Source organism: Phaenicophaeus curvirostris, chromosome 12 (genome assembly GCF_032191515.1).
Source record: "Phaenicophaeus curvirostris isolate KB17595 chromosome 12, BPBGC_Pcur_1.0, whole genome shotgun sequence".
Taxonomy (NCBI): Eukaryota; Metazoa; Chordata; class Aves; order Cuculiformes; family Cuculidae; genus Phaenicophaeus; species Phaenicophaeus curvirostris.
In genome coordinates this window covers 21,039,299-21,092,997 of record NC_091403.1, presented here as the reverse complement: position 1 = coordinate 21,092,997, position 53,699 = coordinate 21,039,299, and the positions used below count along the sequence as shown (strand labels likewise).

General features: G+C 50.5%; 1 protein-coding gene across 2 annotated transcripts; it reads right to left on the bottom strand.

The window, feature by feature from the left end:
• Nucleotides 1–4,966: 4,966 nt before the first annotated feature.
• ITGA11 (integrin subunit alpha 11) lies at nucleotides 4,967–49,892 on the bottom strand. Of its 2 annotated transcripts, none has more exons than XM_069866589.1 (30): nucleotides 49,717–49,892; nucleotides 43,140–43,251; nucleotides 32,204–32,313; nucleotides 30,286–30,377; nucleotides 29,377–29,491; nucleotides 27,684–27,811; nucleotides 26,774–26,922; nucleotides 25,769–25,913; nucleotides 24,855–25,020; nucleotides 24,189–24,259; nucleotides 23,182–23,326; nucleotides 21,953–22,101; nucleotides 21,559–21,699; nucleotides 20,360–20,566; nucleotides 19,760–19,890; nucleotides 18,555–18,721; nucleotides 17,119–17,261; nucleotides 15,889–15,999; nucleotides 15,600–15,685; nucleotides 13,593–13,800; nucleotides 11,860–11,958; nucleotides 10,459–10,535; nucleotides 9,746–9,835; nucleotides 8,343–8,433; nucleotides 8,103–8,216; nucleotides 7,352–7,438; nucleotides 6,994–7,104; nucleotides 6,390–6,485; nucleotides 6,170–6,283; nucleotides 4,967–5,919 (listed from the first exon to the last, which is right to left on the bottom strand). In XM_069866589.1, the coding sequence occupies exons 1-30, from the start codon at nucleotides 49,766–49,768 to the stop codon at nucleotides 5,848–5,850; spliced, it is 3,579 nt and encodes a 1,192-aa protein (XP_069722690.1). In that variant the 5' UTR covers nucleotides 49,769–49,892; the 3' UTR covers nucleotides 4,967–5,847. The 2 variants fall into 2 exon arrangements, with proteins under 2 accessions (XP_069722690.1, XP_069722691.1); XM_069866590.1 differs by having other exon boundaries at nucleotides 20,360–20,563.
• Between the last annotated feature and the right edge of the window lie 3,807 nt (nucleotides 49,893–53,699).

Below are 53,699 nucleotides of genomic sequence, written 5' to 3'. Positions count from 1 at the left end.
TATATATACTAGTTTTAAACAAAGAATATATTCAACCATATCTGGAGACTCCTGTAAATCTCTTCAAGGTCGCTCATTATATTTTTGGCGTATTCACCCATGTCCGGAGACTCCCGTCAGGTTATTGCTGCCAACTGTATCTTGTTAGACAGCTAAGCATCAGGTCTGGATATCAGCTACGTATTATATCTTGATAAGGTAGCCAGCTTTCCTTTTTTTTTTTTTTTTGTGGGGGGACCATCTGTGTGCAGTGCTGAGATTGCTGCAGCAGCGACCTTTTCTCTCCGCTTTCTAACAAAGAGTTGCTAATTGCCCTCCATAAAGCTCCAAAAAGGCTGTCTTGCCTTTTCCCCCGTTAATTGCTGCCGCACAGAATTTGTCACCCGCAACACAAACGATGCTTGGAGTCGATTCCCAATTTAAGGGATTCCCAATTTAAGGGATTCCACATTTATGGGATTCCGCATTTAAATTATTCTGCATTTATGGGATTCCACATTTAAGGGATTCCTCATTTAAATGATTCCTCATTTAACCGACAAAAGAGGTCTCTTTTGGGGCTCCACTCATCCCAGGGTCCCTCATAACAAGCCGAATCGCGAATAACAACAGCGCAGAGAGGATGCTAAGTGCTTCTCAACTTTATTGCTGAAGTACCTGCTTATTTATACACCTTGAAGCTGTCCACGCGCCACAGGGCATCACATCATTGGTTGAAGCAAGCTGCCCACGCGCTCAGGGCTGCTTTTAATTGGTTATCCTGCGATGTGCTACGTTTAACAGTGTTTCAGTTTTGCGGCTTCACACCCAGCTCAGCTCCCTCCGTGCTGCTTGTTTTTTTCTCCCTGTACCCTCCGTGCAAGGTCGGTTCAAGGTTAGTTATTCTAAAGCTTCCATTTCATAGCCTGGAGTGTTCACAGCCAGCCAGTCACACCCTCCCTGGACCAAAAACTCCTCCACGCTGGCTGGTGTGTGTGTGTCTGTAGAAAGAAAAGTTTTGGAAGTACTTTTTATTTTGCTAGAAACTTGCAGAGTAAAAAACTAGAAAAGTTTTGGAAGTGCTTTTTACTTTACTCTGCTAGAAACTAGCAGAGTAAAAAACTAGAAAAGTTTTGGAAGTACTTTTTACTTTGCTAGAAACTAGCAGAGTAAAAAATTAAAGAAGTTTTGGAAGTGCTTTTTACTTTACCCAGCTAGAAACTAGCAGAGTGAAAAACTAGGAGAATTTTGGAAGTACTTTTTACTTTACTCTGCTAGAAACTAGCAGAGTAAAAAACTAGAAAAGTTTTAGAAGTACTTTTTACTCTGCTAGAAACTAGCTCCTAAAATGAGGAATGTGTGTGTTGCATCTCAGGTGTGGCAAAGCCAAATGGAACCTGACCCTTGATGCAACAAATGGCTGTTGGGAAGGTGATTATTATTGAGATAGTAAAGCTGCTGGTAGTTAACTCAGTTGAAGTTAACCAGAGTGTGACTCAGCGTGTACCTGTTACAGATTAACAGTTGTTGTCCTGTTCCACCCTCTGAGCCTCGCTGGCCCTTTCCACCCTTGCACATTTATTTGTGATGCGTGTGTTTACTAAGGAGTTGGTGGTCCTGGAGTCTGTCGAAGCATTCTGGATGGGGAGTCATTTTGAGTTACTGTATTGTTGATTTAAGATGGGATTTCCTTGCACCATTGTTTTTTTTTTTCCTCAGGAACTGTTTCTGACATGGAATAATCAAGGTGCTGTGAAATACCTGTGTAAAACTATTCTTGAAACAACCATGCATGCTTGGAATATCTGCTCCTTCCACAGTGCTGTTTTTTTTTAATAAGGAAACCATGCTAGACCAAAAGATCTAGTGGAAAGCTGCTTCTTCCTCCTTTCCTGCAGCTTTGCTCTCATCCTTCCCTGCTTTTGGCTCTGTTGCAGGGTATTTGCTGAGGTTCTGCTCTCTTCTTGCTGTTCCTGGGAAGCCTGCAGTATGATGTGAAGACCCGAAGAGAGAAGCAGCAATAAAACTGCATGTGTGTAAGTTGCAAAGAACTTTTATAAAGAGGGGTTGGTTTGTGCTGTCGAAGGAGCGGCTGATGCTAAAGCTGCTCCTGTCTCAGGTGTGGCCCCTGGTCTTTGTCCTGGCTCCCAGGGAAGATGGGTTCCTGCTTGGCTGCAGCCTGGGAAGGTGATGGTGGGAAGGTTGTGGTGAGCACATGCTGTTTCACTACCTCCACTGTGGCCGTAGAAGCTCTTGGCCAAAGGGCAGGACAAAACAGTTGTGCCTGTGGGTGCAGCAGCATCTGCTGTGACTCTTGGAGTCCCAGCACCGTCCCTCTCCTTAGAGTGGGAATATCAGACATTAAAAGCTGAAAGAATGTGCTTGTTCTCTGTGGGAGTTATTTTAAGCTCTTGAAGAAAAAAAAAATCTGTATAGAGGCAGGGGTGCTCCCTTTGCTGGGAACAAGGAGCTGGGTGCCGTTCCCCTCTGCAGGGACGAGGTGTGTGCGCGCCTGGGGGTGAGGGTCTGTTATTTATAGAGCTGGCTCAGAGCAGGGAGCTGCTGTTGGAGAGCAGCCTGGCTTTTAAAAATACACCTTGTTGAGGCCAGCCTGCGCTCGGTGGGGTGAAAACGCTTGACAAACCCAGAGTCTCAGTCTGTCGGGGTGTGCTCGGGCAGGTGAGCTGAGGCAGAAGGGCAGTGGGTGGAGGGAGCTGCAGCTGGCATTTCATACGCTCACCTGTGCTTCAGGTGTGCTTCAGCCACAGTCCTTGCATAGTGATGAGAGCCCTGGCTGACCCTCAGGTTGTGTCGTTGCATGGAAGGCTGAGTTTTTCACTTATTCCATAGCTCCGTTCTACCCCGAGCCTTCACATCAGCAAGCAGGCGAAGGCGCTCGGCTTAGTGAAGAAAACTGCTTTCTAACAACAAGTCACTCTTATTTTTTCAGCTGTCAGCACTCCAGTGATGTGTCAGGCAGGGCCTGTGCGCCAGCCCCTCTGCCGCACCGTGCCCTGTGCCAGTCCCGGGCTCCCCTGGCTCACGCCCTGTCTCCCTGGCTGGGGCTGTGCTGCCCTCTTCCACCCTACTTTGGGTGGAAGCGTGGATCTGCTGGAGGGTCGGGAGGCTCCAAAGGGATCTGAACAGGCTGGACCGCTGGGCAGAGTCCAATGGCAGGAGGTTTAACAAGGCCAAATGCCGGGTCCTGCACTTGGGGCACAACAACCCTGTGCAGCTACAGACTAGGAGAAGTCTGTCTAGAAAGCTGCCTGGAGGAGAGGGACCTGGGGGTGTTGGTTGACAGCGACTGAACATGAGCCAGCAGGGGCCCAGGTGGCCAAGAAGGCCAACGGCATCTTGGCTTGGATCAGAAACGGCGTGACCAGCAGGTCCAGGGAGGTTCTTCTCCCTCTGGACTCGGCACTGGTGAGACCGCTCCTCGAATCCTGTGTTCAGTTCTGGGCCCCTCCCCACAAGAAGGATGTTGAGGCTCTGGAGCGAGTCCAGAGAAGAGCAACAAAGCTGGTGAAGGGGCTGGAGAACAGGCCTTATGAGGAACGGCTGAGAGAGCTGGGGGTGTTTAGCCTGGAGAAGAGGAGGCTGAGGGGAGACCTCATTGCTCTCTCCAACTACCTGAAGGGAGGTTGTGGAGAGGAGGGAGCTGGGCTCTTCTCCCAAGTGACAGGGGACAGGACGAGAGGGAATGGCCTCAAGCTCCACCAGGGGAGGTTTAGTCTGGACATTAGGAAAAAGTTTTTCACAGAAAGGGTGATTGGTCCCTGGCAGAGGCTGCCCAGGGAGGGGGTTGAGTCCCCTTCCCTGGAGGGGTTTAAGGCACGGGTGGATGAGGCGCTGAGGGACATGGGTTAGTGATTGATGGGAATGGTTGGACTCGATGATCCGGTGGGTCTCTTCCAACCTGGTTATTCTATGATTCTATGATTCTATGTCGGGATGCAGAATGAAAGCTGAGTTTCTCTGAAGCCAGTGAGAGCTGGGGTGGCTTAGGAGAGCTTGTTCTACTGAGACTTCCCTGGGCATAACTGTGAGCTTGTGAACCAAAGCACCTGTGCGGAGCAGCTTGACTGCTGTGTCAGTGCTGTTATGAGTTAAATTGCTAGAAGCCACGGGTGTAAGTAGCTTTTAACCAAGTTCTCAAACTCTTAACGTTCTGACTTACAGACAGAGAAGTGCCGGTGCTTTGATGCCTGGTTTAGGTAAGGAGAAGCCTGCAGAGGGGAGGAGTGCCATGGTCACCCTGAGCCACCGTGGTGTCGCTGGGGAATGGGAATTATGCTTTTGGAGTGTTTTGCATGAATGGGAATGAGAGTGAAGCTTCCACTGCTGCAAGGGTACAGAGTGGCAGTTGCACAGCAGCCCTGTGTCTGCAGGGAGTTCTGGCCCCAAGCCTTGGCTGGCATCACCAGGCATCCCTCCTGCTGTGAGCTACAGCCCCACACCTTGACCAGAGTCGCCAGCTGTCCCTCTGTGGTGACCTCCAGTGACCTATTAGAGAATGGACTGCAAAGCCCATTCAGTTCCATTCCCCTGCCATGGGCAGGGACACCTCCCACTGGATCAGGGGCTCAAAGCTCCATCAACATGGCCTTGAACCCCTCCAGGGATGGGGCAGCCACCACTGCTCTGGGCAACCTTCAAAGGAAAACATTTCTTCCTAAGATCTCATCTCCATCTCCATCTCTTTCAGCTGAAAACCCTTCCCCCTCATCCCATCCCCACCCTCCATGATCAAGAGCCCCTTGCAGCTTTCCCAAACCCCCTTTCAGTACTGGAAGCTGCTCTAAGGTCTCCCTGCAACCTTCTCTGCTCCAGGCTGAACAAGCTCAACCCTCTCAGCCTGTCCTCATAGCAGAGGTGCTCCAGCACTCAGATCACCTTCGTGGCCTCCTCTGGACTCATACCCAGCTGAGCTGCTAGCACGGAACAGGAGAGGCTACTCATATTTACAATACTGTATTTTTAATCCTTAAAAAATACCAGGACAGTATTTTATGCATGTCATTGCGCATCCAACAGACGTAGCCTTTCTTTTCATCCATAAAATTAATATTAGCATAAATAATTCTATTATGCAAAAAGAATGATTTTTGTCAAACGGCGCCGATGGGCCGGTTTCGCGTGACACTGAGTCTGTACAGTTATAATACATGGGCGGACCCTTGCTGGACACAAGCTCTCCCAAACTGCTCAGTTTGTAGGAAAATGCCTCAAACTGGGGTTTGATTTTTTAAATTTAATTTCTTTTTTAATTTTCTTTTTTCTCCTTTGCTTAAACAGGGCAATATTTTTAAAACAACTATATACAGCTGGACACTGGAGATTGGCATTAAGGTGCTTTCATTTGTCGTCATTTGTAGTCAGTGCATTAAGAAGAAGGCAAATTAACATCTTCACCCAATTGCTCCGGTTACCGAAGGCAACAGTTGGAGAGCCACGGCCAGCAAAGCCCAGGCGTTTGCTCCAGCCCAGACACAGGAATGAGCAATCCTCACTTTTTTAAAGAATCTATGACTTTGTAAGGATTTTTGCAGCCCCACTGTTTGCCTCACGTTCTGGACGTGTTGCTTCGGCAGCCCCTCCATCCCCGTGCCACTGCTGCCTCCTTGCAAGCCCATTTTGCAGCTCCTTGTGCTGGGGCGCGGGGCCACGAGCGCAGGGAGGGGGTTGGTGGGGGTAGGGATATTCTTGTGGCTTTTGGACCTCTTTAGGTGATTTCACACAAAGGGGTGAACTCTCATCTCGATGCAAACCCAAGTTCAGCACCCGAGTCCCTCAGCGTGGAGGTGAACCTCTGTTCTGTGACCGGCGAGGGGGGCTGGGGGGGTTAAACCAGCAGCCCTGGCAGCATCACTCCAGCCTCTGGGTGTTCCGCTCCCGCTCTGCTGCTCGTCTGTGGCTCCCGCTTTTAAAAAATCCAAGCTGTACGGATGAAAGAAAACCAAAAGCAAACCCCATCATTACTTCAGCCGATTGCTGGAAAGTAATCTTTCTTTGATTGGGATAATGCTGGAAGGTTTAGACCCTGAACATCAATAAGATGGAAGTGCATAGAGGTTGGGGGATTTTTTGCTGAGGGGCTTGTGAGGCTGTGGCCACAAAGTTATAGGGTTCCTCTATGCATGGGGGTCTCCACTAAGACCCCTATGTGCATGGCTTAAGGGCTGCTCACCTTCCAGAGGGCAAGGACAAGCAGGGCCAGGAGCAGGAGACCTCCTAAGGTGCTCCCCAGGATGATCCAGATGGGGATCTGTGACTCCTCTGGCTTGGATATTTCAAATGTTATCTGTAAGGGAAGAACATAAAAATACGCTGGTGCTGCTGGGTGCAGGGTGTTCCAACATCCCCAAAGCGGCTGGGTCCATGTGTGACCATCCTGCCCAGGGGCTCACCTGGCGGCTGGGGTCCTCCTCGCGGAAGATGAAGGGGCTTCCAAAACGTCGCTGGAGAGCAGCGTTCATGATAATCTTCAGTGACTTGAACTTCAGCTGTGCAAAGAAGTGTTGGATGTGAGCATCATAGAATCATGGCATGGTTGGGGTTGGAAGCGACCTTAAAACCCATCCAGTTCCACCCCCCTGCCATGGGCAGGGACACCTCCCACTGGATCAGGGCGCTCAAAGCCTCATCCAACCTGGCCTCCTGGACTCAGTGCTCCTCCCTGGCTTTGCATCCCCACCAGGGATGCTCTGTGCTGCGAGCCTAGGGGAGGATGGTGCAGGTCAAGTAGTGAGTGTGGTTCAATTACAGCAAAAAGGATGGCTTGGGATTAAATTCCCAGTGCTACGTTAATGAGGCGCTTGCAGGATGTTGGCTGCTCACACTGATAGAATAAATGGGCTTTGAAAACAACACCCAACGCTTACCTGGGCTTCCTGGGAGGGAAGGCAATCACAGGAGAGGGAAGAAAAAAAACCCCCACCCATGATTTTGTGGTGTGAGGACTCCTTCGGGGAATTTCTCCTCAAAACGTGTGTCTGCTTGAGGAGAACTTACTGCTTTCAGAGACTTCATCCACAGATTGCCATGCAAGTGCAAGTTCATCTCCTCGTTGGAGGCTAATTTCACATTGCAGTCGATGGAAATGATGTCAGAGTTGCTGTGGTTCTGCAACGGGAGAAGCTTTGTGGTGTGGTAGCATTGCTGCTGAGAAGGGGATAAAACCCCTCTGGGCTTCTGCCCTGCCACACACCAAGGGGAGCAAGATCCTAGCCCTGGTGGAGGGGCCGCATACCCGTCCTCCCCCCATGGCGATGGAGAATCCCCATCCCAGGGGCTGCCTCTCTGGTTTGGTGGCTGCCGGGGGCAGCAGGGCTCAGCCTGGGGCCAGGATCAGACCTAGGAAGGTGCGTACCAGGTGAGGGGTGCGGGAGAGGTCCTCCTCTGCCGGCGTTCTCCGGTAGTCAGTGGTGTTTCCCCAGATGTTGCAGGTTGTGTTCTCCTGAAGGAGACACTGATGAGCTCTGAGCATGGGGGTGTTACCACGCTCAGCCCCCAGCCTGGTGGAAGTTATGGCCCCAAACCCAGCTCTCAACATAGAGTCATAAAATGGTTATGGTTGAACCTTTTAAGATCGTTGAGTCCAGCCATCGATCCAGCCCTGCTAAGTCTGCCACCAGAGCACATCCCAAAGTACATCTGCTCTCTTTTAAACGCTTCCAGGGATGGTGACTCAACCGCCTCCCTGGGCAACCTATTCCAACTCCCCTGCTGGGCTCTTTCCACCACGCATCCTGCAGGAGCAGTGGGAGGCTTGAGTTCTGCTCCCTGCCCTCTCACTGCTTTTACGGGCACTCAAGCCTGGAGCTGGCCCCAGACACAGTTAATGCCTTCAAGACCCTCAAAAGAATTCATTGCCTACTGGAGGGAGATCTAGCTCGGAAAAATATTTGGATTAAACCCTTTGGCTGCTACCATTTTCCATGTTTCCAGCCAAACAAATGCAAAAGGGAGAAGCCTGAGCGTGAGCCAAGACTGTCCGTGCAGGTGTGAGCATGAGGGAGTTTGCAAAAGGATGGGGTGACCCACTGCAGGGTGTCTCCATCCCCACCCCTGTTGCAGAAGGGACCTGCACATATTTAAAGGGGGTGAAACACCCATCCTACCTGGTCCACCATGAAGCTGTTGAGGAGCAGGAGCCGGTTGCCTGCCCGGGTGGCGACGGGGATGGTGAGCTTGATGGTCACCCCCTCCACTGGGAAGAAGCCAAGGTTCTGCAGCTGCGAGGACAAAGGACAGGGATGGGCTTGGGATGCCACTGTCCCACGGGACGGGGATGAGCAGGGTGGCCATAGCACATCCCACCTCTGAGGGGACCATCAGCTGGTTTGAAACACTCTCCTTACCTTGAAGATGCAATGAAAGGGGGGACCGATGCTGTTGTAGCTCTCCAGGGAGCTGTTTGACCTGATTTCGTAGTAGTCCAGGCTCGATGTCCTGTCGTGACAAAGGAGGACAAGGTGTGAAGTGGGCTCAAAGCAAACAGGGCACGAAGCAGCCCCCAGCACAAGGCTGGGCAGCCCCAGCCCTTCCACGGGCAGATTCCCCCAGGAGAGGACTTTTAGTCTGTTTTTCCCTATTTTTGGATGGAAACCATTGCTTGGCTCCACCACGTGCAAAAGAAGGTGGTGGATTTTCACGCTATTCTGCTTCTGCAGCATTTTCCCTTGCTTTGTAGAGTTTTTCTCACCTTTTTAATATGACAGAGCCATCCAGGGCCTCGGTCAGTGGTTTGAATGCCATGTGTGAATCAGAGGAGGGAAATCACACCTCTATTTTGCAGATGGAGAGGAGGGAAAGGAGGAGCCAGGGGGAAAGGAGCCACGATCATACAATGGGTGCCCTGGCCAGGATCACCTGCAGTGGGATGCAGGCTTGCTGGTGTCACAACACGATGTGCCTGGTCCAAACCCCCAAAAACTCTTTGAAATAATTTACTCCCCAGGGTACCCAGATGTGATTTTTTATTTTTTTATTTTTTTTGGGCTGTTACTTTTTCTCCAAGTTCTCCTTTCTCTTGTAGGGACAATTCTGATATTTGTAAAACTGAGAATCTCCCTACTTCCCATTAATTTTAAGTGCTAAAGTGGTTTTATTTTCAGTGCCCCATTGCTCCCAGTGTTAAAAAAAAGAAAAAGATGACTAAAGGTCTTAAAAATCTGCTAAGGATTACAGCAAGTGATGCCAGGGAATGTGCTTCTGGGGTGCATATTTTTTCTTATAATCAGGTTAATAAATTATCATCTCTGCCTTCGCTTCCAGCTCTCCTGGGACCGAGGATGCTGTCTGCTCCAGTTACTGTTTATGCCCAAAGCCTTCCACACACATCCCTCAGCTGAGCTTCTGGCGAGGAGATTTTCAGATGGCCACCAGCCCAGACACTGGCTACTAACACACGGTATGAACATTATTACCTACAATAAGTACTTTTTCCCCTTGAAAAAAAACCCCAACCTTCTCACTTCTTTAATAACACTTGCGCATTTAAACATTATTAAAGTGCAGCTCCTAGTTGCTTCTTGCAGTTGATATAAGGAGCCTCTGAGCGGGATGTGCAGCACTGAGGAATCACTGCAGAGCCCCTGATTTTATGGTTTCTTCAGCCCCTTTTCTAAACCACAAGAAAACTCCCCAAATTTAAGCGCTGTGCTCTGTTTGAACACAGCTCGCACAGGGGTAGCGCTGGTTTTCCCAAAGGACACCCTGCAAATTCCCTCCGTGAGCTGCCCCCCTTTCCAAAACCACACACCTGGTGAAGAGCAGGTCGGCCTCATACTTCAGGTGAAAATTCAGGTGGGCAAAGTTGTCCTCCTTGGTGCTCTCCTTCTCCTCGCTGTCGCTGAAATAGCAGCAGGGCAAGCGGAGGAAGCTGATTCCCCTCTGAAGTGTTTTGGGGCGTTCATAGGAAGCAGGTGGGAAAGGGCTAAATTCTGTCTTTTTCATAGAATTATGGAATGTTTGGGCTGGAAGGGACCACAAAGCCTCTCCAATTTCAACCCCCCCTGCCATGGGCAGGGACACCTCCCACTGGATCAGGGGCTCCCAGCCCCATCCAACCTGGCCTTGAACCCCTCCAGGGATGGGGCAGCCACCCCTGCTCTGGGCAACCTGGGCCAGGGCCTCCCCACCCTCACAGCAAAACATTTCTTCCTAGGATTTCATCTCAATCTCCCCTCTTTCAGCTGAAAACCGTTCCCCCTCATCCTATCCCTGCACTCCCTGATCAAGAGCCCCTCCCCAGCTTTCCTTTTTATTTGGACCAAGCTGTGAGGAGCAGCTTGCGAATACAGAGCTGCGCACTCTGTGACAACCCACGGCGAGCAGGTTTCCTGGTGGTTATTCCCTGAGTAGAGCCTCCAGCATCATCTACGGCTATAGAAGAAGGAAACCCAACAAAGCAGGCACCAACAAAGACACTGCAGACACAGGCAAGGGGAGGGGAGGGAGAAAGCAACCATTAACCTGTTGGCGATCAAGTAGATCTCCATGCTTTGAAGGAAAATCGACTTGCTGAATTCAAAATCCAGCCGAAAAGCTACCTGTGGAGATTGGAAACAGATTGGAGAAAATGTTAGGGGGTAGAAAAAACCCCAATGAGCGCCTGCCAGAAGCGCGGGGGCTCTGTGGGTGAGAACATCCGCCTGATCCCACTGGGAGACGCTGCCAAGGCTTGGGGTCTTGGCTGTTGAGGCAGAGAAGAGGCCACACTGGGGATGTGCAGGATTTGCTCTCAGCTCTGCACGCTTCATTCTCTTCTGTGGAAGAGAAATCCTCTAGGGGACCTGCAGCGAGAGGCCGCTCGCTCCCATCTGCGGCACGGGGTCGGCTGGCGGGGGACGGCAGCCAGAGAGAGGCCAACAACAATAAAATGTGATAAATGTCACATCTGCAAGAGCTGTGGCAATGACCTCAAACTGTCTGGGACTGCACAGCTGAGTATAATATTAAAGCTCCTGCTGCTCTCGGGCCAAATTTCCATTTCCAGCTTGTCTTTGTTTTGGCAGGACCTGCACTACCTGGTGCCACGCAGATGCATTCTCAGCCCCCGTAGGTCATGGGGAGCGAGGCTGCAGCGCTCTCGTGTACGGCCGCAGGCATCCGAGAAGGCTTTTTTGGGAGCTTTAAAGCCGAGTGAGGTGCCTGCAGCTCATCTATAATTTTCAAGCTTCTGACAAGGAAAGGCTTCAGACGGATACGGTGGTTGGAAAGATTTGTCTCTTTAGATCCTGCACGCCTTGGCTCATTTTCCCACAGGGATGTAGGTGGGATTTCACAAGGTGACCTCAGAGAGCAGCCTCGGCGAGCAAGGTCCTGCCTTCCCTATGGCATCTTCTCCCTCCCTAACTTAATGCTGCAGAGAACATTTATGAAGGGGTTTATTGCATTTATGAAGGGGTTATTGCAAATGGTACTTGCTGGAGCTGGACACTGGGGAATGCCACCAGCCTGGAGAGGCTGGAGCAGGCTTGGAGGAGGGCCTGGAGGGACCTTGGGTGTTTGGAGCGAAGAAGGGTGACTCACCCTGCGAGGAAGGAACTTGGGGAAGTTACCAATAAGAGTTTTAAAGTCAACGTTAAATTGCTCCAAGGGACTGGAATCAAATTCTTTGACTTGGAGGAGGTTTGATTTTGATGCTCTCCTAGCACCAAGGGAGTGTCCTAACCATCCCAGCTCCCCCAAACCCACCTTTCAGATACCAACAAGGGACAGAAAAATGGAAGAAATTAAATGTTTATCTTTAAAAATCCTGTTCAAAGCCATCCAGCCAGAAGGCGGATGGATGTGGCCTTGCAGCTAACACAGGGGAATAGATCTTCTGCCCCATGGATGAAGCCAGACTTGGGAAGGAGGGAACAACTTTACCTTGGCCTTGGCTCGGAAGAAGGGGTAGCTCACGTTGCACACTTTCTTGTTGGGGTTCTTGTCTTCAGTCATGCAGTCGATGTTGATATCCGTGTCATCCTAAAAGGAGATGTGAAATGTCCATGACGCTGGCACAAACCCCATGACCTGGCTCTTCGTGAAAGCAAGACACGCACCCACAGGGCTCTAACAGGCTTTAACTTTTGGGAAAAACTAACCAAACACCCCCCTGTTTGACACAGCTGAATTTCTAGGGCCACTCCTGTAGAGGAGCATTTCTAGCAAGTGGCTTTGAACTCCCTGATTTAAATCCTCCTTAGAAATTTAACTGCAATGGTGGATGGGTAAACCGGATTGTTCTTGGCACTGTAGTTGGGAAGAATAAGGTTTTTCTGTGATGAGGAGTCACAGGGAAACGTCAAGACATACCAGGTGGTATTATCCTGTATGGCAATTGGCTAAGGAGTAATATTTAATTCCCTCATCTTGACAATCACATTCCTGCTGCTTGAAAACCTTCCAGCTCATCACCAGGCTGGGGAAACTCCTTCCCACCACAAAGCCCAAGGAGAGGCTGGGGTAGGATGGGACACTGACCCTGACCTGCTAAGCTAAGCTGCAGTCATGCTGCAAGGGGCCGTAGCTTGGTTGTGTGCAAGTGTCCATCCCCACCCCGAGATGATGAGCTAGTCCGTGTTTTGACTGTGTTAGACCACTCGTGTCTTAATTTGAGCTGCTGCCACTGCACACGTCCCAGCCAGGAGTTGAAACAACCTAGAACCAGCTACACAGAAAACACTTTGACATCTATCAGCAATGGCCTGGAGCTTTCTCCCACTCAGCTGCTGAGATTATGGGCGTTCTGGGTCCATAGCTACACTTTGTTTGGGTCTCTGTACAGCCTCTGACGCAAACATCCAACCCCTCTGGTTGGCAATTTGCTTATTTATAAAAGCAGCATCCAGGAACCCCTCAGTGAGGCTTCTATAACAAATATGTCCTGCAACCAACCACTGCTGCATGTTCTGTTACCAAGGTCCCCCCACCCCAGTGCTAAATTCAGAGTAATCTCTCAGAAAAATGCATTTTTCCTATTTTGTGGGCAACGTGTCCCACAATTTTCCCTTGGCACAGCTTGTAGAAAAACAAACACAGGACATGGGATCTGCGGACGGGTATGAAGTCACTGGGGAGAGGAGCGAGGGCTCAGCAGCCTCAGCACATTTCCCAAACCTCAATGGGAAAAGAAAAGAGTCGCACCAAGACCAAGCGAGTGGTGGGGGTGAAATATTAAGGAGGGTGGGGGTGGATAGGACACAATAAGCTGATCCAGGGAATGAGCAGAGAAGTGGCATCGCCCGGCGTGATGCTGAGCTGCGGCCACGTTCCCATTATCAGCCCAGACTTCCAGGAGTTGTATCTCTGCTGCAAAAATTCACCCCTGACAGAACCTTGGCCGTGCACAGCGAGTATTTTTAAACTCTTGGAGTAGTAAAGTGGAGAGGGAAATAATTTCATCTGCATTTGACCTTCTTTCAGGCTCTTAAAATGAAAACGTTTTTGTATTTCCAAAATAAAGAGCTGATTGGGCTGCGAGTGCTGAGGATCTAAGCCCATAAACATGTCTGATTTATAAGGGATGGAGACACTTTTAGGCTCTGATTTGGGACACAGCTTTCTCATCTGGCCGTGATTAGAAGCATCTCTGCCTGGATCTGCCCTGGCAGCCTCACCTTAGGGATCAAGCTGGCGAACTGCAGGTTTCTGGAGAAGGAGATGTTGAGCACCGTGCTGTAGGCGTTTTCCCCTCGGTTCTCCAGCGTCGCCTCTACGGCCACCCTCCTCCTGCTGCTTTCGATGACAAAGACGGAGGCGTCGAAGGAGAGGGTGAAGGCAGAGCAGTCCGGCGGGGCTCTCCGCAGCGCTCGCCTGCAGAACTCCCTGTGAGAGGAGGGCAGCATCATTTTGCTTGTGATTTTTGGCTAGCGGTGCCTGGCTTTTCCCAAACCCATTTAGGAGCTCTTGATACAGCTGGGATGTAAGGAAAAAGTACAACCCATACCATTAGCAAAGGGTGAAGCTGGCACTTGGTTTCAGCTTGGCTGAGATGTCCCTGGCCTCAAGTTGTGCCAGGGGTGGTTCAGATTGGATGTTAGGAAAGATTTATCATAGAATCACCGTGTTGGAAGAGACCCACCAGATCATCGAGTCCAACCATTCCTATCAAACACTAAACCATGTCCCTCAGCACCTCGTCCACCCGTCCCTTAAAACCCTCCAGGGAAGGTGAATCAACCCCCTCCCTGGGCAGCCTCTGCCAGGGACCAATGACCCTTTCTGTGAAAATTTTTTTCCTAATGTTCAGCCTGAACCTCCCCTGGTGGAGCTTGAGGCCATTACCTCTTGTCCTGTCCCCTGTCACTTGGGAGAAGAGCCCAGCTCCCTCCTCTCCACAACCTCCTTTCAGGTAGTTGGAGAGAGCAGTGAGGTCTCCCCTCAGCCTCCTCTTCTCCAGGCTAAACAACCCCAGCTCTCTCTTTCTTTACTAAAGAGTGGTGAAGCACTGGAAGAGGCTGCCCAGGGCAATGGTGGAGTCTCCATTGCTGGAGGATTTAAAAAATGTGTAGGCATGGCGCTTCAGGACATGGTTTAGTAGGCGCGGTGGTGTTGGGCTGGTGGTTGGACTTGATCCTAGAGCTCCTTTCCCATTCTATGATTCTGTGATCACTCCCAGCAAGTTTACTGGCACAGACCTGTGACAGCAGCGTGTGCTTTTGCAGACTTGATGGGGTTTGAAGCATTTATTTTCTTTATGCAAAATAGAAAAGGAAAAGAAAATATAGGAGGATGCCACCTTCAGAACCTCCTTCTACCTCTGATGGCAGAGTAGCCAGGGAACTGGTTGGAAGAAATAACTCTGTTCCAACAAGTCACCTCAAAAGTGGTTTTCTTAGCAGAAATCTCATCCGTACTGTTTGCTTTCATAGGACACCATCCAGTTCCTACTAATGCCATCAAGAAAGCTCCTCAGGATTCAGGAAGAACCAGATTAGAGGTCTGGCACCCTGGCAGACCGTGTTGTCTGCTCATGCTTACTTGCAGAACTCCATCCACTAAGATCTATAATCCCCTGCCTACAAGCTCACCTCAACCTCCAGCAGCGCAGCCCAGCCAGGACCAGTCATGCCCTGGGTCACAGCCTCAGGACCAAGAGCTTTACAGGAGAAACAGAGCAATAAATGATGAATTATGGGAAATGAGTAATCCCCAGGTAGCAGTGCTGGGCAGAAGTTGGGTCAAGATCTTGCTGATGGGAGGTGGAGGTTCAGGGTCCCGTGCTCCAAGATAACCTAAAAGCTCTCTAAGGGATCAGATGTAGTGTATAATTATTTCTGCTGCATGAGTCAAGCCTGTAATTGTCAAGTGGGTAAGGGTAATGCCAGCCTTTCATTTGTTCCCCCCTATTATTTACTGATTTGTCTTCCTGAGGCTCATCACCATGGCATCAAATATTGGTTGTTTTGTGGATTCCCTGAAAAACCACTGATTCTTTCCAGGCAGGGAGTAGGAAGAGGCTCAGAGACCCTCTGTGAGTGGAGGTGCTGAGCACCTCACGGTGGTGTCGGATGAAGAACCAGTGGCAATGCCAGAATCTATGGAGCACAGGCTGGGATTGGGTTTTGGAGCCCCATACCAGTTTGTGATACTGGTTGGGAGGATGCTCTGAGTGACCTACTCACATGGCACTGGGAACGTCACTTCTGGCATCCAGGACCAGATCAGGGACGCAGTGTTCATCCTCATTGCACCCATTCCAGAAAGGGACCTGGTGAGATAATAAAAACAGCTGAATGACCATTGTATTCCAAGGAAAAGGGACATGGGTGGTGACAATGTGAGCACATTGCTGTTATGGGAGGTACCAGGAGTTACAGCCCAAAGATAAAGAAGGAAATGTTGCATTCGGCGATAAATCTGCTGACCAAGTGTCTGATAAAGGCACCCGAGGAGGTCGGTGCTGCTACTTACCGAGACCTTGAGTGAGGTGGGCCAGCCGTCATCCAGCATGGGGCCGTTCTCAGGGTGCTCCAGCTCGTAGTCGATGGAGAACGTTACTGGCTTCACATAGTCAGCTGTGTCCTGCAGAGAACAGAAAGCATCGTTGAGAAGGATAGGGCTCCTGCTTGTGGAGGGCTAGCATCATAGAGCAAGGTAGAGCAGAACTACAGGCATGTGTGATCATTTAATGAAATAAAAGCTTTGCAATCTAGTAAATTTGGTGTGTAATCATCCTGTCTCTCCAGCTAACCTTTACCTAGGGACAGGGACAAGCCAAGTGCAGTGGTGCTGCTCAGCACCCGCCTGAGTATGTGAGAAATGCTTCACCCCGGAGTCACTGGCTCCAAAAGATGGATGTGCCAGAGTCAGACCCCAGGTCAGGCTCCCAGGGGACACGGAACGGTCCTGAAACCCCAATCTGGGGTCTGCCCGGCTGGTAGCAAAGCTTCACCTTTCCTGCAGCTCTATGAACTCTTCCCATGTGCTGTCTCAGCTGCACGGGGCGCAATTAGATGCTCAGAAGCGAGATTCTTCGTGGGCTAAATCACAAGCTCCGTCTTGAGCGCCAGACTCGAATTTCCCAGAAGTTCGCAGCGGTTGAGGCCGATGCTTGGGGCTGGGCCAGTCTGGCAGCTCAGCCCTCCCTGGCCTCCGCAATATTCTCATCATTCCCTGGGAATGTTTGATTTCGGCCAGGTTTGTGCATCAGCTGTTTGCTGTGAGCAATGCAGAAGGTTTTGCCAGCTCCTGCACCTGGGGAGCGGGTCCATGGTGGTCAGAGGAGTGGCAGAAGGTCAGAGCATCAGGGACTGGCAGGGAGACTTCTAATTCCCAATGGAAGAAAAGAAGCTTTCACTGATTTTGGAGCAGGAAGATCAGCCTGACCTGGGCATCAGGAGTGCACGCCCTCCCTAAGGGCACGGCTCACAGCTCGTGGAAAGGAGCACGGTGCAAGCTGGGGTTGCAATGAAGTCAGCACTTGGGGACCCAGCAGCTGCTGCACGCATCTCCATCCCTGACCACGCCAAACTCAGAGCAAAGAAATCCGGGTGCAGAAATGATGCTCGTTTCCAGCCCCATTGAACTATCGAGCTTCCTTTTTCCCCATCCCAGAGCTCTGCTGTTTTGCACAGGGTGAAGAACATCACCCGCTGGGGCCGGTAGAGGAGGAGACCAAGCCTCGTCCTTCTTTGCACTCACCAAGACGTGAAACTGGAGCCTGTCGCAACGCTCTTGCCCGGCAGCCAGCAGCAACCCCTTCTGCGTGTGCCGCTCTCCGCTCTCGTCCAGGTAAGCCCGTGGCGTGTACCTGCGCTCGTCGATGGTGGCATTGTACCGCAGCGCTGGAAGGAGAGCGGCGCTGTCAGGGCTTCTCTCGGGGGTTAAGCTCGCTACATAGCAACTCCAGCTCAGAAATTGTGCACTTAAATCCCTGGTGCACTGCTGCAATGAGCATGGTAGGGAGCACACTAAGAGAAAACTGGGAAACTGGGCTGTGGTTATCACTGCCTGTTTCTGTCAGGCATCTCTTTTGAGCAAAGCATCCGCTATCCAGGTCAAATGAGGAACTCTAAAATGCATTATTACAAGGCACTGAGTAAAATCTGTGCAGGATACATAACTATTCACTCCTTATTTATCACATGCTGGCCTGTACCAGTCCTGGAGGTACTGTACCCTGGTGTGCTTTCCTCTCCCAGGTGCTTTACCGGGATCATTTCCTTCCTGTACGCTGTTAAAAAGAAATCAAAGGTCCATAAGCTGGTGCCAAGCAGGGAGGGATTTGCACCCGCTGCATCAATGCACCACAAAATGTGCATAAGCAAAGAGCAACCATCATCACCCTGCATGCACCATCCTTGGGTGGACGTTCTGGATAGAAATAAGTGTAAAATTAAATAAAGACAAGCCTACTCAGCTTTTGTCTTGCCAGCTCTACACTTGAAGGGAGGAGGAAAACATTGGATTTGATAGTATAAATCAAAATTCTTGCTCTAGGGCACGGGAGGCATTCCCTTTGGCTTCGCTCAGGACCCAATTTCCCTCTGACAGCGTTTGCTGCCGGGTTGCGGGGGGGCGAGCTGCTCTCACTTCCCTTCGCTCCAACTGAGTCACGGGCACCCGCCGGGTAGACTCGGGGTCACAGCAGCGTGAGAGGGTTTAACAGCAGAGCTGGCCAAGAACTTCACAGAGATTCCCCGGGATATTAGGGAAATATGCACATATGGTCTGCAGATGTGTCGCGTCCCTGCGATGGCAGGGACAGACGAGCTCTGTGGGACCAGCAAGTCCTCTCCCATCCTACTGCCCGGTGAGGTGGTGGCAACATCGCCGTCACACATACCATGGCAAGACAAGCTTGTCCTCAGAGTGCAGGCGAGAGAAGAGGTTAAACAAGGGTAAGGGTTGTGTCCTTGGGGTGTTTCTTGGCACTGCTGAATGGCAGAGCCACCATCTCTGCTACATCAGCCAGGACAGGGACAAATTGTGGGTAAGAAGGGATGTGGCAGATGGCAACGTGCGCTCCTCTAGACGTGCCAAGCTCCTGGATGGTTTCCCTTGGCAGAAGCCGGGTGCTCCCTTAAGGTTGGAGACCTAAAACCCCAGTTCATGTGTTGTCTATCTGCTCTGCTTACCCACACTGGCTGTCTGGAAGTGAGCAGAGAGGAAGACGGCAGTGAAGCAGACGAAGGCTGACATGCAGGTGGCATCCTTCCCGTTGCGCTTGCAGTCCTTGGTGAAGATGTTGATTTTGGGGGGCTCGAAGCGGATGCTGGCATTGATCTGGACCACGCTGCGGGACCTGCAGGGTGAGCAAAGGTCAAGAGATGTGCTGGGGCACAGGATGCCTGCAGACATCTGGAGCCAGCTCCAAAACTCTCCCACACCTCCCAACACACCCGTTTCACCTTTTTTCTCAACATCAAGAAGGTGCTGAGGAAGAACAAAGGCCACCACAGCCTGCTGATCTGCTCTCAGCTCATCTATGTAGTATTTGAAGAATAAAAACTCTCGCATGTATTTGTCTCCTACTTATGCCAGTGAAGTAGCTCAGCTTCAAGAGCAGATTTGGCCCTTTATGTGCACATAGGACTTTTCAAGGTAGACCCTAGGGTGGCTTATCTCTGCTGGGCACAGCTACCCTGTGTCCTAACGGCTTCAAGAGGCTTGAAGGGACTTCAAGAGGCTTGAAGTGGCCTTCCAGTACCTGAAGGGGACCTACAAGAAAGCTAGGGAGGGACTTCTTACAAGGACATGGAGTAATAGGATGAAGGGGAGTGGCTTTAAGTTGGAAAGATTTAGGTTAAACATTAGGAAGCAATTCTTCACGCCCAGGGTGGGGAGGCCCTAGCACAGGTTGTCCAGGGAAGTTGTGACTGCTCCATCCCTGGAGGTGCTCAAGGCCAGGTTGATGTGGCTTTGAGCATCCTGGTCCAGTGGGAGGTGTCCGTGTCCATGGCAGGGGCTGGAACTGGATAGGTTTGAGGCCCCTTCCAACCCAAACCATTCTATGATTCTATGGCTTTCCAAACATTAATCAATATCTGCAAATATTAAATTGTTATTATTAAGAAAAACCAAAGAAAGCCTGGGTTAGTCACCACAAATCAATTAGCTGGTTGGAAACTCCTGGGGAGCCAATGATTAAATTCAGTGTCAAAGCAACTCTGACATCCTTCCAAGGCTCAATGGCATTGAAATCCCACATCCTCTCCAGACAGGGGTTGGTTATTGTGGAAATATGGGTCAGATTGTTGGGAGAACAGTTTTCCCGTGACAAATGTCAGTGTATTGCAATTAGCTTTGGGTAGAGGAGAGCTGCAAATGAGATAGGGCTCACCACAACAGCACGGCATTCCCCAGAGAGCCGACGGCCAAGTCTATGAGCCCATCTTCGTTCAAGTCCAGCTGTCCGTGGATGCTGCATCCAAAATACATCAGGCCTGGCGCAAGGTCCACAGCTGCTATCCTCTGAAAAACAAAGGGGACACTCCAGGCTGGTTTCCAGCAGGAGCATCCCTGACTGTGAAGGAGGGCTTTGCGATGCTGACCTCCACCACGTTACTGGAGATGCTCCTTCACAAGTGATTGCACCAAACCTAATTTTCCAGGGAATGAAAGCAGTTTCTCTTTGGAAACACCATCCAGAGATTTCTGCTGAATTTACTCTGCATGCTTACTGTTTCTTGCAAGTGTTTCTAATAATTTGCAAAGCAATCTGTTGCACCAAGTGCTAAGCATTGCCCCAGATTTCAAGCATGCTTTCTATACCCTGTGTTTGCTTTGTCTTCGAACGCTCACAAGAGAAAATATCCAGCGATAATAATTAACAATGTAATACTGAGTGTGAATTTATTATGCTCTATCAGTCCGTGAAATGGGCACAAATGACATTTATTCTGATGGAGGACAAGAACAACCGAAGCACCGGGAGCCGTACCTGCTTGTACTTCTTCAGGATGGTCTCTTCAAAGCCGAGGAATATGTATATTGCTCCTTGGTGCTCGTCTTCCAAAGGTGCCCCGACGACAAGGTCATTGTAGGAGTCCTGGTTGAGGTCTGGCACAGCGGCGATGCAGGAGCCGAAGCGAGAGTTCTGGTAGCTCTGCAGGTCGATGAGGGCACCGCTGGAAATGAAGCGGTTCTGCTGGGCCATCCAAAGAGAAAAGGCAGCCCCCCAAAAAAACATCAGCAGCAAGCCTGGCAAGAGGAGAAACCCCTCAAAGGCAGGCAAACAAGTGATGGGCGAGCAATTTCTTTAAGCAAGGAGGTGAGACTCTTCCTGGGCCTGGAAGACTTTCTGCTCTGCATGTCCTTGGGGAAGGACCAGTCCCATGCCAGCCCCAAGCCTGCTTGGCCTCCTTTTTATAGCAACCTACGTAAATAATTGCATAAAAAACCTGTGCTTTAGACGTGGGGACTCCTGCTGCTCTGGGTGGACTCTGCAACCTTGGATATAGAGCGTGACCTGCTTGCTGCCCTGTGTGACCCCAGAACTTGATGGACTTGGCTCTGAAATTGCATTTTCACGCAGATTTGAGGGCAGCAGGAAAGCTGGTCCTGGCCCAGAGTGCTGCCGGGTGCCAGAGAAGGGGACAGGGATAGCACGTGTCCCAGCTGTGCCCTGAAGCAATGATGTGGGGACTGATCTTGCTGCTCCCTACAACCCCGGGCAGGTTGGTGCTCTTGGAGAGAACGGTTTTGGGGGAAGCAAAGTGAATAGGGACTGTTTCTCCAGTGAGACACCTATGTTGTGAAGACCCCACCTCGCACCTCATGCATCGCTTCCTCAGAGCTGGAAAGCTTGCTTGGATGGGAGCAGCGAAGCCTCGAGATGAGGTGGCTCTGCTCCAGCGCGGGCTGTGCTCCCTTTGCTGGCAGTGACCAACCCCCCTGAGACTGATTATAAACAAGGAAGACGAACAAATCCTCCTCGATTCTTGCAGCAGCCACAACAGGGAGGTGCTGCCAAGCTCTGTTGCCTTTGGACCGGGCTGCCGTGCCCTATGATGTCTGCAGGGAAGCTGCCGGGTGCGTGCAGCCCGCAGCCACTCTGGGGAGGTGACACGAGGGGACGTGGTGCAGTTCTCACTCTAGTGCCCCCAAACCTTGGCCCCCGTGGCATCCCCAGCCACGTACCTCCCGCAGGGTGTAGACATAGACCTTCCCTCTCTCCCTGCCCTCGCTGAAGTACATGGGGGCTCCCACCAGCAAAACGTCAGTGACGCCGTCACCGTTGACGTCGAGGGAGTTGATCTCGCTGCCGTAGTAGGAGCCGATCTGGAGGAGACAGAGGAGGGGATGGGAGCAACATCTCCATTGTGCCGGGGCACCGCCACCCTCCCCAAGGCTGATCCCTGCTCCAGCTGCATGGTCCAGAGCTGCAGGTGCAGCCACAGGACATATCCAGCTGCCTGCGGATGCGCTACGCTGCTAAGCCATTTAAACAGAACAGTTTGCAAAGGAAAGGGGGGGACTGAGGGGCGAGCATGCATACCAGGAGGAAAAACCCATGCAGCATCCTGGGTGTTACCTGCTCTCCCTTCAGTGCCTGGTGGATGGTGAGGTTTCGGTTGTTGTGCATGCTGAAAATGATGACTTTCCCAGTGTGGTTGAACCTGGGCGCTCCCGCCACGTAAACGCGCTCGTGCTTGGTGGATATGACAGAAGAGACTGTGTAACCTGGAAGAAGGGTGGGAGGGGGGTGAGCACGGCCGAGCAGCTCCCTACCTGCTCCCAGCCCTCTGCTTCCCATTAGCCCCCAGCTGCTGACACAGCTCTGGCTGCTTCCCAGATCACGAAGCAAGAAACCCAGATTTCTGCAAGGATAAACTCATTCAAATAAAGCCCAGCATCCCGCCCCTGGGCTTTGAGCTGCCTGCTCAGGTCCTACCTACCCCCTGAGCAGTGGAGCTGTGTCAACAGTTTTGGCACCACCTAACGCAGCTGGCAGACCCCGTGCAAAACCCTTCTCTCGTCTAAGTCAAGTCCAGTTCACAACCTGGTGAGTGTTTTCCTTCATGGCTCAGCTCAGCAGGGCTTCTCTGCAGCACCATCCACTGCTGTTTCCTTAGTACTCCTGGATTTCTTACTCCAGGCAATGGGAAAGGCAGAGCCCAGCTGAGCTCCCACCCAGGCACGGGTACCCCTTGCACAGCAACCACCATCCCCGCTCCAGGTGCTCAGGGGACACTGCTGTCCCCCCAAGAGATGAACCGTATGTCCTGGGGCAGAGGGAAGAGCCCTGACACGCTGGTGGATGATCCCGCAGGGTCCCATTCCATTCCCAGCCACGGCGGAGCTCAGCCTGGCACACACATCTCCAGAGAGAGACTTCGTTTTGCAAATCAGGCCAATGTTTTTACTCTGGGGTTTCAGCCACTGCACATGGAACAGATTAACCCAGCAGGTATTTCCTCTCTAGGCATGAAATTTCATCAGGGCTTTTTAAACCATTCCAGTAAGTGCTGTAGATGACCTGGGCTGGCTGGTGTCTGAGCTACTTGTGCATTTCAATCACGTTTGTGCTGTGCACTGTGGTTGGCACTGGACTCTTCCTGGGCGAGGATGCTGATGGACACTGGATCCCTGAGCAAGGGGCAACAGAGACCTCGTACCAATGGGAGCTCACAAACAGCTGGGCACGGTGCCGCCTACGCCGGCAGCACTATTAGTCATTTCAGAAATATGTTGTGCTTCCTATTAGTAGGCATAAAATTATGAATTCAGCCCTGGAAGCAGAGCCTCATTCAGCTTTCCTACCTAAATACGCGCCGTGATTTTTCAGCTCCTCTGGGAACTCCTGGAGATAGGATTCTCTCAGGGGAATGACCTTCCCGCTGCTGGTTTCCTTCAAGACGGCTCCGTTCCAGTCATAGGCACCCACTGCCCCCAGCAAGATCCCATCCTGTGGGAGAGCAGGAGGAGTTTGAGGGTGTTTCTTGCCAAGAGGAAACAATTCTTCATACGGGCAAAGTTGACTGAGGCTGGGATGGACAAGGGGACCCGATGGGCTGATTTAGTGTGAGAACACATGTAGGAGTCCCTCAAAAGCTGAATCCTGGGCTATAAACTTATTGGAGGGTGCTGAGCTCAGAAGAAAAAAACAGCAAGCAGTCTCCTCCAGAAATCACAGGTTTTATGGAAATGGGAGGAATCTCACAAATGGAAAAGAAAAGTAAATAAAAATTAAAAAATCATCCTCCAAAGCACACCTGGAAAGACAGAGATTTTGAAATATTTCCACCCCATTCATATCTTTCCAGTGTGCTTTTACTTGCCAGGAAAATCCTAAACGGGAGTTTTCCTGCTGGCTTTTCACTGAGACCTGGCAGCCTGCAGGCCCCACGGGTGGAAGGGGATTGACCGTCCTCTACACCTTCCCCCGCTCAAGGTCAGGTTGGATGGGGCTCTAAGCAACCTGATTGAGTTGAAGATGTCCCTGCTCACTGCAGGGGGGTGGACGAGATGACCTTCATGGTCCCTTCCAACCCAAACCTTTCATGATTCTGTGGCACATCCCTTTCCAAGAGGTCATGGCATCAGGAGGAGGTTCTGCAGGCTGGTCCTAAGGAATGTGGTGGCCTCCCAGCAGCTCCTTTCCCCATGGGATGAACCAGCAGCAATGGCATTTTCTTCATTATGCTCCTGTTACTAGTCTAGCTTCACGATGAATAACTTGCCCCAAACACCCATGTCCCTTCCTGCAGCTGCCCGTGATGGTAAAAAGCACAAGCAGGAGCAAAACAACCCCAGATTTACTCTCTTACTTCCACAACATGCGATGAAAATCCAGTCTGGGACATTTCCAGGCCAAAGGAGATTTCATTCTTGTTGGTTCCTTAAAAACAAAAGGCAGATTTGTATTTAATGAAGAGCTTTGTGTTCCTGGAGGGGCAGAGCGGTACCTCGGTGGCTTGGGGTGGGAAAGGTGTCCACCTCCAACCCACCTGGAGCATAAAGCACCTCAGTTGCTGGAAATATGCTGGCTTTTCCCTATATCACCATAATTCACAAGCTCGTGCTGCTAATAGGTACTGCGGGCTCTGCCTCAGTGCAGTTGTTTCATTTCCTGACATTGATACCACACAAAAATGCGGGTTTAGAAGACTTCATTTAATTTTGGCGAGTCCCGAGGCCACAAAGATGATCTGAGGGCTGGAGCACCTCCCGTACGAGGACAGGCTGAGAGAGTTGGGTTGTTCAGCCTGGAGAAGACTACGGAGAGACCTAAGAGCAGCTTCCAGTACTGAAAGGGCCTCCAGGAAAGCTGAGGAGGGGCTCTTGATCAGGGATTGAAGGGATAGGATGAGGGGGAAGGGTTTTCTGCTGAAAGACACTCGATGTTACTCTTTCAAATTCAGCAAACCGAGGACTGATAGCACATTTGAAGCAGCCTGGCTGGCTGGGATGTGTTAAGCAGGAGCATCACTCACCTTCCAAGCTAAATATCCTTTCTCCCAGTGCATCCACGATATCTTTGAGTGCTGCTTCATCGGTGACGTTAAAAAAATGCTTGTCATCTGGGTCGCTTGCTATAAATTTTATCTCGTTCAAAAAGGCTTCAGGATTGATTCCTCTTCTGTTATAATAACCCAATACCTAGGTTTGAAATAGAAATGCAAGACTTAGGGGTTTTCATGAAACGTATAGAGCTGTCCCAAAACACTAGAGGGTTGTCCAGGCTCTGGAGCGAGTCCAGAGAAGAGCAACGAAGCTGGTGATGGGGCTGGAGAACAGGCCTTATGAGGAACAGCTGAGAGAGCTGGGGGTGTTTAGCCTGGAGAAGAGGAGGCTGAGGGGAGACCTCATTGCTCTCTCCAACTACCTGAAAGGAGGTTGTGGAGAGGAGGGAGCTGGGCTCTTCTCCCAAGTGACAGGGTACAGGATGAGAGGGAATGGCCTCAAGCTCCACCAGGGGAGGTTTAGGCTGGACATTAGGACAAAAAATTTCACGGAAAGGATCATTGGGCACTGGCAGAGGCTGCCCAGGGAGGGGGTTGAGTCACCTTCCCTAGAGGGGTTTAAGGGACGGGTGGACGAGGTGCTGAGGGACATGGGTTAGTGATTGATGGGAATGGTTGGACTCGATGATCCAGTGGGTCTCTTCCAACCTGGTGATTCTATGATTCTACGTGGAAGGAGCTGACAGCCCTGGCACTTAACATCTCATCGTAGGAGAGAATTGAGGAGTAAGGAGCTGCTGCAATTCCTCCAGGCAGCCCAGGCTGGACATCCTTTATGCAATTTGGGTCCTTGGCACAATGCAGGGTCCTGCCTGTCCCTGCAGCTGAATCCAGAACCAGCCATCCCAACCCTAGGGAGGGCTTCTGCAGCCTCCCCCACTTACCGCCACCGCGTATCTGGTAACGTTATCCTTCTCACTGTCCTCGATCACCTTCTCCAGGTCTGGGCTGTCGTGCGACTCTCCATCTGTGATTACAATCATTACTCTCTTTGCCCCTTTCCGGCCACCTTTCTGAAATGCTTCCGAGCTGCAATTGAAGAGATGCCCTGGGCTGCTCAGCCTTGCCAGGCGGGCTGGGGCTGTACCCGAAACCACCACGGATGCCGAAACGCACGCCCAGTCACCCAGATTATAAAGCACCGAACAGCGTTTGGAGGGTTGTTGGCCTTCGGGGAGGTGCAAGTGCAGGACTCTCAGGAAACGATCGAGGACTTTCTAGGGAACTTTTCCTGCAGAGGAGCTGGCTTCTTGCAGGAAAGGCCTTCAATTCAGCAAAATGCCCTAAGTCTGAAGTGGGAATCCTGGTCTGACTGTGGCAAAAAAATTGTAGGAGCGAGCACTTATCCCAGATAAGGGAGGAGATAGAGCTGTGGGATGTGGCTGTATGGAGCTCTTGGGGAGCCAGGGGGATTCTGCAGATGTGAGGTTGCATTGAGGGGCTGGGTACTTTCAGGTAAAGGACACATTTTCGGAGTCTAACTCTGTGCCTGCCTTCTTATCTAGATGCTATCAAAGATGAGCAGTTTTGCAAAACATCATTTTTAAGAGGAGGCTGAAGGGAGACCTTATTGCTCTCTACAGCTCCCTGAAAGGAGGTTGTACTGAAGTGGGTGCTGGTCTCTTTCTAGTAACAAGTGAGAGAATGAGAGGAAATGGCCTCAAGTTGTGCCAGGGGAGGTTTAGATTGGATATTAGAAACAACCTTAATGATTCCATGATTATAAAACATTAACTGAGGACCAAGTCTTTTTGCAGAAACATTTTTAGCCTGGCAGTATTCCTTGCTTTCTAAGCAGCAGTGAAAAGTGAGGGGGAAAGAGGGGAGAAAAAGAAACTGTGATTTTCAAACTCGTTATCAGAAAGAACAGGAAGGTGAGCGACTTTTACCGAGCAAACTCGATCCCATAGGCAGTCCTGGTTTCTGTACCTCCTCTTTGCTCTATGTGACTGGCAGCCGCTACCACATCTTTTACAGACCTGTAGTCATTTAAATGAAACTCATGGACGACATCTTCTCCGTACTGAACAACTCCGACCTAGGGATTAGAGGAATATCACAAAGGATGCCAACAACCTGCTGCGTAGGAAGAGCCTGACACACAATGAGGATGTTTCGTTCACCACACGAAGTAACAGCCACTCTGTCCCAATTTACTTCAGTTTTTCCCTCTATGGGACCACCGATAATACTCAATTTTATTTCTTTTCTCTGTCAGCTCTCACTCCCACGCAGTGGGTGCTATAAAGGTTTGGGGAGGTGCAGATGTGCTGTGCCTCGGTGTGCACCCACAGTCTTTAGACAGGATTGAACAGGGGTTACACGTGCAAACTGTTGGGGACGTCTCTGCACAGATCCCCACCCAAATCAGCCCACAATTGCTAACAGAAGGAGATGGAGAGGTCTTACAGCTGCAACAAGCTGTCTCGTCACAGGGCAACAGCAAAGCATTAATTGAGGATCAAGCCTTTTAGCAAAACCATTTTAGCCTGGCAGTATCCCTCTGCTTTCTAAGCAGCAACGAAACGTGGAGGGAGAGCAACTTCTCCATTTCCATATGATTCCATCGTCCCCGTGCCCAGCTGGGGCGTGGGATGCTGCTGTCTCCATAAATCATTTAGGGACGTTCATGGGAGCATCATTTCCATGAACTTAACTTGAAAATCCTTACATTGAAAGCTGATTTTTTTTTTTTAAAGTGCAGATTAGCAGAAAAGAGACATTGAAATCAGCCCCATGAGCACAGCCAGGGGACTCTGCACGACACAAGGGGGGCACACAAGGTGTGTGGGGTCTTACTTGTATCTGGCCGGGGCCGATATAAAATTTTTTCAAGATGTTTATCAAGAAGTGCTGAACTTCAACCCAAGGGTAGATGCTGTTTGATCCATCCAGAACTATGATTATGTCCATGTACGTCTGGCATCCTGTGAAAGAGATGCAGTGTGTTATTGAAAGACCTTGGCAACGCTTGCAAAGAGGAGATTTATGGCTTCATTCCTCACAGTCAGGTACTTGCTCTTATGATTTGTTTGGAAAAAAAAAATCTTATTTCTATCATTCATAAATACTTCTGAGCTTCAAAAAGCTTGTGAGAAGCCATAAGCACTCTCTCTGCTGAGAAAAAAATTCTCTGCTGCAAAAAAAAAAGCTTTCTAAGAATAACATTCAGCAGTATCTTTTCTGATTCAGATTTGGACCTTTATCCGGTCTAATATAGCTGCACACTTCAAAGAGTGGCCTGCTGCAGGCAGGATCCGGCCTCCGTTCCTCCCGCAGAGCGATGCTTTACCCCTGAGTCACTCCTCAGCCCTGCCTGCACTCGCCGTGTAATCCAAGTTGGGCATTTCCTCCCCTCCCAGTTAAATTCTCAGCAACAAGGCAGCCAAAAATCCCAGCGAGGACCCCAGGGCTCGGCTCAGCAGCGTGAGCCTTGAAGGATTTAGGCAGTCAACTGGTTTTCAGTGGTGGAAATTACTCAGTGTCCGCTCTCCGCTCTCTATCTTGCTTATATTTTCATAGCATTATTCAAAGAACCAGAAGACGCTGAATTTCCAATGAGAGGTATTTGTTGATTGCCCTTATCATCGACTGTAGGCATTCATGGGTTAGTGCATCCATGGACTGGAGTCTCACATGGGTCACTCCATCACTGTGCTCCTCCACCAGGACCACATCAGGCATGTACCACCATCTCGATCCTCTGTTTACTCCAGGACCCAGAGAGATGAGCCAACACTCTGCATCCCTCTTACTAAATGATAACACTCTGCTCACTAACCACCTTCTCTCTAAAAGGCCAATTACCCTTTGCAGTGAGGGCTAAAATCATTTACTGGTCACAAATACAGAAGTGATGCTGAGAAGCTGGTGGTGGGCTCTGCCTTTACTGCCTCTGCCACCCAAAAGCTCCGTTTTCCCATGCCCTATCCTATGATGTGAGTTACTGGGCATCAGATGAGTGATGGATCTGGGGCATCACACCTCGTGCCTGGCTGGGGCAAGGAGTTTCTGGGAGCCCTGAAGGTGGAAAGCACATTTCTGCAATTTCTTACCACCTACAGGAAAGCCAGGAAGCTTATTTAATACCTCAAAATAAAACCACGTACCCAAATTTACAAATTTTGGCCAAAATATTTAGTTTTCAGTCAATAAGCTCTTTGTTTTGTGCGGCCAAGGTCTGAATTCTTTCCCTATTTTGCCTTCCTAGCTGCGCTGATAAAATATTCTGGATGCTTTCATTTCTGGGTTTGGAAGAAGAATATATTTTTTGTCTTCCCCGAGCGTCAATCAAAAGGAAACGGTTACCAGATGTCTGTGTACATAACCCACATCAAATCACTTCCCTGCAACCCTTTCCTCTGCTCTCTTGCCTTCGCTTAAACACTGACATCGCTTTGTTTTTTCAATGGGACTGAAGCGATTAGAGAACAGAAATTCCCTCTGACTTCAAAGGCAGGGTTAGAGCTGCAGGGCAGATTGTTTCCCGTACTCTGCAGAGCCGGAGCCACTGTCTTGGAGAACCTGAAGTTGGCGTTGACGCGGGAGCACATGCCGGTTGTGTAGTAGGAGCTCCCGCACTCGTGGGACCAGAGAGGGCTGCAGGCCTGGGGGAAAAAAGCAGGGATCAGCAATGGGGTTAAAACTGCCACTTTTCAATTGCTGCTTTGCTGTGCTGTCCTCTCCTTTGGCAGCTTCTTCCCTACGGAAGACGACAGGGAATGAGGCTTGGATCAGAAACGGCTTGGCCAGCAGGGCCAGGGAGGTTCTTCTCCCTCTGGACTCGGCCCTGGTGAGACCGCTCCTCGAATCCTGTGTTCAGTTCTGGGCCCCTCACCACAAGAAGGATGTTGAGGCTCTGGAGCGAGTCCAGAGAAGAGCAACGAAGCTGGTGAAAGGGCTGGAGAACACGTCTTAGGAGGAGCAGCTGGAGAAGAAGAGGCTGAGGGGAGACCTCCTTGCTCTCTACAACTACCTGAAAGGAGGTTGTGGAGAGGAGGGAGCTGGGCTCTTCTCCCAAGTGACAGGGGACAGGACAAGAGGGAATGGCCTCAAGCTCCACCAGGGGAGATTTAGGCTGGACATTAGCCAAAAATTTTTCAGGGAAAGGGTCATTGGGCGCTGGCAGAGGCTGCCCAGGGAGGGGGTTGAGTCACCTTCCCTGGAGGTGTTTAAGGGATGGATGGACAAGTTGCTGAGGGACATGGGTTAGTGTTTGATAGGAATGGTTGGACTCGATGATCCGATGGGTCTTTTCCAACCTGGTGATTCTATGATAAATCTGAGAGGTGTGTTTGCACATCTCCACACACTGAGGTACGTCCCCCGGTCCTGTACGTGCACCCCGCAGAGATCGCCCCGTGCAGGGAGGTCAGGCTGCACTGGAGCCCCCATTGCTCACCAGAAAGCTGTTGTCCTTGGGGTTGGTAGCCAGGCTGAGGCCGAGGCGCATGTTGTCCTTCCTCTCGGAGACGTTGGAGAGCGTTACCCGTCCTTCGGAGAGAGGATGTGGTTAGGGACAGCTGCCGGGCAGGGATACCGGGCACCAAGCCCAAGTCCCTGTGGTGTTCCCCGGCATCTCTGGAGCAAAAGGGAACCCAGCTGAATGCTGGAGGAGAGCTGTCTCTGCCTCCTTATGCTGCAGACTTTGTGTTTCTGTTTTTTTTGGCAGCAGTTGTCAAGATAAGAACTGTTCTTTTTCTCAGATGCCACAACCAAGAAACAGAAAAGTCTTCTAGGGAATGAAGCTGCGAGTCAGAGACAGCATCTCTTACGTAGCCAGTCTTTAGAAAGAAACCATTCTGAGCGGCTCTAACATCACATCGTTCACTGCCAGGCCAGAAAGCACTTAGTGGCCAATTTATATTTGCGAGTTGCTCTCGTCTCCCGTATCTCAACCCAGAAACTGGGAACAACCCCCAAGGCAGCCCTGTTTCTCTGTTAATGCAAATATATCATTTGCCTGTGACACAAACACTACCTAACCCTGCCGTTCCTCCACTGAGCAATGCGGCTCCTCGTGACTCAGGGCTCCCCGCTTTGATGTTTCGCCCAAGAAGCAACTTGTTGCAGCCCCAGCTCTCACTGATGTACCCAGAGCTTGCTCTGACCTGTCCTCTGCAGCAAAGCCAGAGGATGAGGGGCTTTAGCCCACGTTATAAACCCTCCAGGCTGCCAGCTGCAGGTGCTGAGGCCCCGTGTCCTGCTTTGGTACCCAGGTACCCTCCACCTTGCAACCACAGCCCTGCCGTGGGGAGCAGAAGATTGCTTTTCAGCAAGATTCAAATTTACCCACAGAAGAGATTCATTTCCTTGAAGAAACTCAATGTTCTCATAGCAAATAACAACAAAAAAAAAAAAAGGAAAAAAAGAAAATAGTGTTAAAATAAAAGAAAAGATTTGGAGCCAATTAATCAAACATTGCAGATGATCCAAAGTTCTGTCTCTCTTATCAGTTCTGGTAGAGACTCAGGATGGTTGAGATTCATAACGATGAAAAATTAAGTGGCAACAGCTGCTCCAGGGTTAAAAAATCCCAGCCTGTGCCCCAAAGCCCAGAGGGTCTTCTCAGGACCTGAGAAAGTCCCCAGCTCTCACATTCCCTGCTGAGACAGGGATGTGCCTGTCCAATGTCCCACTTTGGGCAGCAAAGGGGACTTGCCCCCTCGTGCCTTGCACTGCCCCAACCTGGGGAGGGCACATCCTTATATCATCACAACATTGTGCTGTTGGCGTGGTTGGTGCTGAACCAGACCAAGAAATCCCAAGAAAGAGCTTGTTCTCTCCATCTGAGGAGATAGGATCAAAGTGTCTGCAGGACTGGAGCGTCTCTGGGATCTCTCGTCCTGCAGCGTTGGGCCCTAGGGGTATGGAGGAGGGCGATAATTCCCTAAATACCAAATCAGCTTGGACCAGGCTGGATGCTGGAAGAACCTGCCCATGTCCAGGGAATCTGCCGTGGTGGGCACGTCATGCAATCATCCCCAGAGAGGGAATACGGACACTCTCCATGTACAGTCAAGTATTTGCTAGTGGCACCATTATTCATTGATAAGTTTATCCTGAGCATTTAATAAACCAGTTTAAGCTGTATTAAATAAGTAACGTTTTTACTTATTCCAGTTCGCTTGATTCTACCTCAACGATGCCTAAAGCTCAGCACCAGAAATAACATGTCAAAAAATTCCCTACCTAAAAATCCTCCTAAAACACGCAGTCCTCATGCTTATGGGGACAATCTGGGCACCTTTCCGAACCAGAGCAGTGACAAAAAGCACCACGTTACAAACACCCAGTTCCCCTCACTGCCCCGCGGGTACCTAGGTTGAGTTTGGTGCAGTTGCTGTGGGTGTCGCTGGTCACCAGGCATTTGTAGACATCTCCTGTCTTCTGCTGGCCGTTGGTTTCGTAGGGAGCTCCCACCACCAGCCTGTGGGAGAAAGGGGTCTGTCAGCTCCAAGAGGCTGGATGGGAGACATGGGACCAGACCCACAGCCACCATCGGAGGGGAACCACCCCAGGAAAAAGGATTCCCCAGCCCGTGTCCCCAGCTTATGGTCTAGGAGGTGTCAGGAGAGGGTCCCTTGATGGGAGGACACCATTGTTCCCCTGACCTGACTCAGCGCCAGCAGTAACAGCACGATTTTGACTTCCCCTCCGCACAACAGCAGGCAGCAACAAGCCAGCGGACGATGTCTCACTGCTGCTTGGAAGTAACGGCCATCAGATGAAACGGGGGCAGCAAATGAATGCCTGGCAGCAAGAGAGGTCTGTGAAACCACCCGATGGCTCAAGGAGGAGCAGTGAAGCCACCCCACCACCTCGGCTCACGGCCAGCACCAGCACCGACCCTTTAGCATCCATCTGGGGGCCCGTGGTGGGCATGACTGTCCCTGGGGAGTGGGGAACGGAGTTGTCTCTCCTCATCGCTACTTCAGGTAGGGATCTTTTCCTTCCAGGATTGTCTTCAGGACTTGAGTGTGTAGGAAGGAGTCCTGCCTAGCAGGAATAGCAAGGAGCTGGTGTAGCATTAGCTGCAACTCATACTGGGATCCGTGGTGAATTTTGCCCAATAAAGAGCTGAAAAAGTAAATTTCCAGGGATTTTGCTCCAACCTGGGGCTTTTCACTTATGAGTGGCCCAGAAGAGTACATTTGGATCCCCAGGTCAGCAGCAGCTGAGGACATTCAGCCTCAATCTGTTCTTTAAAATAAGAGTAGCTGATGAAAACACATACACCATCCAGGGTGCAGGGCACCAGTCAGGATGTATCTGGGACATCGCAAGCATTCTTCTCACTTTTTCTTGTGGGCTTGACCAGAATAGTACAAAGCACCAAACCAAAGGAGGAGGAGAGCAGGACCTGAGGAATTTGACCATTCCTTCCAGGCTAGTTCAAAAATACCCCGAACCACGAGTTATTGGCGTCTTCTGCTCCCAATGTGTTAGCCCAGAATAAATCTGCTCCACTGCCTTTTTGGTTTTTTTTTTTTTTTTGGCTTTCAAAATCCTACCGGTGGATGCAACCGTCTGAGGCCGGATCACCAGATAAACAGGACCTCTTTTGTTCTACTCCACCCTACCCAGCAGCTGGCGCAGCGACCATCCCCAGCACAGATGTTCCCTGTTTAGACCAGAAATGGCCATTCTTTTAAAACGCTGCTTCTACAAAGACACTGAACACTCATTCTTTTATTCCCTTGCTAGAAAATGGAATTGCTCACCAAATTAAGAGCTCTGAAATCCAAGCAGCATTAAAGGATTCTCATGGAAATGCTTCCTGTCTTACAGCTTCATTGCTAATGAGCAGATTAATTACGGGAAAATAATAACCGTCTGGATCTGTCCCCATCCAGAAGCTCAGGGAAATCTGGTACCTTCGCCCTGATGCGTACAAGGTGTTTGCTTATGTCCCTCTGCCACATTCTTGAAGCCCATTTACTCATGGTCAGAGAGGGGGAGAGGTGGAAACTGTAAAATGTAATGAAAGGGTGTGGGAGGGGGAGAAAAAAAACTTTGAAAAGAAATAAAGTTCAGGCACGTTAGAAGATGATGTTCTCATTATTAAATTCTCCATTCCAATAGAAGAATTTAACCTAAACAAGATATCATACGAACTTCTCAGAGCACCTCCACCTTGATTCCCTTCCTACATTACAACAGGAAAATCCCAGCTAAGACTTTCTCATTAATTAATATTCACATGTTAATAGTGTTACTCTAATCGTTAATAAATATTCCTGAACAGCAGTGCTTATTAGGTTGAAGCATTTCTTTCAAACGCAAGGAAATGATGAGGTAAAACCACCCACCCCTCAGTTTCCAGCCCTATGTCGGAGCTGGGAGTTCAAAGAAAGCCCAAATATTTATGGATGCAGCTGCCATAAAGGCAAGAGGGTTGTGAAGCTCATGGAAACAGAACTTTTGCCTCCCAAAGACGGCGGCATCGTTTTCTCTTTTTGGTTAAATTTAAGTGATTAATTAGCTGAAGCTGTCAAACTCTCACAGAAACTTAATAGCTCCGGGAAAAGGCTCTTCCAGCTGTTTGGAAAGTGCTGGTGGGAGGGATGCTCTAAGTGTTCTCCGAAGGCAGCTGTCAGAGACGCTGCTCTACTCACCATCTCACAGGTTGCTTACAAACCGCTTCCTTTACTTTGTGGTTTGTATACGTGGGCTCTAAACGTTTCTTTTTCTTGGAAAAAATCACCCATATCCCATTGGAGCATCCTGCTGCAGCAGGGAGCCATCTCGTGCTCCATCCTCGCTCTCCCAGTCCCCACGCACCCTTAGGTCACCCCGAATCTCCCCTGGCGCGGAGGATTGCAACCCCCTCCTAGCCACAGCCTGATGCTAAACAAGCAAAGCTTCCAGCGAAGAGGGAAGTGACAGGCCCTCGCGTCATCGCTTGGCTAATAAATGAAGCTTTAACAGAAAATAAGAACCAAACAAGCCCGCCCTCGCCTTCCTTTTCATGTGCTCCTTATGGGGAAAACAAAAGGAAAAAAGAAAAAAACCCACACATTTCTGCTTGGAGAAACGTGTCTGAAGATGTGTTTTTAACTTTCGTCCTGGGGTAAAAATGCAAAGAAAAAGGAAAATCAGGCTGCTGGTGGAAATACCCAAGGAGCCTCTGCTCTGCCTGAGCAGGGAGGGGAGCGGAACCTCAACTCCTGCACCTGCACCGGGTCCTGCTTCCCAGGGCTGGAGCACAAACCTTATGAGAAGTGACTGAGTGAACTGAAGCTATTTAGTCTGGAGAAACGGAGGCTGAGAGGAGACCCTGTCACTGTCTGCATCTCCCTGAAAGGAGGTTGTACGGAGGTGGGTGCTGGTCTCTTCTCCCAGGTGACAGGCAATGGGACATGAGGAACTGCCCTCAAGCTGCGCCAGGGGAGGTTCAGATTAAACATCAGGAAAAATCTCTTCCCTGAAAGGGTTCTTAAGCACTGGCAGAGGCTGCCCAGGTAGGAGGTGTGTTCCCCATCCCTGGACATGTTTAAAAGATGGGTAGATGAAGTACTCAGGGATCTGGTTGAGTAGTGGACTGGTACAGTTGGACTCAATGATCTCAAAGGTCTTTTCCAACCAAACAATTATATGATTCTATGATTTAGAAGAGATCTTAGGAAAAATGTTTTGCTGTGAGGGTGGGGAGGCCCTGGCCCAGGTTGCCCAGAGCAGGGGTGGCTGCCCCATCCCTGGAGGGGTTCAAGGCCAGGCTGGATGGGGCTTGGAGCCCCTGATCCAGTGGGAGGTGTCCCTGCCCATGGCAGGGGGTGGACTGGATGGGCTTTAGTGTCCCTTCCAACCCAAACCATTCTATAATACTATGAATTTCTGCCTATTGGCCCTAAAATGCTGTTGGCTTTTACCTGCACGTTCTCCTGCCAGGACTTTATCAACCAGCATCTTTGCCTGGACACAGCTCAGCCCCTTCCCCACATGCACAATGATCCCCCAACTCCAGAGACCCCTCAGCCTTTTCGCTTCCAGCAAATTCCTGACTTTTTAAAGGGCAAACCCCACCCTACCCAGCACAACAGACTCCCTGGGTGCATTGCGGAGTTCATTTTGAACCTTAAGATGTTTTGATTAAAGGGAAAGCAATCAGGAAAGGAAGGTATGTCTAGCTGGTGATCCGGGAATGCAGGGATTAGAGAGGAATGGAGAAGCAACTATGCTTTTCACAGGGTTTTTCAATCAATGGGACACTTAATCTCCTGCAAGGCAAATTCAATTGCAGTTAATTTATTCAAGATGGAACTGGATGAAGATGTGATTAAGGAGGTTCAGGAAAGTGAGAGTTCAGCTGTGGAAAACTTTAAATGGGATTGGGGCTTCTTGGAGGGAGTGTGACAGAGAAATGGGCTTTGAAATGTTCTCCTCCACAGTAGAAAAAAAATACCTTGTGGGAGCCCAAGGAGAGGCAGGAACGGCAGCAGAGTCAAAGAGATGGTGACACAGGAGGATGGGGGACCTGAAAATGAGTCTTTGGTCTGACAGCAGCTTTCTACATGGCCTCTAGCAAATTGCTTTGTCAATTTGTGGTGGTATTTTTATCTTTAATTACAATACAGCTCCACTGGAGAGCACAGGCAATGCAGGATGGCTCTGCTGATGGAGGAAGACCCCATCACCTTGCATGGTGAGTACTCGCCAAACCTCTGCTCTGGACAGTTCTGCTCACCACAAGCAGAGAAGACTTGTGTGTGGGTGACCAAGGGGCATCCTAAACCCACAAACATCCGCAGCTGAGTGCCAGATAACCTCTAGCATTAATCATAGAATAATTAAGGTTGGAAAAGACCTCTACGGTCATCTAGTAGCACATCCTTGCTTCGAGGTTTGGGTCCCACTGACCTCGCAGTGCACGGTGCAAACAACCAGGTTCAGACCCTGACCCACTTCTGGACATGGACATTGTCCCCATCCCTATTTGTCCTGCACACGGAGTGCCTGCAGAAAGCTGCCACCAACGCACACAAGCACCCCTTGACTGTTGTTTTTAAAGGCCGATCAATGTTTTCTCGGCATAACAACAAACCCTCTCATTGCAAAATGAAACATAAACACCACTGTCATTTACCCAGCAGTTCCACGTGCCGGGTTGGGACAGGAATGGATCCTGCTAATTACACAGCCCGTTCCCACAGCGTGTCTCCAAACCCCTCCTTTGGCTGGGGAGGGACCAGTAGGACATCTCATAGAATCATTAAGATTGAAAAAGACCTTCGAGCTCACCGAGTCCAGCCATCATCCTAACCCCACCGTGCCTACTAAACCGTGTCCTGAAGTGCCACATCTACATGGTTTATGACCACCTCCAGGGATGGAGACTCCCCCACCACCCTGGGCAGACTCTGCCAGGGCTTCACTGCTCTGTCAGTAAAGAAACATTTCCTCTATCCAATCTAAACCTCACCCAGTGCATCTTGAGGCCGTTTCCTCTCATCCTCAAGTCTCCCTCCATGCCAAGCAGCCACATCACGGGAACATCTCTGAGGGGATCCAGCACTATGACACAAAAGCAAACAGGGTCCAAGCCCTGTGCGCTGCTGCAGCAATTACACACCCATTGCAGGAGGCAAAATTACTGGTGCTCTCCTTAAAATAGCAGATGACAGGCATGTTGCAAAACACGTCTGAGGACCTCGCAGAATATTGTGGTCAGCAGTAATGATACTTTCTTGTTCTTCCTGGTGTAATTTTTTCCCTTTTACTCAGGGATATTGTAATAAAGAGGTGTTTGGTGCCTGCATGCAAGGTCTGTCAGTGATTCTTGGCCCAGCTGTGGGTTTCCATGGCAGCAATCAGAGATGCACCTTGATTTTCTGTGTAGGCTGCATGTGTCCATCAGCCACGCAATCTCTGGTTTTCTTCTGAAGGGTTCCAAAGCGAAAACTGACCCGCGCCTCCTGTCCTTAACAGGTGCCTCTTGCTTCCCCCAGTCACCCATTATCACCCCACCCATACATTTGCACATTGGAGGCACCATTAGGTGACCAGCTCCAATGTTACAGCTCCATCCAGCTGCCCTTCAGTGCTCTGAGACCAGGGCACCAAGCCCCCAGCTCTAACTAATGAAGAAGTGATTGCAAAGGACTTTTTATGGGTGGATAATATGGGCTAGGAAGGAGCAAAAGCCCCTTCCCTTCCTAGTGATCTTCATATCTGAGGCTATAGATATTTTGCAGCACACGTGTTGTGGTGGCACAGGCAGGACCTGCCATCCACCCGCCTCCAGCCTCCCTCAGTCTCACCATGGCAGAGATGCTGGGATCTTAGGACTGTGACTAGATGCTAACCCTATAGTGGAATGATGATGCTTTAAAAAACAAACAAAAAACAACAACAAAACCAAAAACAAGCAACAAAACCACAAAGGAGCCAATTCTCCCTCTATGCCTCATGGACCTGGCTGCTGAGCCTCATCAAGGTTGGGTTGGATGGGCCTCTGAGCAACCTGATTGAGCTGAAGACGTCCCTGCTCACTGCAGGGGGATTCAACTAGGTGGCCTTCATGGTACCTCCCAGCCCAAACCGTTCTATGATTCTGTGGTGTTTAATGGGTCTCCTTCAGTCTGAAATCCTGGTGCACTTCAGAGGTGGAAGCCCCTCCGTGCATCACAGCAAGCAAAGGTAAATTTTCTGTCTCCTGCAGGGAAATCTGGATGGAATTGTGGGGACACCCAGGAGCCCAGAAACTGCAGTGCAGCTGCTCTCTGCCTGTCAGATTTATTGTGCAGCCCCATTCACCATTTCTGCACGTGCCTCCTGTTGGGTCCTTCGAGGGAAAGAATACTGACTGTGGTTTTGCTTTCTTGGCTGGGCAGGGTGGCAGAACTTTCCCTTCCTCTTTCAGCTTGCCATCAACCATAGAGAGCATCAATTGAGAGCTTCTGGTGCAGACTGGGTTTGCCTGTGAGGGAACATCCTCCTAAGAGACCCTGTTTTCTGCAGGTCCTATGGAGAGTAACACCAGACTACACCTATTTTTCCAATTAGACCAATTTTTTTTTTAATAAATCAATAAATAATAATGAAAGGGGCTCACTGGCTGATGCAAACCAACCCCAGAGCCTGTGACAACTGCACTGTTTTACGCTAAGGAACATCTGCCCCAGGATGTCAGATGTTCCATGCCCTCCAAGGTGAACGTGCCCAAGCAGAAGCAGCCCCAAGGAGCCCAGCAATGCCAATAACACAGCCTACATGATTTTCTGCTCAGAAAGACCCTATGTGTGCCAGAAACAGGCAAACCTTGGACAGGGATGATGGGGAGGGCTGCTACAGCATCCCGCACCCTGCGGTCAGCCCATGCCTGCAGCCCCAGCGCGCTGGGAGGGAGAGACAGGAGCAGACATTATCCCTGCACCAGAGGAATGCTTTGCAGTCCTGTACCCTTTCACCAAAATAATCCAAGCACTCGGGTACTGGCCAAGCCACAGGAGAATTACAGCCAAGAAAGCCTTGCAGTAGTAGGGAAATAGCAAACCCTTTAACTGTTTTTCCAGATCAGCACAATTATAGCTTTAAATCCACCAAGCAGATATTTCTCTCTTCTCCCCCTCCTTTTCCTTTTGGCCCTGCTCAGACTGGAAACGTCATGTCTGTGCCTGGAGAAGTTACGGAGCTGGGGGCTCAGGGCTATCCTGCTCTGGGCACCCTTGGAAGTGTGGGGGCTAACCCTGGGGTGCTGGCAAGGATGAGATCTTGCTGAGGGTTGTGGGGAACTGCAACCCCCCTGTTCAAAGGAGTCAAACCCCGTACCGAGGCTTTGCAGCATCTCTTTGCTGCAAAGGGGCAGCACGAGACACAAGCTCAGGAGGGAGAGAGCAGCCAGAGAGCATCCAGCACCCCAAATGCAAGACTCTCAGCCCATGAACCTCATTTGCCTGCCAGTGCAGCTTGGGACCCGCTCCACAGCCGTGCCACCTCGCCAGCAGCATCAGCGAAGCTCTGGCCTCAGCCAGCTCAGGAACGCTATATTTATTATTTTTATGACTTCTGAAGGCTAATGGATGTTTATTCCCAGGCTTTCCTTCCACAGACAGTTCTCAAGCTTCATTTTTTGCATAGCTGGAAGCTTTCAATCCACAGACACAAGCCAACACGGGGCAGCGGTCCCGGCACTTGCTGCGTGGAGCATCGCGGCTGCTGCCATCTGCCCCGTGGTGGCACAACCAACACCCAGCCCCTTTCCCCTTTCCTGCTTCTGAACTGGGCTGTCTGGGTGGCAGTGAAAAGCTGAGGCCAGTGGCTGGAATGTCCTCCCATGCATGTATGGGAGGAGGGAACGGGTCTGTTTGTCCTTCCTTAAGGAATGATATAGCTCCTGCTCATGGGACAACAGGCAACAATCAAGAAACGCAACTGGAAGAGGGGAGATAAAAGATGGAAGGGACTTATTTTTTCCCCTTTTTTACGCAAGTTTAGATGTTTAAGAACACCGTCTCCCCAAACTCAAGGTGATTCTGGTTTGTGTTTGCCCCAAACACGCATGCACATAGAGGAGAGAGCGCACGGGGAAGGAAGCTTCCACGCCTGAGGGACACACGTCCCACATGCATTTGTAGAAACTCTTTACTTGTTTGAAAACTAGCGTTTTGCTTAAATAAATCTCTCCACAGCAACAAATATGCCTGAATTCATGTTATTTAGACCCTAGATTCCCTTCCCAAATGGCATGAATCGAAGTATGACTCAGGACAGAGGAACACTCCAAGCCAAGTCACCCCTTCAGGTCAACACCACGATCATCTCTAGTCTTGCAGAGAGTCCTTCTACCTGTCCTTCCACCAAAAGGCCTTCCAGACCACTTTACCCCAAGCACAGGAGCATGGGGAGCTCCAATTTCACCTGAGATTTTAGAATAGAATCATTAAGGTTGGAGAAGAACTCTAAGATCATCCAGTCCAACACCACCATGCCTACTAAACTACGTCCCAAAGTGCCACATCGATATGGTTTTTTAAACACCACCAGAGCTGGTGACTCCACCACTTCCCTGGGTAGCCTCTTGCAATGCTTCACCACTCTTTAAGCAAAGAGACCTTTCCTAATATCCCACCTAAACCTCCCTCAGGTGTCCAGCCCTGGGAATTTGGGATGCTCAGACCCTGTCATGCCAGGCACTGCTTGCTGTGCCTGCACAGGGAGTGCTTCGGGGCAGCGTAGCCGCTGCCTGGCTGCTCTGCATGAAGCTACAGTGCACGTTAGGATGAGTTTTGGTAGCTTGTTGTCATTTTTTCCAATCACAAACTTGGAGAAGGCACTTGGGTTGCACCTCCAGCTTAATGAAAAAGGGAGCAAAAGTGTTGAGAGGAAGGTCTGAAAGCCACTCACTGCTCTGGAAGACCGTGAGGAGAGAAAAGCCACCCCATGAATCAAGGAGCTTTTTGAGCACTATACATCCAAGTGTTTTTTTCCCCCTTGTGTTTAATAATCTGAATTCTTTCCTCCCACATTTTCCACTATCAGGGTTGCAGTTACAGCCCCCAGGTGCAAACGGTCTGGCTCCCTCCCGGGAAGATTAGAAAGAAGAAAATTGTCACAACTAAAAATATACCTAGAGAATAGTATATGTAAAGTGTGTGTACACTCAAATACGTATCCATCCATCTATCTATCTATCCATCCATCTGAAAATACATGTAAAAGCTGGTTTGAAACCCTTCTAAATCCATCCACGCTAGCCAAAAGCAGCATTAAAAGATTGAGACTGAAGGATAGGTGCCAAAGTCCTCAGATTCCATACTTGGTATTTGGCAGCTGGTTTCTGCACGTTGTTATAACCATCGCTCCTATACGATCCCCTCTTCTGAGATAACCATTTAGCTTCCCTGAACTCTTCTGCATTTCAGGGGATTTTATTGAGCTCCTCTGGGATGGTATTGAAGGATACTCGTCTGGCTTCTGCCTTACTGGCAACTGGGGTTTCATCTTAGCATCTCTGCTTCTGCTGCCAGCTCCTGGGGTTGGCCAAGGCTCGGCACAATTATTACCCTGCTCTCTCTGTACATCCTTGGTTTGTACTATAGATGTTTTGCTTGTTCAGTCATTTATCTTTTAACCAGAGTGAGTCATGGTGGCATTTTTTAACTGTGTACACATATTTAATAGACATTTTATACTACATAATTGCATATTCAAAGACATGCTGTACTTATGTAGATACGTACATTCATTCCGTGCAGATAACATCGGTTTTTTTTAATGCAGGGGAACCAACAGAGGAGAAAACTACAGCTGCGCCCTGCCTGATATTAGCAGGAGAGATGTGAGAAGGGCCAAAATAAGCCAGAGCTGGTCTTTGCTCCAGTGTCCTGCTGGGAAAGAGGGTAAAATCCTCTTTTTGCTGGTCCCCAGGAAAGCCAACCCTTGGTCACACCATCAGTGATGGTGGCAGCTTGAAGGCACGAGAAAAAAAGCACAAGAGCCCCTACATGGCATGGAAATTGCCTAAACCAGCACCAGCAAAGCTCACAGGAATGCAGCACAGATGTGATTTTTGAATTTCAGGGGTAACCATTTGTATTAGTTACAGATTTGCCTGCTGCCTTGTGCCTGGCTGTTGTCCCCCTGTGGAGCAGATCCATCAACTCCATAGCTGAGTTTTTGAGCTGCCCTCAGTGCTGCGGCATCCAGATGTGCTCCTGGAGAGCAGCAAGGGACTCTGCCAACATCTGTGCAGGATCTCCCAGTGGGAATCAGCCCTGGCAAGGAGCAAAACCTGCTGTGAAACCCAAAACCCGAGACAAGCCTGCCTGAGCGTCATCTCGCTCTCCTGAGAGACACGGGCAGGTCTGAGCATTTCTGCAGACCACAGGTCTTTGGTGGAAACTATATAAAATGGGATGGCCGCAACCCAAAACGGAGATGGGTTTCCAGTCAGCATTGGAGGCTGGGGGGCCCTGGGGAATCATGAACCTGCCTGAACCAAAGCCCTGTTCACAACACCTGCTGTCGAGAGGCAGCCAGGCAGGACCCAGAGCACTTCACCCTCCATACACACACGCCTATCAAACACAAATTAAGCTGTTAGCGCACACGTGAATCTCCTCTTTTTGAGAGAAAGAAGGTTTCTATTCTCTACTTGGCTTGGCACCAGCATCACCAAGAACAAACTTGGTTTTCCTTGGAGCTGGAGCACTGTCCACCCCAAACTGGTGGCTAGATAGAGCAGGAGGAGATATTAATCATTTCAGGCAAGTTGATTCTGATCACTCTTCAGAGGCTGGTGCACAGCTCACTTACCATTTCTTTCCCCCAATGTCGTGCTGCTGCACCGTGTACCCAAAATACGCCTCCTTAGAGCCAGCTATGATTTTTGGCCTCTTGGTGTCGATGTTGAAGGTGCTGCTGAACCCTGGAGAGAGAAGAAGAAAGATCCTGTCATCAGTCAAGGCGCTGAGATGGTAGGAGAAAAGACTAAGGTTGTTCAGACACTGAACAGGTCACCCAGAGAGGCTGTGCAGTATCCACCTATGGAGATATTCAAACCCCAACTCCACACAACCCTGGACAACCTGCTCCAGGTGACCCTGCTTGAAAGGGGTTGGACAAGATGATTTCTAGAGGTGCCTCCAACCTCAACTATCCTGAGAATGCCACACCTCCAAATGTATAATATGCCCCAGGAGGGTCCTACAAGAAGCAAGGGTGTTTTTACCCCATCACAGGATCTCTGTGGTACAGCATTCCTACAGCCAGCCACGCCGGAGAAGAGTTTGTGTGACCCAAAGCTCCCCAACCCCACCTCACCTGCAGCATCCCAGCACTCCTCTCTCCAGCACTGAACCCATAGGGAGGAAGCAGCCCCACGCCTGCAGCTTTAAGTGGGTTCGTTTAGGGTTAAGAGGCCACAGCTGCACAAGCCCTGCAGGGTGGCCCCCTTCCCCAGCCCACCTGCAAAGGGGCTTCACCCTGGTAGGTACTAATGTCCTCCCTGGGGCTGCTGAGCTGGTGCCCACCTCTACTACCAAAGCAAAAGACTGTTTCTCGTTTATTGTAAAGGAAAAAAATAAAAAAGGTGTGCCTGGTCTGGAACCCACTATCCCTCCCAGCTGTCCCCAAGGGTTTTGCAGTCCCGAAGAGTCACAGCTGGGATTCAAGGCAGAGAGGGGATTGGGGAAGGGCTGGATGAGTCTCTACAGGGCTGGAGCATTTTGAGGCTTTTAGAGATGCCCCTTGACCCATCCATGGGTGCAGAAGCTGCCCTGAATTGTGCCCACAGTCCTTCTGGGTGCTTTCAATGGCAAAATTGGCTGGGGGCAAAGACTAACCCCAGGCAGGGGGGAAGAGCACTCTCTGAGCTAGAGGGCTCATACGCTTTGTAGCCTCTATTACTGATAGCTGGAAAATGCTGCAGACATATGTCCCATATCCCATGGTCCATGTCCAGGTGATAGGGCAAGAGGAAACGGCTTCAAGTTGTGCCAAGGGAGGTTCAGACTGGATAGTTTTCTTTACTGAAAGGGTGTTGAAGCACTGGTAGAGCCTGCCCAGGGTAGTGCTGGAGCCTTCATCTCTGGAGGAGCTAAAAAAATGTGTGGCTGTGGCACTTCAGGACGTGGTTTAGTAAGCATGGTGGTGTTGGGCTGATGGTTGGACTCAGTCATCTCAAAGGTCTTTTCCAGCTTTAATGATTCTATGATTCTATATCCTATACCCAGCAGGTACCAGCCCACAATATCCCCATCTTTATCCAGGGATACATATATTTTGGCTCAGGCCAGCATCGTGCTCAAACATGCCATGGGTGCAAATGTTGCATGGCTCCTTGGGGAGGTGTTTTAATTTACAATAGCATTTTCCCATAGGTTTACTTTGAGCAGAAAGTAGCTGTGATTGCAAATAAAAGATCCTGGCATTCCGAGTAAGGATGGCTTTAAAAGCAGCAGAAGGATCACGTTTGGTATTTATAGGGGTCTAAAAGGGTTGTCAACAGGAGAGGCCGGGAATGCCTCTTCCCAGGCAGAAAAATTCAGGATGGAAAGTGCTTTATAGGTAGGAATGTTAGGGATAAAGCTAATTTTTTGCAGTCATAGGAACAGATCTGCAACGTTGGCTCTGTAAGCAAAGAATCACGGAATCTCTCCAAGGAAAGCTGAGGTAAGGAGCTTCAAAATCCTACAAAAAGAAATTCTAGAAAGCAGGGAAAAAGAAAAAAAAGGAGATGGTGTGGGGAGGATGGGAGCCAGAATATTTTGTGGTAGATTGACCTCATTTGACATCACAAAACAAATTAAAACCTCCTCTGAGTTAACTGTTACCCAGAGGAGGAGCGAAGACCATTGGGAGGAGGGATGGGCAAAGGAAGAAGGGAGGTTAGAGGGAGCTGGGAGCATCCCAGGGCATCACATCACTGCCACTGGTGAGGGGGGGAGACCCCCTGGATCTGGCTGGAAGAAGGGGACCTTTTGAAGAGGGGAATTTTGAAGTATTTCAAGCAAAATTCAGTTCTAGGTAATGCAGGAGGATCTTCATCACTTGGGCACAGAGCAAACGTCAGAGAGGATGCGATGGGATTTCTTCTGATTTTTTTGCATTGAGCAGTTTTCCTGCTGGGAAAGCAAAATGATCTTCAAGGAAGTTTCCAGGCAGTGGATGGAAGAGGAGAGGAAGTTCAGAAAGCCAGCAGATGTGGGTGCATTCGAGGTAGAAAGACAAAAAAAACCAAAAACCCAATCAGAGAATATTTAATCTGGCTGAAACTAATGGGAGATTTTTGAGAGGCTGCCAGAAAGATTTAGCAACCCGAAGAACTGAGTCTCATTTTCTTGTCAGGAATGACATCACTGTCATAAATAAGTGACCAAAAGCCACATGTTTTGCTTGCGATGCAGCCAAGTCAGGAAGCCTCAAATACCTCCTTTCTGAACTGGAACTTCTGTTGAGTCCAAACTTTTGATTCTTCTCAGGTCAAATATTGAAAAGGGAAAAAGCAAAACACATTTGGGAAACAATACTGGGAAAAAAAGCCACCTTTTTGGCCAAAAAGAATAAAAATAAATCCTCCATAGAAGGGAAACTTCTGGAAGGGGGGTGCTCCTGGGGCCCCAGAACCCTCCTCCTGCCTGCATCCTTCAGGCAGGTATCGGGATTCACCACTGGCAAAGGGATGCGAGGAAGGTACCAGCCCAGCCGTGCTTGCTGTGATGCCCCAGAGCTGCTTCTGCTGCTGCGAGAGGTTTTAGCTTGCTGCCTTTGCTCCAAACCTTTATGATTTAGGATGGAGCTGCCAGAAGAATTTCCTTATTTTTATTTTACTATGGGGAAAACGCAGCACCGTGCAAACCCAGCCCGTTTTGCTGGCCTCCAGCACTTTCACAGCTTGGGACAGGGTTTCTGGAGAGAGGCCGAGCCAACACGGGGCAGCAACATGGGTGGGAGAAGCATCTCAAAGGCTGTGGCTGAGTTCAGCCATGGGATCCTATGGCTGGGTCCACATGGGCTTTTCTGCCAAATTCCCCAGGGCAAAGGCAGCTTTGCCCACTGCCAGGCTGCTGCAGGTCCCTGATGTGGCATGGGAGGAGATAGAGGGCTTGAGGGCACCACAAGTGACCCAAGGTGAAGGATGTGAGAGGGACACAAGAACAGCATTTAGTGCTCCAAGCTCCCGCTTTCTTGCAGGGAGATGCTGGCTGGAGGAGCCCAGGAGCATGCGGTGGGGTGAAAAGCTCACATTTGCTAAAAACCTGGAGCATGCCGGGTTCAAGCATCTTAATCGGGCACTTTGAAACTCACCATGTTGTTCTCACTCTCCTTTCCTCTCTCACTGCCCGAGCCCACCCAGGTGAGGTGACCTCTGCAATGGGGCAGTGGGTCCGTGGACCCCAGCGCTGCTGCTCTGACCCACACATCCTCAGCACCCCTGGGGATGCCACTGGGACCCCTGGCATCCCCTCCCCACCACCACCCGAGCTCTAGTGTCACTGGATGCTCCTCTGCAACCCATCTGCCACGCACATTACAATTTCTTTTCTTAGAATTGAAATGTTTGGCTTAACTAGAAAAAGTTTAAACTTTATATAGGGTATTTGGGCAAAAACTAGGAGGCCCCAAGAAGGAGCAGGATGAACCACGTGTCCCTGTGTTTCCCTCTAGCTTTAATTCCTATCAAACGCTCTTTGCCAAATGAGATACTGAAAGCACCGAATCCCTCTCCAGGTGGCTATCTCAAAGCCAGCTTTTGCCATCAGCTATTAGGAAACAACCTGGGGTTTGGTGGCTCCTGCAGTGGTGGATGAAGAGCCAGGGAACACTGAGGATGAACAGAGGATCAGTCATCGCTGCCTCGTGTGTTGTAACATTCCTGAGTACCCACAAAATCTCTGACTAACACCCCATCGCATTAGCTGTACGAGTATCTTGGGCTTCCATAATTCCAGCTTTCTGGCACCCCCGAAAACCAGCGAGGAGCCTTTGACAGACGAGTTTTGCAGCCCTAAGGAATGTATTGGTTATTGATTTCCTGGGTATTGATTAGCAATGATGCAAATGGCACCAGGAATAGTATCAGCCCTCTAACTGCCCCTTTCCCAGGAAGACACCAAGAAAGTGATAGGTTGAGGGGGATGTGCAGGGGGTTGGATTCTCAGAGCACTTGGCACTTCAGGGGTTTGTTTATTGAAACTTCCCTGGCTGGTGGATGGGCAGCTGGTAGGCAGGGGTCACTTACTCCACTACTGGGGCTGTGCACCCACACAAAATTGAGTGTCCACCATGAAAGCCTGGACTGGAGGGTCCCTTGGGACCTGGGACAATCCCAGGTGTGCCCCATGGAACAAGCATAATGGTTTTACCATTTGGTGACCCTTTAGGAAGGGAAGGAGCTTTCTCTTGAAGAAGAAAAACAGGTACGTGGGCTGACACAAGGGAAGTTACGGCATCTTAGCGCATCCTCCCTGGTTCCTTCTGGAAGTCACAGCTTCCCTTCCAGTGCACGGTGTCAGTGACCAACCAGGTGAACTGGTGAGAATGTATTTACTTTAAAAAGCCGTGGCTCAGCACCCCTTACACCAAAGCCTGAGGGAAGAGGAGCTGCCTGGATCTGCAGTTTAGGGATACCTTGGGTTGTCCCAGGATGGGCTGGCATGGAGGCACCGCTCTGCGCTCCTGCAAGGTTCCTGCTGGGAGAGAAGTGTCTGCCAGCTGCTGACAATGCCTGCCTCCTCCCTGGGCTCTGACAAGGAATAACCGAGCAAGTGCCTCTGGGGACTCCCAGGCTGCACGCAGGAAGATGCAAGAGCAGGGACAGAGTGCAGGAGGCTCCCCTGACGCAGGAGGAGAGTTTGCCCCAGGACAGGCACCTCGCCCAGGTGGCGAAGGGACCATTCCACGGATGAACATCCCAACCCAGCCCCTTCTGCTCAGCCCAGGGCCTTAGGGGGTTCCACACATTGTGGAAACTTGCTTTTAGTCTGGATGGCCAAACGCCAGCACTAGACCTCAGCAAAATAGACCAACCAGTAGCCACAACGCATCCCGGTCCAGAGACCACCACGGAGTGCTGGACACATTAACCCCTCTCTTGCAGCCACGCTGCCGTCACTGTCCACTCCAGGCACAGGTAGAAACACCCGTGGGCAGAAAGGCTGACGTGGAGGATTTCTGATCAGCCCTGGGCACAGATGCTGATTTGCCACATCCCTACTCTGCAACAACCATCATCGACCTAAGAGGATTTCTGATCAGCCCTGGGCAGAGACGCTGATTTGCCACATCCCTACTCCGCGATAACCGTCATGGATCTCTGAGCAGCATCTCTTTAAAGGGGAGTTCACCCCACGGACACGGTTGCCCACGTCAGCACGGCTGGGGCTGTGTGGCCGTCTCCACGCTGCTGTGATCACCCTCGGCAGCTCCACGCTCGCTGCCGCCATGCGACGCGCACACACATGTTCCCTATTAAGCACAGAAAGGAAGCTCCGCCGTGGCTCGCTTTAAAGGATCAAGCAATTGGAAAGGGGGAAAACCCCAAAAGTAGTAAAGATCCTCCCACCCTAGGTGCTTTTCCATCAGGATGTTCAGGAATATTTGCAGTGGCAGAAGCGCTGCGTGCTGGTGAGGAGGCGTGAGCCAGTGGCAGCGTTCTGAGTAGCAGGGAAAAGCTCTTTTTTCCCCCTTTGCAGCACCAAGTGGTCCCAGCCTGGCTGCTCCGAGCCTCGGCTGCGTGCGGGAGGATGCCAGATGTAACTGCAGCACAAATGACCACTGCTGGGGAGTGTCTTTCTGCAAGAAGCAAGCCCAAGCGCGCCAGCGAGGGACCAGCACGGAGCATATAGCCCTCTCCCACCCCAGCCCTTGGTAGGGCTCATCCCGCACACACTGAGCCATATGAGGGAGGCTGCATGCTCACTTCTTGAAACCAAATACTTGCCCCAAAACATCTCTTATTCAACCCCAAGCAATGTTCTTTTGCAGAGCCCCCTCATGTACAGCGGGGCAAACCACCTGTGGGTCACAAATGTTAAGTCTAGGTAGGGTCTGGCTTTATTCTGAGTGGGGTGGGGGGGAGCTTTTTGTTCCTCCAGCATCTTATCCTTCATAAAACTGCTCTCTAATCCCACTCCAAGTGCAGCCCAGCCGAGGAGGGGGGCCGGCAGGATGCCACGCTGCCCGTCTGCTCATTCCTGGGAGCCCATCAAAGCCTTCCATCCCTTTCAACTCCCCTTCGCCCTCCCTCCTGCTCCAGGGAAGACTTTTCCAACAGCCTTATTAACCCTGGGCTTTCTCCAGCACATTTCGCAAATGAGAAAAAGTTATTCCTGGTTGCTTTCCCCTTGCCTAGGGAACTGGGGTGGACGCAGTATGGGGAGTGGGTACTTACGGGGCAGGAGGCAGAGGGAGCAGGCGAGGAGCATCCTGCTGGGGAGGTCCATGGGAACGCTGGCTGCCCTGCTCCCTGGCCCCGAGCATCCGCGGGAGGCAGCCAGCCAGACTGGTAGCCTTGCTTGCAGAGCCCTTTTCTTATCCCCAGCCTTTCCCGGCTCCCTGACAGAAGGAGAGCATTGGGAGGGAGTGGGAGGGACGAGCAAAACTTGTAGGAGGTACAGCAGGAGAGGACGGGAGAGGGGACAGCCTTTGCACAGTCAAGGCACCCTTTAGGAATCGGCTCCCCAGCAGGACCAAGCTGATCAGGAAATTCAGCTGCAAGGCAGCACCCTGATCTTTTCCCTGCAGCACCCCACTGGGGTCCCCCAGGAGTCCCTTGCCCTGATGGAGGTTTGGTGATGGATGGAAGATATGATGGTTGTGGAGTGCCACCTCTGGCCACGGCTTCTCTGGTGCCAGCTCCATTCAGGTGACACCACTATTTGGGTGCCACTTCTACATGGATGCTATGTCCAGACACCTCTGCCCGGTGCCTCCTCTATTCAGGTGCCACCTCTGCTTAGATGCCACCTCTGCTTGGACATTACTTCCACTCAGTTGCCACCTAGTCTTGAGTGCTATGTCTGCGCAGATGTCACCTGTGCAGCTGGGAATCACCTTTGTTCAGGTTCCACCTCCCTTCAGATGCCACCTCTGGTGTCCACAGCACTGTGGAAGCTGCTCCGATGCTGCTGGGCACAGAACTGGAGCACATGGTCACACAACTGGAGCACATGGTCACACCATTTAGTTCCCCCAGCTCATCACTGCCAGCACGGGCAAACAGGAGAGTCCAGTTGGGAAGCAAATAGCAAAGAAGGAGCAGGAAAACCGCTACTGAACATCTTGTGCCAGGGCTGTCCCTGGGCATGACTGGGTGCTCCCACCGTGCACAGCCCTTGGACCAGTATCCCTAGTTGTCACCTCCAAAAGCCACCACTGCCATTTAGGGCCCCATCACCCCTGGGCTGAGCTATGCAGTGCAAAACACCTGAAGCACAGCGATGTTCCCAGGGTGGGATTTCCTTCTCCAACATCTTCCTTCCTGGGCTGCAGACACCCTTTGGAGGAGGTACCCAGGAGGCAGCTCCTGCAGGACATCAGCTCTGACCGTGGAGATGCTCAGATGCAGCCCTGAGCACCCGCAGACCAGAAGACGCAGCCCAGCTGGGGAGGTGGGACCAGCCACCACCTTCCTTCCACTTTTTCCAAATGGGAAAGAGAAATGCAGTCTTTGGTTTGTTTTCAGAGAGCAGATGTGACCCTGGAGGTCCTTCCCTACTTGCCCTTCAGCCCAAGCCCTGTTTACCAATCAGGGTGGTTGCTACCTGCAGCAATCAAGCTCAGTGAGACCGACCTTGGAACCAGGAGGAAAGCAAAGCCAGAGCGGTCTGCGCGCTGCAGAGCCAGCTCCTCTCCCCTTGCAGCAGAAGAACAAGAGAAGATCCTTGATGAGTTTTTTGTCCCTCTTCCAACCCAACTGCGAGTAAAGATCTTTTAAGATGGGTCCAAACACCAACAACTCTGCCTACCGAGTGTCTGTCAGACAGTTTGGGGTCTGCAGGAAGGAGATAAGCTCTGCTCGAGACATTCTTGGATGAGAGAGAGTGTCTGGGAGATCCAGTTTCTTTTTGTTCTCCACTCTCCCCTCCTGAAAATACACGTTTGGGGTCTGCAGGCAGGAGAGGACATATGTCTGGAAGGGAGATCAAAGCAGCAGTAGGATCCAAACCAGCGCAGAGACGTGGATGCTTTCTAGCTTGTTTGTACAGGTCTCCTTCCACCAGCGAAACGCTGCTTGACAGATATTTTCAGTTCTTAACTACATCTCCCAGCTGGTTTTCTCCTATATAACTCTGAGCAAAAACCAGAATTTCAGGGGACAGCATTGACTGAAGGGAACAAAATGCATTTCTGGTTCAGTGAAAGTTAAAAAGTTAGGGGTTTTTTTTTAGGAATAAAAGGAAATATTATAAAGCTTGGGCAGGAAGCGTGAGATTTAAAGCAGAGCAACCAGATCACAGAGGGAGGCATCCCTGAGAAGTGGATGCTCTGAGCAGAAGCCGCAGCCTCTCTGCTCCTGCTCCCAGGCTGGGGCTGCAGACTGAGCGCGCCAGGGGAAATCCCTGCCTGGGAGCTGAACTCTCCCATGCAGTTGGAAGCCGAGCTGGCTTTTCATGGAGAAACCCAATAATTAATCACAAAAGGCCTACATAATCTTGACATTTGCATCCTGGTTCAGTTTCCAGGGAAGTTGTCTGAAAGCAGATCACCGGAATGAGCCTGCTCGAAGGGTTCTGGAGGAAAGAAGGGAAAAATCACACCAGAGGAAGGCTCCTGGGCCTCATGCCATCTCTCCCTCTCTAAACTAAGTAAGAAAGGGCTCAAGCACAGCAGTTCAGAAGTTAAAGTTCATGGAGAACCAAGCTGCGGCAGCCACCTCCTGCCTCAAACACCCCAACTTGGAAAACAGTGGGAAGTCAGGTTCATGGGGATCCGCTTCCCTGCTCCTGCTAAAAGGCTGCTCGCCAGGGGTTTCTCTGCACTGGCCACAGTTCTTGTGCAGCAAAGCAAAAGGAGAAACCCCAGGAGATGCTCTAGGCTCCTGAGCGATGCCCATCAGACCCCTCCTGCTTTCTCTCCATGTTGGCTGCAGATCCCTGGGGGGTTCCCATTAGTCTGAATTGCCCCCCAACTGGGGTGGAAAGGGAGTGGGGTCTTACTCAACTGTTCCATGAAACCAGTTTAACCTATATAGTCCCTCAAAGGTCTTTTCCAACCAAAGAACTCTGTGATTCTATGGGGCTGCATCGCTCTGCAGACCCCTCCCTCTTCTGAATTATCAGCACTTGCCCTCAGACCTCTTCATATGACCGAGCCTCTTTGCCTGAGCGAGAAATGCCAAGAGTTTAAAGCAGAAGAGCTGTGCTGTGATAATATTGATGTAATACTTCCAAAATGTAAACAGCTGCTGGTGGCAGTGATGAATGAGAAAGCAAAACCCAAGGAAATAATAGTATTTCAACCCTTTGCAAAAAGTTGTTATGGGAACATCCTATGATATCCAACAAAACACTCAGCACCCTGGCTCCTCGAGTCTAAAAGCCCTATAGAAAGTAATGTTCACTTATTCATCATATGACATTAATCCTGTAAAAAGGAAAAGGCTGGGCACACATTAAAAGCTGCCTTCCCACTTCATTTTTGGATCCTGCTCCAATTTCAGTGCTGTTCCATCCAACCCAGGCAGCACTTTCCAAAAGATCCCAGCCTACAGCCACAAGGAGCCGGGGATGGCCGGAGAGACTCCCACATGCTGCTATGGGGCGAAACACAAGCCCAGGCAACTGAAGCAGGGTGATTTTTTACCTTTTATTCCCCACCTCCCAGCTATTGACTGGGGAAAGGTTTTGCACGTGAGCATCCCTGTGGATGAGGACCGGCTGGCAGCGCTGCTGCCTCGTTGGGCGGACACACACCAACCATCTCCAATAGAGACCAGCGCTCTGCAAACAAACAGCTGGTCCCCTCGCAGGCACTTGGAAGGGCGGTAGGAAAAGATGCGCTGCGAGCTCTGCCTGGCTCCCAGCAAGTTCTGCCTGGCTCTCAGTGAGCCCTTGGGATGCTTTTCTTTCTGTCAGGTTTCAGGGGGATGGACGTGGAGGTAGAGGGGTGCACAGAGCTGGGATGCTGTGGTTTGCCAGTGCTTGCAGGATGGTTAATCAGGCATCCCGCTGTGCCACAAAATCAAACCAACCAGGGCAGCATCAAGCTCTCAGAGTCCTCCAGCAGCCAGGGGTAAATTGGTGGAGAAAGTGAGAAACAAAACTGTTTTCTCCTGAAAACAGAGCAAAGCATCAGCTTTTGGTGTCGAAGGGCAGCACTCAGCTTCTAACCTTGAAGAAATCTGGCTCCTGAGAAAAGTTTCTGCTTGTGGCT

Coding starts and splice junctions, on each gene's coding strand:
- ITGA11 (XM_069866589.1), bottom strand. CDS start 49,768: ATGGACCTCCCCAGCAGGATGCTCCTCGCCTGCTCCCTCTGCCTCCTG. Junction 26,923..27,683: donor TCGGCCCCGGCCAGATACAA/GTAAGACCCCAC, acceptor TCTAATCCCTAG/GTCGGAGTTGTTCAGTACGG. Junction 18,722..19,759: donor GGGAATGCCGTGCTGTTGTG/GTGAGCCCTATC, acceptor CTCACCCTGCAG/GTCCCGCAGCGTGGTCCAGA.